Raw genomic sequence first — 72089 nt, forward strand, 5'->3', positions numbered from 1 at the left:
GAGGGTAAGTGGTCATGGTAGCCTTTTTTGTTTAATTTTTTTCTTCTTAAAATGCCACATCATTGTTTTTCAACCAAAATGTAAACGAGAGATTATCAAATACAAAAGGCGATAAATTTAAAATTTAGCCATTGAAGTTTGAGTGTTTAAAATCAAACAATTGTAAAATCCAAGTAAAAAAATTACCCAAAATAACCCCCTCAATGAAGAAAATGAAAGAGAGAATCTAGAAAGAGAAAACTAGGATGGCTTGTTGGAGAGGGAAAGCCTAGAGAGAGGACCTTTGATGTATCAATTCCGTCCTTCTATTTTAAAAAGGGTTAATTAAGTTTTTAGTCCCTATAAATATCTGCAGTTTTGTTTTTAGTCCCTATAAAAATAAATCATACTTTTTAGACCCTACAAAATTTTCTGTTAGTGTTTTTAGTCCCTGTTAAATTAAAATTTGTTTAATTATGCTTAAACTTCTAAATTTTTTAAAGATTGTTTACATACATGTTCATAACATCGTAAGACACTCTTTTATAAAAAAAAAAAAAATTAGTTTTTTAACATGTAATGAATTAAATATGAATTTTTCTAAAAGCCAAAATTTTAAAATTATATTAATGAAAATTTGGACCTAATAATAAAATTTTAAGTTACTTTTTTGCGGAGGAACTTTGTATAATATTCTAAGTAAGTATGTGAAAAATATGTTACAAATTTAAAATTTTAAGCACAATTAAGCAAATTTTAATTTTACAAGGACTAAAAGTATGTGTTGGTCCCTATTAAATTGAAATTTCTTTAATTATGCTTAAACTTTTATATTTTTAAATGATTTTTAACAGACATGTTAAGAACATTATCATAATCTCTTTTATAAAAAAATTAGAATTTTTTAACATGTAATGAATTAAATATAATTTTTTTAAAACGCCAAAAATTCAAGATAAAACTAACGAAAATTTGGACCTAAAAATAAAATTTTGAGCTAATTTATTGTGGCGGAACCTTTTATAATGTTTTAAACAAGTATGTAAAAAATTTAAAATTTTAAGCATAATTAAACAAATTTTAATTTAACAGGGACTAAAAACACTATAGGAAAAATTTTTAGGAACTAAAAAATGTGATTTATTTTCATTGGAACTAAAAACAAAACTGCAGATATTTATAGGGACCAAAAACTTAATTAACCCTTTTAAAAACCGTTTTTTGGATCCTCCATTTATTTTATTTTCTTCATAAATTTGGGTCTTTTTTGATGATGTGACATTTTTTAAGAGGAAATAAACGCTTATAGCATCTTATTTTTTTATGATGTTAACTCGCTTAAAGTAGTCGGCAATTTTTTCCGAGTTAAAATATAATAAATATTGTTTTAAAAAAAATTAAACTAACTCATTCAAATTAATACTGGAAAAAATCGAACCTCATACTTTAAGAAGGGTCACGCTTTAAAGTTCACGACCAACTTATTGTTAAGTTGGGACAAAAGAATATTATACTTTTAAAATGGAGACCGAAACTTTTTTTTTTTAATAGAAAAGACACCGAAACTTGTTTTTAATAGAAAAGACAAAATGCATTTAATATTATTTTCAAAATATTAAATCTTTCTTTTCTTTTTATACATTTGTTAACAATTCACATTGTCAATGAAGTATTATCCAGAAAACCTTCATTATAAATATAAGAGTAAATTACACCCTCTTCCCATTAAAGATATTTGAATTACATTTCCCTCCCCTTTTATATTAAAATATACACTCCCCTCCCTTAAAAAGAAAAATTTATACTTGTGAAATGGTTTAGTTAATTTTGATATGGTTCGATTCGGTTACTGGTTAATTTTGCCCACCCCTACACTTGGGTTAATTCATGCTTGATTTAAGTTACGTAGAGATTAACACTAGAATTAAATCACGTTGCGTGATTTAACACACCTAAAATATACACTAGTGTGATTTAAATCACATAAGGACATTTTAAATATTTACTTTGGCAATGAGCAAAACTGTAAAGAGCAAAATTCTACACTTAAATCCCGAATTGGGCCGAGTAACCAACCCATTTTGCTATATATATATATATATATATATATATATATATATATATATATATATATATATAGACTTGTCTATTTCGTTCAATAGTTTGCCGATATCCACTCGCTGATCGCGTTTGTTTTCAGAGTTCGTTCATTCGTTTTCTACCTTCTTCATTGGATTTGTATACCTCCCTCATCTCCATCATGTTTGAGGTATTTTCATTCCTTTTCAATTCTGTTTGATTCGACTCTTCTCAAATTTGTGAGATTAGGGTTTGTAACTTTTGAATTGATTTTTTTTATGTGAAATAGAATGTTTTGTGATGGAATTAAACCTTCCATTACACTGATTCTTTGCTCGTATGTTTCTTTATCAATTCAATCTGTTCTGTGTTGTGTTGTTTGGAGATATTCCAATCTTATCTTATTTGCGGGATTAGGGTTTCAAACCTTTGAATTGGGGATTTCAATTTTGTGTGTGACAATCTGATTTTCTTTTTATTTGCAAGGGTTTTTGTTGATTGGCTAACATCTATGAAGCCCCGATACCGATACGATACGGCCTCGATAAATTTAAAATTAATAGTATAAGTGCACAATGTATAAACATAACTAAAAATGATAATAAACAATGAAAATGATCAAAACAAGTGACAATTACATATTTTTTCCGCACAAATTAGATAGAATATAGCTAAACATCATTAGTACCATCCAAAGAGAACAACATAAGTACTATAAAAACAGCAGAAGAAACATAACATTAGAGAGAAGAGAAACAGAGTAGAATTCAATCAGTGATAATGGTTAGAAGAGAGAATAGCTATTGCTATGTGGTGACGAGAAACCCTATTTTTTTTTTGTTAGAAGAGACAATATGATTTTGGTAGCGCTTCCAGACTTGATAGGTGTCCGAGTATAAGTAAGCTGTGTCGGAGTACAAGTTAGTCGTATCCGACACGTATCGGACATTTTTTTTCCTTCAAAAAATAAATATTAACTGCCCGATGCTTTTCTGATACGCGTATCGGGACGTATTCGACACGTATTGGTCATTGTTTTTCAAAAAATAAATATTAATTGTCCGATACTTTTCCGATACGCGTATCGAGGCGTATCGGTATCAGATACATGTCGGATACGATACTTCACCATTTTTGGAGTATCGGGGCTTCAGAGGCTAACATAAATTATTCTATTTGTAACTTATGGTTTCTTTTTATTATTTGTAAGAGAAACTTATATGCTACATATGTTCCTCATTTTATCGTTATTATTTTTATATTTGTGTTTGCCACTTTTAATTAATTAGTTGTTCTCTGTTGGAATTTATTCAAAGGAACATTACCAGCACCCTAGACTCTCCCCAATGGGCCCTTCACGATTGCCGCTGCCACCGCAAATGGGTAATTCAACCTAATCCTATTTTCATACAAGTATTATTTTGCTGTTTGATTTGATGAATCTCAAATAATAACTTCACCCTTTGGATTCTTATTATTTCATCAATACAATAGAAAGAAAACTTCTTCATGAGAAGAAGCGGAAGGAGCAAGAAGTAGAAAGCACAAAGGAGGATCTTCTCCATGGGAAGAAGCCAAAGGAGCAAAAAGTAGAAAGTACCGAGGGAGATCTGCTTTATGATGGTGAGAAGCCAAAAGAATTCGAATGCCCGGTTTACGCAGAGACATTGAAAGGTAACTCTCTCTCTCTCTCTGCTTGCATTTGGTCAAATAACCTCAGCTTATGGTTGTTTATTCTCTTGTTTCATATGGAATAATAAACAGTCTATAACAAGCTGAAAGATATAGATACAATAGACCTCAAGTGGTGTCCAATTATACCCGATAAGGCAAGTTTTTCTCTTAAACTTTCATAAATTTAGTTTCTATGTGCATATTTTAATTCTTTAGGATTCTCTCTAACAGCATGCATACTTGAAGCATGAGAAAAAGTTTGCTGAACTCTTCAAGAAGCATGAAGAGAAAAAGAAGCGGTGGATGCTGATTGAAGAAGAAAAAGAGCGTCTTGGGAAAGGGAAAAGAGGAGCTGTTACTGATAAGTTGAAACCATGTTATGCTATGCTCTTGGCCTGAGAATAGAGGAGCAGTTACTGATAGGTTGAAACCATGTTATGCTATGCTCTTGGCCTGAGAATTGTGTCAGTCTTTTGTGCAAGAATGTAGAAGAATTATTATAATTCTAATTGTGTTATGTTTCTTTGTTTTGTATTCTGTGTTGGATTTCAGTTCTGCTAATCTTTGTGGCACGTACTGCTTCATTGCCTGATGTTGCATAATACAGAATAGTGTTGGCATGTTGAGATGATCAAATTAATATTAACAATAAAAGAAAAATGACAAGACTGTTTAGTTGGATTACAATTGCACAAAACATGACCTCGTCGCCTCATTTTTTTTATTTTTTTTTTGGCTAAGAATGAATTAAGCCAAATTATGAAATTAATAAAGAAAGAAGAGTTCTTTCTACAAACAAGTTTGTCAATAGGTACATTCCGTCCTCTGCAAAACCATGCAATTATGCAGATTCATCTTTTTTTTACACAAGACAAGGAAAGAAATTTCTGAACAAAATAAAATGAGAAATTCATAAAGCAAGGCCATTTCTTCTGAACTTGAAAAGTTGATCTATTATGAAGATTGGGGAGAACACAAGAAACGAGACAAATGTAAGAACCTGTTCAATTCGGTAACACGGAGCAAGATGGCTACAAATAATATTTAGGAACTAAAAAATGTGATTTATTTTCATTGGAACTAAAAACAAAACTGCAGATATTTATAGGGACCAAAAACTTAATTAACCCTTTTAAAAACCGTTTTTTGGATCCTCCATTTATTTTATTTTCTTCATAAATTTGGGTCTTTTTTGATGATGTGACATTTTTTAAGAGGAAATAAACGCTTATAGCATCTTATTTTTTTATGATGTTAACTCGCTTAAAGTAGTCGGCAATTTTTTCCGAGTTAAAATATAATAAATATTGTTTTAAAAAAAATTAAACTAACTCATTCAAATTAATACTGGAAAAAATCGAACCTCATACTTTAAGAAGGGTCACGCTTTAAAGTTCACGACCAACTTATTGTTAAGTTGGGACAAAAGAATATTATACTTTTAAAATGGAGACCGAAACTTTTTTTTTTAATAGAAAAGACACCGAAACTTGTTTTTAATAGAAAAGACAAAATGCATTTAATATTATTTTCAAAATATTAAATCTTTCTTTTCTTTTTATACATTTGTTAACAATTCACATTGTCAATGAAGTATTATCCAGAAAACCTTCATTATAAATATAAGAGTAAATTACACCCTCTTCCCATTAAAGATATTTGAATTACATTTCCCTCCCCTTTTATATTAAAATATACACTCCCCTCCCTTAAAAAGAAAAATTTATACTTGTGAAATGGTTTAGTTAATTTTGATATGGTTCGATTCGGTTACTGGTTAATTTTGCCCACCCCTACACTTGGGTTAATTCATGCTTGATTTAAGTTACGTAGAGATTAACACTAGAATTAAATCACGTTGCGTGATTTAACACACCTAAAATATACACTAGTGTGATTTAAATCACATAAGGACATTTTAAATATTTACTTTGGCAATGAGCAAAACTGTAAAGAGCAAAATTCTACACTTAAATCCCGAATTGGGCCGAGTAACCAACCCATTTTGCTATATATATATATATATATATATATATATATATATATATATATATATATAGACTTGTCTATTTCGTTCAATAGTTTGCCGATATCCACTCGCTGATCGCGTTTGTTTTCAGAGTTCGTTCATTCGTTTTCTACCTTCTTCATTGGATTTGTATACCTCCCTCATCTCCATCATGTTTGAGGTATTTTCATTCCTTTTCAATTCTGTTTGATTCGACTCTTCTCAAATTTGTGAGATTAGGGTTTGTAACTTTTGAATTGATTTTTTTTATGTGAAATAGAATGTTTTGTGATGGAATTAAACCTTCCATTACACTGATTCTTTGCTCGTATGTTTCTTTATCAATTCAATCTGTTCTGTGTTGTGTTGTTTGGAGATATTCCAATCTTATCTTATTTGCGGGATTAGGGTTTCAAACCTTTGAATTGGGGATTTCAATTTTGTGTGTGACAATCTGATTTTCTTTTTATTTGCAAGGGTTTTTGTTGATTGGCTAACATCTATGAAGCCCCGATACCGATACGATACGGCCTCGATAAATTTAAAATTAATAGTATAAGTGCACAATGTATAAACATAACTAAAAATGATAATAAACAATGAAAATGATCAAAACAAGTGACAATTACATATTTTTTCCGCACAAATTAGATAGAATATAGCTAAACATCATTAGTACCATCCAAAGAGAACAACATAAGTACTATAAAAACAGCAGAAGAAACATAACATTAGAGAGAAGAGAAACAGAGTAGAATTCAATCAGTGATAATGGTTAGAAGAGAGAATAGCTATTGCTATGTGGTGACGAGAAACCCTATTTTTTTTTTTGTTAGAAGAGACAATATGATTTTGGTAGCGCTTCCAGACTTGATAGGTGTCCGAGTATAAGTAAGCTGTGTCGGAGTACAAGTTAGTCGTATCCGACACGTATCGGACATTTTTTTTCCTTCAAAAAATAAATATTAACTGCCCGATGCTTTTCTGATACGCGTATCGGGACGTATTCGACACGTATTGGTCATTGTTTTTCAAAAAAATAAATATTAATTGTCCGATACTTTTCCGATACGCGTATCGAGGCGTATCGGTATCAGATACATGTCGGATACGATACTTCACCATTTTTGGAGTATCGGGGCTTCAGAGGCTAACATAAATTATTCTATTTGTAACTTATGGTTTCTTTTTATTATTTGTAAGAGAAACTTATATGCTACATATGTTCCTCATTTTATCGTTATTATTTTTATATTTGTGTTTGCCACTTTTAATTAATTAGTTGTTCTCTGTTGGAATTTATTCAAAGGAACATTACCAGCACCCTAGACTCTCCCCAATGGGCCCTTCACGATTGCCGCTGCCACCGCAAATGGGTAATTCAACCTAATCCTATTTTCATACAAGTATTATTTTGCTGTTTGATTTGATGAATCTCAAATAATAACTTCACCCTTTGGATTCTTATTATTTCATCAATACAATAGAAAGAAAACTTCTTCATGAGAAGAAGCGGAAGGAGCAAGAAGTAGAAAGCACAAAGGAGGATCTTCTCCATGGGAAGAAGCCAAAGGAGCAAAAAGTAGAAAGTACCGAGGGAGATCTGCTTTATGATGGTGAGAAGCCAAAAGAATTCGAATGCCCGGTTTACGCAGAGACATTGAAAGGTAACTCTCTCTCTCTCTCTGCTTGCATTTGGTCAAATAACCTCAGCTTATGGTTGTTTATTCTCTTGTTTCATATGGAATAATAAACAGTCTATAACAAGCTGAAAGATATAGATACAATAGACCTCAAGTGGTGTCCAATTATACCCGATAAGGCAAGTTTTTCTCTTAAACTTTCATAAATTTAGTTTCTATGTGCATATTTTAATTCTTTAGGATTCTCTCTAACAGCATGCATACTTGAAGCATGAGAAAAAGTTTGCTGAACTCTTCAAGAAGCATGAAGAGAAAAAGAAGCGGTGGATGCTGATTGAAGAAGAAAAAGAGCGTCTTGGGAAAGGGAAAAGAGGAGCTGTTACTGATAAGTTGAAACCATGTTATGCTATGCTCTTGGCCTGAGAATAGAGGAGCAGTTACTGATAGGTTGAAACCATGTTATGCTATGCTCTTGGCCTGAGAATTGTGTCAGTCTTTTGTGCAAGAATGTAGAAGAATTATTATAATTCTAATTGTGTTATGTTTCTTTGTTTTGTATTCTGTGTTGGATTTCAGTTCTGCTAATCTTTGTGGCACGTACTGCTTCATTGCCTGATGTTGCATAATACAGAATAGTGTTGGCATGTTGAGATGATCAAATTAATATTAACAATAAAAGAAAAATGACAAGACTGTTTAGTTGGATTACAATTGCACAAAACATGACCTCGTCGCCTCATTTTTTTTATTTTTTTTTTGGCTAAGAATGAATTAAGCCAAATTATGAAATTAATAAAGAAAGAAGAGTTCTTTCTACAAACAAGTTTGTCAATAGGTACATTCCGTCCTCTGCAAAACCATGCAATTATGCAGATTCATCTTTTTTTTACACAAGACAAGGAAAGAAATTTCTGAACAAAATAAAATGAGAAATTCATAAAGCAAGGCCATTTCTTCTGAACTTGAAAAGTTGATCTATTATGAAGATTGGGGAGAACACAAGAAACGAGACAAATGTAAGAACCTGTTCAATTCGGTAACACGGAGCAAGATGGCTACAAATAATATTTAGGAACTAAAAAATGTGATTTATTTTCATTGGAACTAAAAACAAAACTGCAGATATTTATAGGGACCAAAAACTTAATTAACCCTTTTAAAAACCGTTTTTTGGATCCTCCATTTATTTTATTTTCTTCATAAATTTGGGTCTTTTTTGATGATGTGACATTTTTTAAGAGGAAATAAACGCTTATAGCATCTTATTTTTTTATGATGTTAACTCGCTTAAAGTAGTCGGCAATTTTTTCCGAGTTAAAATATAATAAATATTGTTTTAAAAAAAATTAAACTAACTCATTCAAATTAATACTGGAAAAAATCGAACCTCATACTTTAAGAAGGGTCACGCTTTAAAGTTCACGACCAACTTATTGTTAAGTTGGGACAAAAGAATATTATACTTTTAAAATGGAGACCGAAACTTTTTTTTTTTAATAGAAAAGACACCGAAACTTGTTTTTAATAGAAAAGACAAAATGCATTTAATATTATTTTCAAAATATTAAATCTTTCTTTTCTTTTTATACATTTGTTAACAATTCACATTGTCAATGAAGTATTATCCAGAAAACCTTCATTATAAATATAAGAGTAAATTACACCCTCTTCCCATTAAAGATATTTGAATTACATTTCCCTCCCCTTTTATATTAAAATATACACTCCCCTCCCTTAAAAAGAAAAATTTATACTTGTGAAATGGTTTAGTTAATTTTGATATGGTTCGATTCGGTTACTGGTTAATTTTGCCCACCCCTACACTTGGGTTAATTCATGCTTGATTTAAGTTACGTAGAGATTAACACTAGAATTAAATCACGTTGCGTGATTTAACACACCTAAAATATACACTAGTGTGATTTAAATCACATAAGGACATTTTAAATATTTACTTTGGCAATGAGCAAAACTGTAAAGAGCAAAATTCTACACTTAAATCCCGAATTGGGCCGAGTAACCAACCCATTTTGCTATATATATATATATATATATATATATATATATATATATATATATATATATATATAGACTTGTCTATTTCGTTCAATAGTTTGCCGATATCCACTCGCTGATCGCGTTTGTTTTCAGAGTTCGTTCATTCGTTTTCTACCTTCTTCATTGGATTTGTATACCTCCCTCATCTCCATCATGTTTGAGGTATTTTCATTCCTTTTCAATTCTGTTTGATTCGACTCTTCTCAAATTTGTGAGATTAGGGTTTGTAACTTTTGAATTGATTTTTTTTATGTGAAATAGAATGTTTTGTGATGGAATTAAACCTTCCATTACACTGATTCTTTGCTCGTATGTTTCTTTATCAATTCAATCTGTTCTGTGTTGTGTTGTTTGGAGATATTCCAATCTTATCTTATTTGCGGGATTAGGGTTTCAAACCTTTGAATTGGGGATTTCAATTTTGTGTGTGACAATCTGATTTTCTTTTTATTTGCAAGGGTTTTTGTTGATTGGCTAACATCTATGAAGCCCCGATACCGATACGATACGGCCTCGATAAATTTAAAATTAATAGTATAAGTGCACAATGTATAAACATAACTAAAAATGATAATAAACAATGAAAATGATCAAAACAAGTGACAATTACATATTTTTTCCGCACAAATTAGATAGAATATAGCTAAACATCATTAGTACCATCCAAAGAGAACAACATAAGTACTATAAAAACAGCAGAAGAAACATAACATTAGAGAGAAGAGAAACAGAGTAGAATTCAATCAGTGATAATGGTTAGAAGAGAGAATAGCTATTGCTATGTGGTGACGAGAAACCCTATTTTTTTTTTTGTTAGAAGAGACAATATGATTTTGGTAGCGCTTCCAGACTTGATAGGTGTCCGAGTATAAGTAAGCTGTGTCGGAGTACAAGTTAGTCGTATCCGACACGTATCGGACATTTTTTTTCCTTCAAAAAATAAATATTAACTGCCCGATGCTTTTCTGATACGCGTATCGGGACGTATTCGACACGTATTGGTCATTGTTTTTCAAAAAAATAAATATTAATTGTCCGATACTTTTCCGATACGCGTATCGAGGCGTATCGGTATCAGATACATGTCGGATACGATACTTCACCATTTTTGGAGTATCGGGGCTTCAGAGGCTAACATAAATTATTCTATTTGTAACTTATGGTTTCTTTTTATTATTTGTAAGAGAAACTTATATGCTACATATGTTCCTCATTTTATCGTTATTATTTTTATATTTGTGTTTGCCACTTTTAATTAATTAGTTGTTCTCTGTTGGAATTTATTCAAAGGAACATTACCAGCACCCTAGACTCTCCCCAATGGGCCCTTCACGATTGCCGCTGCCACCGCAAATGGGTAATTCAACCTAATCCTATTTTCATACAAGTATTATTTTGCTGTTTGATTTGATGAATCTCAAATAATAACTTCACCCTTTGGATTCTTATTATTTCATCAATACAATAGAAAGAAAACTTCTTCATGAGAAGAAGCGGAAGGAGCAAGAAGTAGAAAGCACAAAGGAGGATCTTCTCCATGGGAAGAAGCCAAAGGAGCAAAAAGTAGAAAGTACCGAGGGAGATCTGCTTTATGATGGTGAGAAGCCAAAAGAATTCGAATGCCCGGTTTACGCAGAGACATTGAAAGGTAACTCTCTCTCTCTCTCTGCTTGCATTTGGTCAAATAACCTCAGCTTATGGTTGTTTATTCTCTTGTTTCATATGGAATAATAAACAGTCTATAACAAGCTGAAAGATATAGATACAATAGACCTCAAGTGGTGTCCAATTATACCCGATAAGGCAAGTTTTTCTCTTAAACTTTCATAAATTTAGTTTCTATGTGCATATTTTAATTCTTTAGGATTCTCTCTAACAGCATGCATACTTGAAGCATGAGAAAAAGTTTGCTGAACTCTTCAAGAAGCATGAAGAGAAAAAGAAGCGGTGGATGCTGATTGAAGAAGAAAAAGAGCGTCTTGGGAAAGGGAAAAGAGGAGCTGTTACTGATAAGTTGAAACCATGTTATGCTATGCTCTTGGCCTGAGAATAGAGGAGCAGTTACTGATAGGTTGAAACCATGTTATGCTATGCTCTTGGCCTGAGAATTGTGTCAGTCTTTTGTGCAAGAATGTAGAAGAATTATTATAATTCTAATTGTGTTATGTTTCTTTGTTTTGTATTCTGTGTTGGATTTCAGTTCTGCTAATCTTTGTGGCACGTACTGCTTCATTGCCTGATGTTGCATAATACAGAATAGTGTTGGCATGTTGAGATGATCAAATTAATATTAACAATAAAAGAAAAATGACAAGACTGTTTAGTTGGATTACAATTGCACAAAACATGACCTCGTCGCCTCATTTTTTTTATTTTTTTTTTGGCTAAGAATGAATTAAGCCAAATTATGAAATTAATAAAGAAAGAAGAGTTCTTTCTACAAACAAGTTTGTCAATAGGTACATTCCGTCCTCTGCAAAACCATGCAATTATGCAGATTCATCTTTTTTTTACACAAGACAAGGAAAGAAATTTCTGAACAAAATAAAATGAGAAATTCATAAAGCAAGGCCATTTCTTCTGAACTTGAAAAGTTGATCTATTATGAAGATTGGGGAGAACACAAGAAACGAGACAAATGTAAGAACCTGTTCAATTCGGTAACACGGAGCAAGATGGCTACAAATAATTGCTTCTCTTCAGCTGCTTTACTCCCAAGTCCCGCCATGCCACCACCCAGAGCTGACATGTGTAGGTAGGTTTTTTCACAAACTCAAATAGAGTAAAATATAGAACAAGGTAAAAGAGAAATGTTCAGAAATCGTGTAGCCAGAAGCATAATAAATCACAAAATATCAAAGCTCCTTCCTTGTCCATGAGAGTCATACTCCGTCTTTGCTCTGTGAACCATCCAGTCAAAACAAAGTCAGAATTGTAAAATCAAGAATGCATAAGGAAGGAAGGAAGCAAAACACTTTTAAGAAAAAGGAAAGATAACTGTCAAATGTGCATTCACAATGAAGAAATTCAATTCGCCTGATGCAATGGGAGGTTCTCGTCCATTTCATGATTATGAGAATACAGCTCGCTACAACTAATGACATTAGACACTGATTTTGTTCTATACGTCCACTTTCTTTGACTTATTCGATAACACAATCCCCTCCCAACCCAAGAAGTATGATGTATAACACTACTAATGTCAAGCCAACACACTTCATACATGAGTCATCGTGTCAGTTGACGAATACACAATAGTCTTAAATCATATCTTGATCTTGTTCTTCATGTAAAAAAAAAAGATACAGCTGGAAAATATCAAAGTCACATGAAATGTTTCGTTACCATTTAACTCCCAACTAGAATAAGGCAGAGTTATTGTCTTTCAAACACCATCGGCTCACGCTAAATCTAACAAAAAAAGCTAGACATATATAATTATATAGATCCTAGCCTCCCCTCGTCATTCAAATATAAGCTTACATCCCCTTAGACACAAAGACAATTTCTGTAACATCTGGTACTTTGCATTTAAATATGTGGAACAGGCACTGTGAATTGTCATGTTACTCAATACATTTGAACTGCGCATAACATATTCTGCAATATGTTGGAAGCTAATTTCATGTCGAAAGTATTAGGAGTTTTAATTTAAGAACAGTAAACTTCCTACAAGTGAATATGTTGGAAGCTAATTTCATGTCGAAAGTATGAAACAACATGTTAAGTTCAAGGGTTTCAGTTCGTCTTTGTATGGCTGCAATAATAAGTTGGGTGAAATTGTTGGGTTCGTCCAATCTAAAACAACATTTGAGGCGGAATGATAGTATTGGCAGTGTGTTGTCGCACGATAGCAAGACTGAGTAAATATGACTGCAAATAGTGGTTATTTCCGTGAAGATTGTGTGATCGGTAAAATCGAGAGTGAGGACTGAGATACATAATGGTTTCCACCTCTTTGAGAGGATGCTTGTGGCGACGGTGTCTTTGGTTGGGAGAAAGGAGAGAATGTGACAGATAATTGAGTCTGGAAGGGAGCTAACCCTGTCGTACTCACACTCTTCTATTGGTATCGATGATCGCTGCTTCTTGGACTTTGACATCGCAGTTGATTGCAAAACCAGGATGATCAAAGCAAAGTGAATTCTGATAATACCTATAGCCTTTGAACTAATAGGATTCAATAGCTGGCACTGTGGTTTTACATGGAAGCTTACACTTCCCTTCCCTCCTTCGGTCTCTCTTCATACGGCCTCTCCAACCTTGAAAAACTATACGGTAAACCCATTACACTTGCCGATAGAGAAATGGTTGAAGAAAAAGCGGATGATATTCTCTCCCAAGCTCAACTTTCTCATGCTGATTTCCTTGTTGTTGGTGATCCTTTTGAAATGGCAGCTACTCTCATAAGCATATCTAATCTATATGATATGATTATGCCCTAACAATTTTATTGTTTTGCTTAAATTATTGATTTTGGTGTTTTTCACAGGGGGCTACCACCACTCACACTGACCTTGTTGTTCGAGCTAAGAAGATGGGAATCGAAGTCAAAGTTGTGCACAATGCATCTGTCATGAATGCAATTGGGATTTGTAGCTATATCGTTATGGTTTGCAGCTATATCGTTATGGGGGAACTGTTTCAATACCTTTCTTTACGGAGACGTGGAGACCTGATAGCTTCTATATATGAAAAGATTCAACAAAGTCTATATTTGGGACTTCACACACTTTGCTTGTTAGATTAGGTTACTCTCTGTTATTTTTACTCTCAACTTGTGCTCAATTGTTTGAAATTTTTGTGCCTGTATCAATGTCGCTTTTATCAAGAAAATACATTCAATGTGGAATAATTAAGTGCTTGTTCCTGTTTGTATCAGATCACTTGCCTCAAGAAACCATGTTGATACTAGGATGTATAGCGAGATCCTTTACAGTAGAAGCTAGGCATAAGATCGATCACAGTGTTCAAATTTATATTGCTGTTGGACAACTATGTGATTGAAAATGTTTCCCAATCTAGTAATTAGAATGAAGCAAAATCACAGGTACTGTTTTCTATGCAACTTCATTAGGTGTCATTTACTTTCTTTAAGGGAAGGAAACTCTGCTAGAACCTTCAGGTTTGATTTATTTATAGCGTGTAATGGAAACATGGCTACAATGGTTTTATTTTGCTCTATGGCTTCTTCCTTCAATTTCCATGTGGCTGTGATAGGTTCCTATTTCTAATTGAAATCCTGAGAAATGAACAAGACTTCTTCATTGTTTTCTAAGAAAATCCTGAGAAATTAACGTCTTCCATTCAAAAAATTTGTGCCTTTATATTATATATATATATATATTTCAAAACTATAATAATGGACATTTGTTTCTTCAAAAAAATAATGGACATTTTTATTTATTTTAGAAAATGAAAAGAATCTCAACCTAATATTTATATTGTTGTGCCCAACCAAGCCTAGCTCGTGAGCGAGTGTTTGTTAGTGTGTGTCAAAATGTTTGACGTCAGTCATTTTATGTTAAATGAAGATCCAATTTGATATTAGTTATTTTCTTTCTATTTGATTTAGTTTTATACAAAATGTAACGCCCAATTTATCCTAATTTTTTTAAAGGCTTAATACATGCTTTGGTTCCTTAACTTATTTTCGGATTTCATTTTGGTCCCCTAACTATAAAGTGTCTCAATTTGGTCCATTATGTCTTTTGTCGTTACCTCTTTTGGTACTATCCGTTACATTTTAACTATTTGATCTATATTTCAAATAGAAACCGTTGGATCATGTAGGTTTATTGTAGCCTACGGTAAATGATTAACACTTGATTTTTTTAAGCCAAAATTATATAAAAAAATTCATATTTTTTATAAAATCATTTTCAAAATTAAAAAAAAATATTTTTTTACGAAATTTTTAAAAAAGGTTAGTTTTTTTTTCGAAAAAAGGTTTTTTTAATTTTTTCCTACAAAATTCTGGAAATTTTTTTTTTGAAAAAAATATAAAAAATTGGGTGGATTCTAGGATGAACCATCAAATAAGTGGTTCATCGGTGGACCACCTTTATACACCATCAGATTTAAATTAAAGGTTTAAATGTGTTAGAGACAAAAGTGAGAACACAAGTATATTTTTGCACACTATCCTTGTTACGTTTGATTCCGATGAGTTTTACAACAATGTTACAACCACAAAATATATTGCCCCTCCACCATCACCACAACCTCCATCTTTTCAAAGGATTTATTCAAAATATATAATAAAAAAATTGCTTCCTTTCCTTTAAAAGAAAGAAACAAAAACTCATTTTACTTCACCACTCCAATTCAAAATTTATGAATACGCTTTCTCGGATTTGGTTTTGATTCAAAGAGAAAACGTAATCCATGGTTTGCAACGGCAGTAAAAGAAATTGAGTTGATTCCATAACTCAGTAACCCTTATGCATACAATATATTAAGGATACAAAAATTGTTGGAAGGGTGAGTATGAATCAAATTAATTTGATAAATGTGAAATTAATTGAAAAAGAATGAACAGTTTTTTATTCTTGGGGTCAAAGAAGGAGTTTTTTTTATCTCTTTACACCGTCAGTTTTTTATTCTTGGGGGTACCATTAATGGAAAAGAGGAAGGAAAAGGAGAGGAAGAAGCAAGAGCGAGAGGGAGGAAGAGAAAGGAAAATAAAAAGTGATGTAGTGCAGACAGTGTATAATAGGATCTATGAGATTGATGAATCTAATGGCTCTCAACTATTATTCAAGATGGATCACCGGTGAGGGACTTGTTTGAACCCTCACCCTAGAATCCACCAAAAAATTGAGATTTTAAAATTAGAAAAAAAAAAAAATATATTCCAGAATTTTTATAAAATCTTTTCCAAGATTTAAAAATTTGATTTTTTTTCACGAAATTTCAAAAACAGGTGGATTCTAGGATGAGGGATCAATCAAGTCCCTCACCGGTGGAGAACGTAAAAAGCGCCGTTAGATTTAATGAGCGGATTAGATTTGTTGATATTAAAAATGAGAACATTAACAAATTTCCACACACAATTCTGCATTATATCTTCCCTGTCCTCTCCAACCCACCAAATTTCGTGGAAGATTCTTGCTGCAAATCAAAACTTTTCTAACAAAATAATCTATCTTTTATGTGGGTCGTCTGATCCTCTCTCAAGTTTAGTGTTTAGATGAAGGAAACAGAACCATGGATGATGTAATTTAATTATGAATATGGCTGCGTTTTACTTAATTAAGCATTGGTTGCTTCTTTGTTTTGTTTTTCATGGTTTTAGTAGAACAGATCGATTAGAGGTTAAAATTGAATAGATTTCCTAAACCATATTTTCATCATCACCACAACCAGAGAAGTATATATATATAAAAGCCAAAAGGGCAGAAGAACCATATATGGTCCCAACCAATATACAACTTTTGTTCTTCTAAAGTTAATTGGTTGCAAAATTAATTTTTTTTTCTTCATATAATTTAGATTTTCCTCGAGCAGTTTTGCAAATTTTAGCAAGTTAGAAAATAATCAAATGAAGAAGACAGAGAGCCAGAATTGTGTGTGGAGATGTATTGTTGTTCTCATTTATAATATCAACAAATCTGAACCTCTGATTTAATCTGATGGTAATTTTTATGTGCTTCACCGGTGAGGGACTTGATTGATCCCTCACCCTAGAATCCACCTCAAAAACAGGTCAGATTTTTTTTCCCAAAAAAAAATGTTTTTTTAATTTTTTCTACAAAATTCTGAAAAATATTTTAATTTAAAAATCAAGAATTCTGAATTTAAAAAAGTTATAAAAAGGTGGATTCTAAGATGAGGGTTCAACTAGATCCCTCACCAGTGGAACATGAACATAATGCCCTTAGATATAATTAACGGTTGATCTTGATTGAAAATAATAATGTAAACATGTATACATTGAAGTAACCACACTGTATCTGTAACTTCTCCATCGACGACAAACTCATCGGAATTGGTAATTGGATTATCAGAGATTGATGAATGAATTTTTCGGAGAACTATTCTATTTTGTTATTGTTCAGCAGTTAAGTTGCTTTTTGATTTTGGGAAATGCTTTTTTTTTTTTTTTTTTTTTTTTGAATGAGGGAAATGCCTTTGTTATCTTCTCCATGGTAGTAACTGTCACCTCATGTCCCAATCAAAGAGAGATGTAACAAAATAGTGGTATAACAAAGAAGATATGTAATTCCATATTTTAGTTGTGCCTTTAATTAAATCTTGAAGCCTATGTTGGGCGTTGGAGTGTGTCTTTGGTTAAAATAATCTACCATGGCTTGTAGTTTGATGCATCAAACGAATTTTTTTTTTTTTTTTTTGCCCTTATTTAATTCCAAAAATACAAAAATGCCCTAGTTTTGAAAAAAATTGCATAAATGCCCTACTTTTCAGAAATTTCTGGTACCTTGCAACCCCCACTTGCGGGGTACCTTAAAAAAATTTAAAAAATTAACTACCCCGCAAGTGGGACTTGCGGCCTACATTTTTTTTTTTTTTTTAAATTAAATAACTACCACTTGCGGCCTATATGTTTTTTGTTTTTTTTAAAAAAAATTAAATAACTTGCTACCCCAACTTGCGGGGTATTTAATTTTTTTAAAATTTTTTTAATACCCCGCAAGCCCCACTTGCGGGTTTGTTTTTTGTTTTTTGTTTTTTAAATTTTTAAAATAAAAAATAATAATAAAAAAAAAAGAAGGAAAAAAAATAATAAACATATTAAATATCATGATATCTACAATTATTATAAATGCCCGGCTGTCCCACACCCTCGTCTTCGACGATTTCTTCCGCGATTTACTTGAGGGTCATGTTGGTCTTCGTCGTTGTTATCTGCAGCTGATTGTATTTGACTACCATAACCCAATGACAATGACACATCGTGTTCCCTTGTTGGCCATCCCATATCCAGAAATGAGGTGATTAAATTCAACAGTCATCATGTCACTCAGTTTGACCGGGATCGATATACCTTTTCCGTCCGTGAAACCATCGATCATAAAGAAGGATTGCCAAAGGGAGAATACAAAGTGGACCTGCAAAATAAATGGTGTGACTGTGGACGGTTTAGAGCGTTACACCTACCATGCTCACATGTCATTGCCGCATGTTCTAGCTTTTGTCACGACTACAAGACTTTTCAAAAGTGGGGCATTTTTGTATTTTTGGAATTAAATAAGGGCAGAAAAAAAAAATTCGCATCAAACATTATTTTGTACAGGCAACCATCTTGTTTTGATTTTTGTTGGAGAAAAAACCAGACAAAGAAGATGATAAGAGGATTGTGTATGGAAATGAACACATATTCTTAATTTTATTTTCAACTAATCTAAACCTTTGATTAAATCCAACATTATTTTTCTAATGGACCACCGGTGAGGGACTTAATTGAACCCTCACTGTAGAATTCACCTTATAAAAAAGGTCATATTTTGTTTTTAATTTTTTCTACAAAACTTTGGAAAATATTTTCATTTTGAAAAATATATAAAAAAATTCAGATTTTTATGAAATATGAAAAAAAAAATTATTCCTGAATTTTATAAAATCTTTTTCAAAATTTGGAAAAAAATATTTTTTTTGCGAAATTAAAAAAAAGGGCAATTTTTTTTTCTTTCTTATTTTAAAATCTGATTTTTTTATATATTTTTCCAAAAATTTGTAGGAAAAAATAAAAAAAAACAATCTGACTTTTTTTAAAAATTTCGTAAAAAAATATTTTTTTTTTTATTTTGAAAATGATTTTATAAAAAATCTGGAATATTTTTTTTATATATTTTTGGCTTCAAAAAAATCAGGTGTTAATCATTCACCGTAGGCTACAATAAACCTACATGATCCAACAGTTTCTATTTGAAAAATAGATCAAACAGTTAAAATGTAACAGATATGACCAAAAGAAATAAGAGACCAAATTGAGACACTTTATATTTAGGGACCAAAATGAAATCCGAAAATAAGTTAAGGGACCAAAGCATGTATTAAGCTAATTTGATATTAGTTATTTTCTTTCTATTTGATTTAGTCTTATACAAAATGTAACGCCCAAATTATCCTAATTTTTTTAAATTAGGGACAAATTATTAATTCCCTTTTTTTTTTTTGGTCAAGTAGCTTAGTGGCCAGAGCTCACACAATTAAATTGTGGAGAAGTGGAGTGTCTGGGGTTCGAACCCCAGTCCCTGCATATAATATGCAATATCCCTACCAACTGAGCTAAGCTCACGGGGATAATTATTAATCCCTTTATTATAACGTGTTTGAAACTAATTTGTTTACATTTAAAAATGTAAAATTGCGAGAATAATATTCAAAACAATTTTTTTTTCTCTTTTTTTATTTTTTATTTCTCCACTCTCCAAAATCCCTTTCAAATTTCAATCATACCTACTTCTCTCATTCACCGAAAAATAAAATCCTAAATTATTATTTCCTCCTCTCCTCAAGACTCTGAGACATATTCCTCCGAGACATATCTGCACAACATTTCAAAAAGCAAAAAATCAATTAGACATTTTCATATGAACATTGTGTAATTTCTAACAATTCAACAACAACACTTATATTTCGGCAATGTCATTTCAATCCGTAAAATACCACATTACAGTCAAACTAACTATAATCGACATTAACAAACATATTTCTAACTAACTATTGTATACCCGTGTACCACACGAGAAAATTTCCTTGAACAAAATAAAAAATAAAATATTTGAGTACCAACAATTATTTTGTTGCAATTTCATTATCAAAAGATAAATAGTTTTTTCAAATTCATTTTTCAAAGAAAGTTAAACTTCTAAAAATGATTATTACTTTTTGAATAAAGTGATTTTGTTATTTTTTCCGAAAATATGTTCAACTAATACACTCTAAATTATATAGTATAATAATCATTTTTTATTTTCAACTAATTAGAATTTGGTGAAGTTAGATGTGTTTGGTGATCATGGGTGGTTGGATGCGGTGATATCACGCAAGGTGGGAAATATGATGAATACAAGTTTTTGGAATGTTAAGTGGCGGGGGAAGAGGTGTTTTAGGCTTAAATATCCAAGACTTTATTCGATCTCAAATCAAAGAGAGGCGAGGGTTGGGGAGGTGGGTGTGGTGTCGGAGGTGGGGAGGGTGTGGTTGTTTAGTTGGAGGAGACATCTTTTTGTTTGGGAGGAGGAGTTGCTTGTTAGTCTCATGGAGGATTTGGAAGGGATGAGGTGGTATAATCGAGAGGATGAGTGGAGGTGGAATTTAGAAGAGTTGGGAGTTTTCTCAATAAAATTGGCTTATGGCTATTTGATGGGGTTGGTGGAGCCGGAGGACTCGTGGAATATCGAAGAGGAACGGATGTTCGTTAGGTTGTGGAAGAGTCCGGCACCGTCAAAAGTTGTGGCATTTGCTTGGAAAGTGTTGCTCAATTGTGTTCCAACAAAAGCTAATCTTGCATTGAGAAATGTTCTTACCCCGGGAACTACTTCCTTATGTGTTTTATGTAATGGTAGTGGGGAAACAACAAATCATCTTTTTCTTCATTGTCATATGGTGAGTATGGTTTGGTCTCGATTGATGATTTGGTTGGATTGGTATTTTTTGACTCCTCCAAACCTATTTGTCCATTGGGAGTGTTGGAGTAGAAGGGGTGGTGACAAAAATAGGTTGACGGGCTTGTGGTTGATATGGCAAGCTACAATATGGGTTGTGTGGAAAGCTAGGAATTATAAGATATTCAAGGGGAGTAATTATGAGATTGGGGAAATTGTGGAGGATATTAAGGTGTTATCTTGACGTTGGGTGTTGGAGAGAATGAAGATTCCGGTGTGTCTTTATTATGAGTGGTGTTGGAATCCTATCTTTTGTCTCGACAGGGTCCCGGTGCGTGTGTAGTTGCTGCGCGGGGTGGGTGATTGGTGTCTCTGTTCATTTAGGCTGGCAGTTTTTTTGTTCTAGCAGTAGGGGAGGTGTGCCTTGGCTTGATTCTGGTGCTGTTTTTTCGGTTTTGGCTTAAGTCTTTTGTGGGTTTTGCTGTGCAGTATCCTTTTCTCCTGGCGGCTTCCTTGTTTCCCTTTTGTGCTGCTACTGATTGGTGTTTGTTTCTGGTGCTGAGCAGAATTCTGTCTTCAGTTGTAGCTGAGCAGTTAGGCTGGGGTAGGAGGTGTGTTGGCAGCTCTTTTAGCAGGTTGGCGGTCTTAGGTGTTGATGCAGGGGTATGCGTTTGGTGCGTCAAATGTATATGTCAGCTTCTTAGCTCTTTTGATTGTTTTTTTTTGTTTTGGGGTGGTTTTTAAGGGGTTTTTGTTTGAGCCGGTGTTTGTGCGGCAACCGATTTTCCCTTGTATGTTTAATTTTCCCACCCAAGTTTATTAGTGCTTCTTGCATGAGCTTGTTGGTTAATAATTTTTGTCATTTCAAAAAAAAGAATTTGCTAATAGATTGTTGCATATTACACGAAGAACTACTTAATAAGTGTTAGGATTTGAAAGAAAGCAAATGGAAACCAAATGTTATGAATCTATAGAACAGGAAGCATAGTTTACTGATAAAAAGAAAATAACATCATTATAAGATTAACTTATGAAGAAAATGAAAGTACAACCACATGAATTATTCCTTTTCAAATTGAGAAAATTTTATACATTGCTCAAAAATGCAAATTAAAGTGGAAGTTTGCGACCAAAGATACAAAGGCATCAGTCATATGCAAAATGTCTAACTTGCTAGTTCAATACTATTAGTTAAAGCGAATTTCACTCTAAAGAATCATCCCAACCCTGCATTCCACCCATCCTCTTGTTATTGAATTCCACTTTCCACCCATGCATTCTCGTTAGAGAGAGAGAGAGAGAGTCTTCGTTATGCAGTCAAGTCTCAAATAAAAAGCAACATAGAATAAATGTGAAAGAAGATTGAAAGATTAAAATGCATTGTTACAACATCACAAGAAGATAATAACACAATATGAACATGTGCAACAATAAGGAGATTTGAATTTCTTCTTTGAGTTTTAAATGTCACCAGAATTAAGAATCAAAAGAAATTGAAGAGGCATGCTCAACAATAAGAACACAAACTTAAGAAATCCAACTATTCTATAATAGCTTGTTTTCATTAATACATAAACTCTAAGCATAATCTCAGGCTACTTACATTGAAATTTAGAATACAACTACACTTTTACTCATAATCAAACACTAATGTTCAATTTACTTCATGTGTCCACTGATAGATAGCACTAAATTAAACATAGCACTGCAATCATAGTTTGATGCAGGTTTTGGAGTGCATCCCCTCCCCACCGAGTAATTATATAGCATGTACATACTCTCACAGCCTCTTCTCTCGTGTACAAAAGACAATTGGCATCATCCATTCTTCCTGCAATGAAATTATAATTAGAAAAAGAAGAAGAAAAACATTAACCCGAATAGCCATTCATTGAGGCGGTAAAAATTCTAGCAAAAAAAGGGCATGGTCCAGCTAGGCCCACATATAGAGAAAAGGGCTCTGGAATCCGGTACTCCAGTACTGGCTGCTGCTTAGGTAGCTCACAAATTTATCACAGCCCCACTGTGACCGAAATTTATTTTGCTGCATCGTATAATACATCTCATGATCAAGGACTTGTAATATTGAACACGATATAGATTTCAGAAACGTATGCATTCAGAATTGTACCACACCTATCATCATATAACTGAGGAAATAAAAATTAAGTGTGGATTATTTATTTTGCATCACGTTCTTAATTGTTTTGATCATATACTACTCATGAGAGCGATGGAAGAAATTTTTATGCAAGAAAAAGAACCGTGTGAGAGATAGAGATTGATGGAGAAGTGGTAGTAGTAGAATTATGAGCTTGGGTTGTAATCATTTTTCTTCTGAAGTAGTAGATGCATAGGAAATACAACATCAATTAATATCATAGAAGCTTGGGAAACAATAACAACATTTAATGTACTCATGAACATTGGAAAGCCATAACCAAGAGCATCAACGTATCAGGTATGGGGAAATGAAACTTTGAAGTCACATTAGATCAAAGCATAGTTTTAAAACTCGGCTCGGTCATCGACTCGGCAGGGGTACTGGGTCATTAGGTTAATGGTTGAACCACTGAGTCGTTGGTTGAACCGCATGACTGAACCGGATTAAACCGGATAACTCGGCTTAAGATTTTTTTTTAGGTATTTAGCTAGATTAAATCGGATTGAATCGATGACTCGACCACCTTAAAAAAAAAAGCTATATTTTGTGGACAAGAAATATATTTTTTTTTTAGAAAACAAAAAATATATTTTGATTTGCATATCTATTAATATTAATATAATACATAGATTTTCTAAAAAAAAAATATAATATGTATATTTTTTTTTTTTTAAGGAGAGATGATATGTATAGAATTTTTTAGAAGATATTTATTATTATTATTATTTTGAAAGAAGATATTTAATTATGATGTGTTGTGTTTGAACAAAGAAAAATGATATGATTTTTTCCTTAACAAATGAAGATATAATATACTTATATTTATACACTACAAATTATGTCACAAGCATGTGGTTGTTGTAGTGGTAAAATATATTTTGATTCAGTTATGTGAGTGCTGTTCGCATTTAATTAGCTTTAATCAGTGTTAATTGTGCATAATGATTTAATTAATGACTAATTATGGCTGTAAATATAAAAAAAAATCATGGAACCGGATTGACCCAAAAACCGGCCGAGTTACCGGTTTTTCACGAGTCTCCCCGGTTTATACCGGTTTAATTGCATGGCCGATCTAACATTTGGCTCGAACCGGCCTACCCACCGGTTCCAGGTCGGACATGAGATCCAACGGACCACCTTGATTGGCGCCTAAACTATCTAGGTTTAGGGTATAAAAAATAAAATAAATAAACAAAAAAAGTATTTACAGGATACAAATTTTGGATCACATATTTTCAAATATCTCCTTATAAACTACATTTGAAGTGGTGTTAATACAATCTCCATTTCATCCGTTAAAAAGGTGAAACATGGTGTTAAAAAGAGAATAATGTAAATTTGTTGAGTCTCAAATGCATATAAAAATAATTACTCACGTTAATAAAATTAAGCTCGACTTTGTAAGTTCTATACTTGATACGAAGATCGTTGACAATCCTTTCCAATTCAGAGTTGGGATTAGGGTTCAAAGATGCTGGTAAAAAACAACAAAAAACAATCATCTTTAATTTGTACAAAACTGAAAATCACAACAAAAACGATGGAAGATTCATACCAATTAAAGCATGGTTGGAAAGCAACGTCTAGTTGCCAGTGTTTGCCATTGGATTCGATTGAATTTGAAAAAGAATAAGATATGAGTGATGTGATTCCATAATATATATACACGTTAAGATTCATTCATCATGTATCATGGATATCATACCTATACATTGGAATAACACAAAAGCATTGGAAATACTAACAACATTAAATGCAATCATGGAATGGGGGAAGCCACAAACAAAAACGTGAGAAGGAGGATTTGGGGAAACAATAACAACATTTAATGTACTCATGAAAGGTGGAAAGCCATAACTAAGAGCATTTAATGTATCAGGCATGAGGAAATAAAAGTTTGAAGTCAAATTAAATCAAAGGATGAGATGCACACTGAGCCAAATGATGAGATCCAACGGTCAGCATCGTTTTGGAGCCAAAACCGTTTAGGTTTAGAGTTTGCAAAGTCATTAGCAATGTTAAGAAGGATTAGATATAAGTATGATATGATTAGAACAGAGAAAAGATAATGATTTTGAGGAATGTAAATTGTATATTGAATCTTATGAAATTTGTATAAAGAATGGGTTTATATACAAACTAGTGTTATAATGTTACTTGAAGCACAAGTAAGTAACAACTATAACCCTTATTGCTTAAAACTTGTAACAAACTTTAAATTAAACTAAAACAAAATGTAATCAATCATCTAATCATGATTAACACTAATCTAACTTGAATTACCAACTAAACTAGCATCCTCTCTTAATTTAAGTTTCCACTTCCTTCATGCCAATCAAGCTTCTGAGCTTGATATGATGAACCTGTCAACCTTCAATGCTTTTGTGAATATGTCTGCAAGCTGCAGCTCAGTGGAGCAATGGACAATCTGCAATGCACCTTTGTTCACTTGCTCCCTTAGAAAATGGAATTTAGCCTTTATATGCTTGCTTCTCCCATGCAGAACTGGATTTATTGCTAAGCTTATAGCATATTTGTTGTCGATGAACAATGCTATAGGTCTGCTAACCTCTATCTCCATTTCCTTAAGTATATTTTCAAGTCATACTGCCTGACATGCTGTCATACATCCTGCAATATACTCAGATTCACAGGTTGACAATGCTACAACTGGTTGTTTCTTAGCACACCATGAAATTGGAGCATTTAAGAACTTAAATAGGTACCCTGAAGTGCTCTTTCTATCCTGCTTGTCTCCACACCAATCAGCATCAGAATATGCCATCAGTTCCATAGAACTATCATTCAAACATTTAGGAAATAGAATACCATACTGTAGTGTTCCTTTGATGTATCTCATCACCCTTTTGGCTGCTAGCAGGTGAGATACTCTTGGTTCACTCATGAATCTACTGATTATACCAACTGCATATGCAATATCAAGCCTACTATTGCATAGATACCTCAGTGAACCTACAATTTGCTTGAACAATGTAGGATCCACTGATTCTTCATCTTCATTTAACACCAGTTTCATATTTGTTTCAGCAGGTGATGAATATGAATTGCAATTCATCATATTGAACCTCTTCAATATGTCAATGCATACTTCTTTTGATGTATCACCAATCCCTTTGCAACTTCAGTAAATTCCATTCCTAGAAAATATGTCAATTTTCCTAAATCTGACATTTCAAATTCATTCATCATCTGAGTTTTGAATGCTTCTATTTCTTTCACATTGATGAGATAAAACCGCAAGTGCACGGTTCTATCGAAGTAGTAAAATAAGAGTATCGTTCCGACAGGGAGTTATGAATTCAATAACTTTTAATGATGATTAGACGAAAGAGTTTTAGATAAAAGTTTGGATTTTTAATTACAAGAAAATTAATAAGATAAAAGCCTTGGAATCATTGGTTCATCCTAATGACAAGTCCTTCACAAACCAAACTATTAAACTTATAACCTTATGTTAGACCTAATTTCTCAAGACAATTTCTCTTTTGTTCCTCTAGCAACCAAGCATATTTCGCTGACTTGGTTACTATTAGATTTTGGTTCCTCTAACAACCAAGCCTATTTCGCTGACTTGATCATTATTAGTTCCCTTGAAGATCGAAACTATATGTCTCAAAGATTGTAAAGACTATTTCGCTGCCTTTGCAATCCTTGTCTAAATTCACTTGTTCGAATATCAAAGCTCCACTTTCGTCTAATGAATTGATATTTGAGATGATGGATAAACAATTATCAAACCCTCCACTTTCGTTTCCACAGTTTGATAATGGTTGATCCATGTTAAAGCGGTGATTTTAGATAAGAAATTAGGGTTACATAAGATTAAGGTTTAAAGCTTGGTTTGATTAGGATTATGTCATTAGACTTATCCAACAATCCCAAGACAAGAGAAGTCTACTCACTAACGTTCATTGTAGACATGGAGAAGAAGAGAGAAAGCATAAAAGTAAATAACAAGAAAGTAAAAGAACTTTTATTAGAAAGATAATTGTCACATATTGCATTCCAAGAAAGGATGAATATTTGTGATGGCTAGCTACTCTATTCATAGTTTACATTCGACTTAAAATCTAAGCAATCACTAGAATGTTCCACAAGTAAACTAAAATAGAGTAGCTTAAAATCTAAGCAAAAGCAGCAAAAGTTGTTCTGGGAGGTGGCACGGCCGTGCCAACCTTAGCACGGGCCGTGCCAAGCTTCTGACTTTAGGGAGATATATTTTTGTCTCCGAATCTTCATATTTTCGTACTGAATCAGCTCCAAAACCCCTTTCTTTTGCTCCAAAACTCAATCCATCAAATATTCGTTTCTGAAATATAACAATATGCAATTGTAGTAAAATAGCTCGAAAAGGAAATAATACTAATATAAAATAAACTTAAATCTAATTAAAACTAAACTAAATAACATATAAAAATATATAATAAATGACTCATCACACATCACGACCAGTTACTATCAAATCATCAACATATAGACAGATGAGTAGTTGATTACCTTCAATTCCTTTCTTCACATATACACCATATTCAGACTTGCATTTGACAAATTCTTGCTGCATAAGAAAACTGTCAATTCTCTTGTTCCAAGCTCTTGGTGCCTGTTTCAATCCATAGAGTGCTTTGTGTAATCTATACACCATATTCTCCTTCCCTTTGATTTTGAAACCTGGTCGATGTGTCACATACACTTCTTCATCTAAAGGACCATTTAGAAAAAAAGATTTTACATCCAAATGATGCATTGACCAGTTTCTTCCACAAGCTATAGCAACTATCAACCTCATAGTCTCTAGTCTTGCTACTGGAGCATAAACTTCAAAGTAATCCATACCAGCCTTCTGCATGAATCCCCTAGCCTCTAATCTTGCTTTGTACTTGGCTACTTCACCATTTGGCTTCAACTTCAACTTGAAAATCCATTTCACATCTATTGGTTTCTTGGTAGCAGGCAGCTCAATCAGTTCCCATGTGTTATTTCTATTGATTGAATTCAACTCTTCAATCATTGCATTCTTCCACACATCTTCATTCAGTGCTACTTCATAATTGATTGGTTCTGCATCTGCTAATAGTGCAAAATGCACAAATTCCCCTTCTTCACTAACTAAATTATCTGGAGTGACTTCATATCGAGCCAATCTAGTTGTAGCAAATCTCTGTCTAGCTAAAGTTCTAATGCCTTGATTCTCTTCAACATGCACTTCAGGTTGAACTTCAGTATCAAGTTGAACTTGTTCAACTTGATCATCTTCTTCAATTATTGTGGGAACTGTGTGACTCTTCTCTTTCTTATTCCAACCCCATGCTTCATTCTCACGGATTTTAACATCTCCACTAATCAGCATTGAATGATTTAGAGGATTATATAACTTGTATGCACCTGTTTCATGATAACCAACCAATATCATAGGCTCACTCTTGTCCCCCAGCTTCACTCTCTTTTCATCAGGGATATGCATATAGCATAATGAACCAAAAACTCTTAAGTGTTTAGCTGACTGCTTGCAACCAGTCCAAATCTCTTCAGGTATTTGATCAAGTTTCTTAGTGGGGCATCTGTTCAAGATGTAGGCTGCAGTTGTTACTGCTTCTCCCTAAAAAGTATTAGGCATCTTCTTCAGCTTGAGCATACTTCTGGTCATGTCAAGCATGCTTCTATTCCTTCTCTCAGCCAAACCATTATGTTGTGCAGTGTATGGAGCAGTGACTATTATCTTCACAAAACTTTTCAAACACCTTCGAAGTATACTCACCATCACCATCAGTTCTTAAAATCTTAAAAGACTTTCCACTTTGCTTTTCTATCAAGATTTTAAACTTCTAAAACATTTTAAATGCTTCGCTTTTGGCCTTAATCAAATACAACCAGAGTTTTCTGCTAAACTCATCAACATTGAGCATCTCCTTTGATCTAATAGCAATACCTCTCTCTCTCTCTAGTCTATAATAAGCTGAAAGATATAGATACAATAGACCTCAAGTGGTGTCCAATTATACCCGATAAGGCAAGTTTTTCTCTTAAACTTTCATGAATTTAGTTTCTATGTGCATATTTTAATTCTTTAGGATGCTGATTGAAGAAAAAGAGCTGTTACTGATAGGTTGAAACCATGTTATGCTATGCTCTTTGCCTGGCAGTTAGTGATCTTTACTGATTGAAACCATTCTCTCGCTAATGCTGCCACTGTAATTCGCTAAAAAGTAATACCACCGGATGGAGAGCATTGGATTTGAAAAATATTCAATTTTACCTCTCTTCAGCACTTTGATCATCTCCACTAACTTGTACATATTTTTAGGTATTCACTCAAGGAGAGCTTGGGTTTTTATGTTCTCTTTTATTCTGCATAAAAGTTTAAAAAGTCAAAAGTTAGTTGTGTTTGGTTACAACAGCAAAGATACTAAAACACACAAATAATATTATTTTAATACTCTCAGGTCTTATATACGAAAAACATTTACTTTTTTAATTTATTGCATAAATGATATATTTGGTCTATATTCTAGACAAGATAGATCAATTACTCCAATAAATCTAAAAAGTCAATGTTTTCTTACAAATAGGACCGTTTTGTAAAGTATCCACCATGCTTCTTAGAAGCAAATGCTACAATAATTCTGACTATTTGCCATAAACAAAACTTTGTGAATTAAAATGTAACTTTACTTCCTTACCCCTTCTTCCTCCTCCTTATTTTCTATTTTATGTGCTTTAGGACTAACTAGAGAAACTAAAAAACATTCATACAATACTGCCCAAAACTACCATGGAATAAAACTATGCCTTCAATTAAGTTTGTTCTTGATTTTAACCTGTGTTCACCTTTGTTTCTTCATATTTTCAATTTGTTCATTTGAGTCACTCGATCTATCCATCACACCAAATTGTCTGAAAGTGACATCCATCCAAATTACTTTGTTCAATTGTAATGTGTCAAGCAACCCACGACTACGACACAAAAATAAAATAGAGGTCGTGATATAATTACTAAGTATAAACTGCAAATCAAGTAAAACAACCGTGTCAATTAAAATATCAAACTTGTCCATGAATTTTTGTATTCCATATGAATTGAAAATTTATGGTTCATGGTAGTTATTGATACTCTCACCAGAGGATTTTTCAACCAAAAAATTATGTGATACCTTTTCAGACTGCATCTCGGCCTTTATTCTGATTAGATGAAGTACCATAACTATAGCCAAAGACGAAGCCAAGACAATAATTGGCATGTGTAATGACCTGTAAAAGTTTGGCCAAAGTATCCTTCTCACCCTGATAATCGTTGTTCCAGCTTGCCTGCAGCGTGACTGTTGTTTTTCGAGTTCAGAAAACTACCTTTTAATAAAATTTAATTCATCATCGAAGATATTAATGGGTTGAGTCACGGCCAGGTCGCTTTCTTTAAGACGTTTCACGACGCTAACCTCGTTTGGCAAGTTAGACTAACAACTCCAGGATAAAATAGTGAGACTACTCAAATATGGTGTTACCAACATTCTAATTTTTAACTTCTCCAATTATGGTACCATGACCACTCAAATATGTTGTTACTACCATTCTAACGTCTAACTTTTCCAAGAATTGAAGAAGAGTATATTTTTAATATCATTCTTATTATACCGAAAAAGGGACCATGATCTTCAAATATTATTTATTATAAAGAAACATATATAATTGAAAGGACTATGCTCTTAAGACCATTCTTAGTTGCGAAAGGACAATAAACCGAAAAAGGACTATGATCTTAATAACACTCTTAATTTCGAAGAGACAGAAGGAGTAGGAAAAAAAAAGGAGAATGACTCGTTAACACAAGTCGAAGGAGGGAGAAGAGAGGAAAAAACACATGAAGCATCAACTATGACAATTACGGTGTGTAGAATGCATTGTGTGTGAGCTCTCTATTTATAAAGAAAGTTCACAACTAATAAGTGAAAAACTAAGGAAACAAATAATACACATATTAGATCAAGTACAAAAATATTTCAACTGAGTACCAAAATATATTATATTGCGTACAAAAACATATTATTTAGTACATTAATATATTATTGATTATCAAAATATATTTCAGATCATTTACTAAAATATATTACATTGACTACCAAAATATTTCATATTGTGTTCCAAAATATTTTATCAAAACTTGGGGACGAAGAAAATACTTTTTAATAATGATTAAATTAATTATTTAATTTATCATTTCCAAATAATAAAATATATATCAATATTTTTTTTCTCTCCAGTACTTATTTTGTTCATATAATTATATACCTCTATTACCCACTATATAAACACTACTAATGTGTGTTCCCCTATTAGAAGTTGAAAATGAGAATGTTTTGATTCTGTTTTGCTGATATAGGACTTAAGTCACCTAGTGTGAAAAGCAATTTTTCAGTTGGGAGCGAGCAATTTTTGTTGGGTAAAAAGCAGAATTCTTTTACTATATATAAAGAAAATTACACATTTCAGCCTACTTTTGGGTTGGAATTTTCTTTCCAAAAATACCCTTAATTTTTAATTTTAATTTTAAATGCAAATAACACATGTAACAAATAGATATGAATAAATTTAATTTAAGGAGAAAACTTTCGCACAATTCTTTATGAATTGTTCTTACAGTTGGCCAATTATAAAATAGCACGTGAATTATTAATTCATGTCACTAATCATCCCCGTTAACCCTCTTTTACCTCCGTTAACCACAAGTCAAACTCAGAAAAAAACTAGCACAAAACAAAAACTCATGTTACTTTTTTATCAGTCGATTTTCCGATTTTATGTTGCACATTTGTGTTATTCCCCTCAATATAACTGACAAAGATTGTCAAGTATTTTCATATCCATTCCATAAAAAACAGTATTTCCATATTATTTATTACTTCCACCAAAAACAGTACTTCCATATTATTTTATTAATATAAGTTACTCTTCCTTAGTCTTTGATCAATTGTAACAAATGTGAGCAAAAAATAATGGTAAAGATTGGACTTTAAATCCTCTAAAAAAAGATTAGAAACAAACATGAACAAAAAATAATGTTAAAGATTGGACTTTAAATCCTCTAAAAAAATGAGTAACAAGCGTGAGCAAAAAATCATGTTAAAGATTGAACTTTAAATCCTCTAAAAAAAAGATTAGTAACAAATGTGAGCAAAAAATGATGTTAAAGATTGAACTTTAAATACTCTAAAAAAATATTAGGACTCAAAATATTTTAGAAAAAAATTTGTTAGTACTATATTAAATATTAATAAGTAGGGTTCTCACGTTCGTTCCCGCGTTGTTTAATTTTTCTCAGCCTCTCTCAACCCTCTTCATCAGAATTCAAAATTAACCTGTTTAGTTTTTTTCTTTCTTTCATGTTACAACTAATCAAAGTCGATTAATTTTATGGATTATATATTTGACTTTCCTGGTTTATAATTGCTTGTAAAAACTATGATAGCGTGGCTTTTTTTTATTTTTTTTTATTTTATATATAGAGAGAACCGTGGTTTTTTTAATTATTAAATAAAGGGAAAATAAGCAATGACATCCCCTGCTGTTAAGCTTCTTCCACTATCGTTTAAAGGAATAAAAGCATTGATTTTCTCTTTGTGATTTCAAACGTTATGCATGTATACAATTGATAAACTGCTCATATGGCCCCCATCCAATATCCAACAAAATAGAGTGAAATCAAAGTGTTAAAACCATTTAAACAATTCAAAATTGTTAAATGATAATCACACTCATGTTACCAGCAACTAAAAACAGAAACACTAGAAAGCTTCAAATCACCATCTTTTGTTTTTAGTTACATTCAAACCACCATCTGAGAGGCCATAAAAAGAGAGGACCACTAAGAAGTATGGATACGAACACCGACGCCAAATACAACACAGAAACTAACACACTAATAAGGTTGATAATTTGAGAAAATTACATAATATAGGATAATTATATTTGTGGATGCAACACATGTTCAGACACATCTAATATGAGGAGTGTATGTGATTCATAGGCGAGGAGTAATATCATATTTCATATATGGTCGAAAGAGCATAACTACACCTACAAATGATGATGTTTCAAAATTGAATGACATAATTATCAATTAGTTTTCAGGAGAATAATATAATTTGTTGTCATTTAACGAGGTTGAAGGAGATACTCATAACTTATATCAATAGGAATTCATATACTCAACTGCTCAAGAAAGTATCCCACCACATATTTTTAAGGTAAAAAAGGTGCATCTTTGATGTTGTTGTGAAACATATACCCTAGATATGGTCTGTGTAAAGGAACACGATTGTTATGTCGTGGTTTATTTAAGAATTTGTTGGATGTGGAAATCGTATCAGGAAGCAATGCTGGAAAAAGAGCATTCTTGCCCAGAACTAAATTAAAAACAAATGCGAGTTCATGACTTCCCTTTGTGCTTAGTAGAAAACAGTTTCCAACTAAGTTTCGCTATTACCATAAATAAGTCACAAGGGCATACCATTCGCAATGTTGGAATCTATCTTCCACAACATGTTTTCAGCCATGGTCAATTATATGTAGTTTTATCAAGAGGAGTTTCTCAAAATTCAATAAAAGTTATGATTCACGACAGGAAAATAGAAGGAGAAGATGGAGACTTTACGAAAAATGTAGTTTTTAAAGATATTCTTTTATCGCAATCATAGCAATGTTTCTTTTACACAACACACATTTATGTTATGATGTTACTAATTACTACTCCATCCGTCCCTAATTATAAGACCCTTTTGAAAAAATAATGGGAATTAAGATAGTGGATATTTGTATTAAATATGTTTGTAATTACTATTGTTTTTACAATTTTATCCTTTAAGAGAGAGAGGTGGTTTATGTTTTCAACATGTTATTTATTGCTGATTGAAGAAAAAGATGTATAATAAATAGGGGCATGCATGTAAAGAAATAATTAATGTAGTTAGAAATAACAAAAGAGTCTTATAAAAAGGGACAAAAAAAATTCTCAAAATGGTCTTATAATTAGGGACGGAGGGAGTATTAGAATAAACAATAAATGACCATTATTTTACCTTAATTTTATATGACAAACTAAAATATGTTGAGTTCAAAAATAATTTTGTTATATGCCTTTACAATATTTTTGTTTATAAATCAATATATCAATAATTTTCATAATATTTTAATCAAAATTATACCAACAAACATAATAAAATAATCACATACAGACGGGCCCGATAGTGTCCGTCTTTCCGCTAGTATGTGTATATATATATATGGTTTACACAGACTTGTCCTACTTTTGTTCAATAGGTGCCGATATCCACAGCCACTCGTTGATCGCGTTTGTTTTCAGAGTTCATTCGTTTTCTTCCTTCTTCATTGGATTTGTATACCTCCCTCATCCTCATCATGTTTGAGGTATTTTCATTCCTTTTCAATTCTAGTTGATAATTGAATCTATTATGTTTGTTTGATTCGAATCTTCTCAAATTTGTGAGATTAGGGTTTGTAACCTTTGAATTGATTTATTTTTATGTGAAATAGAATGTTTTATGATGGAATTAAACCTTCCATTACACTGATTCTTTGGTTGTATGTTTCTTTATCAATTCAATCTGTTCTGTGCTGTGTTGTTTGGAGATATTCCAATCTTCTCTTATTTGTGGGATTAGGGTTTCAAACTTTTGAATTGGGGATTCCAATTTTGTGTGTGACCCTGATTTTCTTTTTATTTGCAAGGGTTTTTGTTGATTGGATAACATGATTATTCTATTTGTGAGAGAAACTTATATACTACATATGTTCCTCATTTTATTGTTATTATTTTTATATTTGTGTTTGCCACTTTTAATTAATTAGTTGTTCTCTGTTGGAATTTATTCAATGGAACGTTACCAGCAGCCTACACTCTCCCTAATGGGTGATTCGACCTAATCCTATTTTCATACAAGTATTTTTGCGGCGCTAAGTTACGATGTGAGTTTTGGTGCGCTTTATATGTTTGACATTTTATCTTTTTAAATTTGACATTTTAAAAGTTCTGTTTGGCTCATTGATCTTCATTTCATTCTCTACTGACAGGGAGGAAGAAGAAATCACGGTTTATCTGGTTGCATTAGCCTACCCCGGTTCATGTTCTGAGCTTGGTCAATCATTGTGGAATTAAAGAGGAAAATATCAGGTTTTGCAGGACGTTTTTGTATAGGGTTTGAAACAACAATTTGATTCAATAATATTGGATCAGCTCTTTCAAATACGCGTATCGGGACGTATCGGGGTGTATCGGTATCAGATACATGTCGGATACGATACTTCACCATTTTTGGAGTATCGGGGCTTCAGAGGCTAACATAAATTATTCTATTTGTAATTAATTAGTTGTTCTCTGTTGGAATTTATTCAAAGGAACGTTACCAGCAGCCTAGACTCTCCCCAATGGGCCCTTCACGATCGCCGCTGCCACCGCAAATGGGTAATTCAACCTAATCCTATTTTCATACAAGTATTCTTTTGCTGTTTGATTTGATGAATCTCAAATAATAACTTCACCCTTCGGATTCTTATTATTTCATCAATACAATAGAAAAAAAACTTCTTCTTGGGAAGAAGCGGAAGGAGCAAAAAGTAGAAAGGTAACTCTCTCTCTCTCTCAAACTTTAGGATCAATGTCTCTCTTTCTTTAGCATGCATACTTGAAGCATGAGAAAGAGTGGATGCTGATTGAAGAAGAAAAAGAGCGTCTTGGGAAAGGGAAAAGAGGAGCTGTTACTGATAAGTTGAAACCATGTTATGCTATGCTCTTGGCCTGAGAATAGAGGAGCAGTTACTGATAGGTTGAAACCATGTTATGCTATGCTCTTGGCCTGAGAATTGTGTCAGTCTTTTGTACAAGAATGTAGAAGAATTATTATAATTCTAATTGTGTTATGTTTCTTTGTTTTGTATTCTGTGTTGGATTTCAGTTCTGCTGATCTTTGTGGCACGTACTGCTTCAAGATTAGTCCTCATGTTTTGATTGCTTTAATAATCTAAATCATAGATCAAATATTTATTTGTCTAAATATTTCTTTTTACTAAATTTAGTGGTGTGTAAAAAAAGTTCCTACTTCCACTTCTGCCACAGCGAAGACACCCAAGTTTAAAGCAAAACTAATACGTGAAATTTCCAAAATGGTCTCATGATCTATTGAATTTATCTTAATATATCTTTATCTTTATATTCTAATCTTTGTTAACACTGCAGCCTCTTTGAAAACACTAAACAATTTTTTTACTCCATTGTTTTCCAAGATAAAATTAAAATCTTTTTTTATTTTAATTTATTTTGAAAACTTATAATTCTTTCTTGGTCTGTAATTTTTTTCGATGGTATCTTGGTTGATCTGTTTTGTGTTTTGGAATACTTTAAGTTTGGGCACTTGGTTGGAAATTCAAAATCCCGGCGACAATTTATCTTATGTTTGGGTAATATGGAAAGAGCGAAATCGTAGAATCTTTAACAATAAGGAAGAATTGATGCAATAGATTTTGGATAAAATTAAAGTGGGATGTCCGGGGTTCGAACTTCAGCCCTGGCATATAATAATGTATGGTCCTGTCAACTAAGCTATTTTCATGGGGACAATTAAATTCATCTTTTATTGGTGGCTGAAGCCAAATATAATGTTAAGAGAAATGGTAACGAGTGTTTCCGGACACTCCTTAAAAGCTTTAAATGGTAAGGTTTTGTGAAAATATGTGTATTTAGTGCATTTGAAATTGAATTATTTGACTTTTTTTAAGAATGATTTTTTTAAATTTAAAATGCCTAAAGAGCGTCTAAGGAGCACTCATTACTCATTAGCAAGACCCGTTTGTTAATTTTGCTTATGGTTATCATAGTTGATAGCTTAATTCATTTGTAAAACTCGTGTTCGACCCTTGTCTAGGTAGAATGCTTTGTTGTTGATAATATGTTATATTTTGCTTTGTTAATAGAAAAAGGAAAAACAAAACAGGCTAATAATAGCAATCAGAAGAAAATCAATTTGAATTTCCTTCAGCTGCGTATGCAAGACAATGGCCATAAAAGAATATATCTAAGCCAACTTTAATAGGTCAATATTTGCAACTAGATAATAAGCTCCATACTCTTGGGACAAACAACATCCCAAATCCCCATCCAACACATTTGTAGCAAAATTTTGAAGGCTAACTAGCTTATTGTGATATTAACAACATATTAAGCTTCACCGTAGCTCTAACTATATGTTAAAACTTGTACTTAATCCTTTGGATCAAGTTAGATTGTTACAACTTTCAGCTGCAAGTTTAGTTAGGTAGTTAGCACATTAGCTCTACTTATACTATAGCTTTATGCTATTGTAATTGTTCATTCAGTTGTTATTAATTGAATCTTTTAAATGAACTTTTACTCAATTTCTCACTTCAATATGGGCATGATTAACATGGGAGTTAGAGATTATTTCTACTTCTGCGTTCTCTTTCTTGATCGTCTTCTTCATTTTTCACCATGACAGTTTAAGATAATTTCTACTTCATCTTCTTACAAACCAGAACATCCATTCTTGGCGTCGCGCCATCAAAACGACACTCATTGGAAGGAACAAGAAGCAGTTAATATGAGCTGCTTGAACATCCAAATCCACCCTTGACATAAGCAATCACAGATAACAATAACAATACAAGTAAAATAAACAAGAATGAAACTGCAAAACTTTGCCTCATTTAACATTGGGTATCACATTAAATCATAATATGAATCATTGAAACAGTAAATTAGATTAGATGAAGACTTTGCAGCATAAATTTCCGCTGGACTTGAAAAATAAAGAAACAACTTATTTTTCATGTAGAAGGAAAGAATAAAAAAATAAAAAACGTTTTTCCACCGCATAGTTAGTTGTATTTGTATGCCTCCATCTCATAGATTTCAGAATCTGAAGTTAGGATCTACATCCATTGCCCAAGCAAATTTTTGCAGCGGCGTTTTTCCAGTGAAAATCTTATTCAAGCACAAAGCAACAAGAGTATGTTAGTAATGTCCTCGTGAGCTTAACTCAATTGGTTTGGACAATACATGAAATATGCAAGGTCCGGGGTTCAAATCCCGGCCACCACCAAAAAAAAAAAAAGAGTATGTTAGTAATAATAACTAATAAGCCAATTAAAATCAAACATTCACAGCTCACCATTTTACAAAGATAATTAGATGGCTTAAATATGTTTTTATTTAGAAGGGCCCATCTAATTTTTCTCTCTCTTCATTTTAGTCCCATCAAAACAAGACAAAAAAATAATATTATATGGATCAGTTCGAAACAAAAACAATATTTCAGGGACTATAACGAAAAATGGTTTATAACATTGATCGAAAACATGAGAGAAAGGACTTCAGGTGTGTACATTTGAAAAAAAAACACAAATTTTGTGCCATCCATGAGTATATTTCTGAAAATATGTGTAATTTTTTAGAAATGTGAAGGGAACAGTTGCTCCTCAAAAACATGTTAAAGACTATTTAGATCACTAGTCCAATTCTGGTGGGAAGCAACATAACTTACGGCCTTTAAGCAAAGAGCATACAAACAAGGGAAAGTCCAATAGAAGCTCAACTGTTAATTGGTTTTCGTCAATTGGAGGAAAATCAATTGTAATCATAACAAGTGAAGAAGTCTAGACCTTTTCGATAGGAACCTCATGCCGTTTGCACCAGGCAACTGTTATCCGAGGATCTAGGTAGTTTATCTTGGACGTGCCAAGTGCCACAGTTTTTAGATCTTCTTTTGTATGCATATCACGTTGCATTTTCTCAATTTTTGCGCTGGTTTGAGTTATCTTTTTCTCTATCCTGTAGGTTACATAAATCACAATCACACATTAGTCATTATAATTGATAATTATAATGTGTAAAGATACTAAGGAAGGTGTATATTACGCTTCAGGATTCAAGTTCCTTTTCTTCCCGTCCGAACTCGTTAGAGGTGACTTTTCTTTTCTTGCCTTTTTCAAATCTATTTTCAGCTCCCTCAGAAAAGCCTAAAATTAAAAAGCAAGTCAGATCCAAGAATATGTTACATGCCCACTAAATTAAAAAAAATAAAATGAGCCAGTGACAAGAAATTCATTTACACCAAGGTTTCCAAATTCTAAATAGTATTATCACCTGAAGTTCAACAATCTTTTCATTTAATTTTGAAATTTGTGCACTGTGATTTTTTGAAACACTGCGTTGATGATTACAAATGATTGCACCCTGTTATGAAAAGACACATCAATGAAACTTTGAAAACCAGGAAAATACACAAGTCTGTGCACGGTATAATGAAGGAATCAAAAATGAATTTCGTGAAACGTACCTGTTTATTTGCATGCTGATAGACATCTCTTTTTTCTGCAACATCTCCATCTTTAGTTTCCTTATTCAACTGTTGTCACAAAAATTATGGAAGACTAAATATGAGTTCTAAAATTACAAGGCAGAAAAAAATCAAGAATAAACCTTTAATTTGATCTTATAAAGAATGAGATGTTGCCACAAGTCTATTAAAACTGGCGTATCCAAATCAATAGGTCATACTGAATTTACAAGACAGGAAATTAAGAGCCTGCCCTCTCCCTGGCCAACCGGTTCCGAATAAAATATTTCAATACCTAATTTAATTAATAAACAGATATTTATAGTTAATTTTTTTCTGTCCCAACAAGGTCAATTGTGTTAATGCTAAGAAGTCCTCCGATGATTCGTTCCGGTCAAGTTAATCCCCCAAAAATTAAAAGTCTCACTTTATTGGTCCTCCAATTTTTTTTTTTGCCAAAATTAGTCTCCCAAAAATATAAAACTGTATCAACACAAGATCCATACAGAGAACTAAAAAACATTGGATATGAACATTAACAACAAACAAACACAAATAACAAAGTAATTAATTGAGAGTACATAAAATTATAATAGAAAACAGAATAATATCTTTTTGAAGGCAATATAAATGCCTGGGCATTAATTTTAAATCACTTTTTACCATATCATCCAAAGTGAATGATGCATTGAATGTACGGAAGACTTTTGCTGTCAGGTTGGGCATGAGTTCCTTAAGATGAGCATTTACATTTATCTGATAAGAGAGAAAAGCAGATACTTATTAGCCTTGCATCAGTCTCATACAAAATATATCAAAAAGTAGAAGCAGTTTCCTACCTTTTTGGAACTTCAAAATGGCATTATAAACAGGAAGCTCCACCTCAACTGTATATTCATACTTGATTGAATCTTTACCAAGGAAGTCAAACTGCATTAAACCAAAAATGAAGCATGATCATTATTATCCTAACTATTAGCAGTTAACAATAAAACTAGACAACCAAAACTTAAAGAAAAATCACATGTAAGGTACTGTAATTCCTCCTAAAAAAAGTAGAAAGATATGTAAGTTCAAATACCTTCAATTTGTTGTGGCCCTGTGCAGTCACATTTTCTACTTTTAACGTGCAACAACCAACTGTATCCGCTTCTTCATCATCCTGAAGAAATGTAAATGAGAAACGACTATATTTGATTTGCAAAAGTCGTGTTAATTTTTTTACAATAAAGACAATGAAGAGAAATAGGAAAGGTGCATGCTTAGTCCAGTTCTTTCTCAAATTCAAAGAATAATTTAGTTTAGCAACATCCATATTAATTCAGTTAAATTGTCCAAACCTACTTCAGTGGCACATTTTTGACATGGTATAATAATTAACAACAACAACACAAGCCTTTTCCACTGGGTGAGGTGAGATTTAAATACATTATATCAACAAACAGAAACATACTAGCTATAGTAACTGGTTGACAAAACTGCAGAAAGCAAGACTACCTTACAGAATTGATTAGACTGACAAACCTAGAGAGATTCATAAAGCAATTATTCAACTTTTGAACACCTACATAGCAAACTTACAAGACTTTTTTTAATAGATATGTGCTATGTTTTCCCCCATTTGTGTTCTGAATTCCATACATTTTGGTCAAACAGCAATTAAAAAACTAGACCGTAACATACAAGCTACTGACAATATGACATTGTTTTCCTTGTTTGTGCTTAAATTCCTTACAGGTTGAAATTTTATACAATGTAATAAATAAATCTTAGCTACAAAAAACAGTTGCTTGTCCGAATAAGCTAAAAACAAAACTATCCTGTCATGACATAGCAGAATTAAATTAACTCCCCACTATCTCACTAATTCAATGCATCAACTGTAATTACAATTGTTGAACATGATGTTGTAAAGATTATAATCTTACTGAATAATGACAGTTGTATTTTTATTGGGCTAACCGCACATTTCCGATGCTTTTGGCATATATCATATCATGAACCATAAATAATCGTCACAAGGTGGAATTATTACACTTTCAAAACGACATAATGGTGAGAGATTAGCTCAGGCTTTTCCCTTCTTGGTATTATCTCATATATTCAAATTGAAAAATACACATTGAAGGAATAATATATCGATATAAGCAATAAATAATTTCCAACTTGCTCTGGTTGGAAATAGTATCACATTATTCCACCTTCCAAGAAGTGTTGGAGTTCGTATTAGTATTGAGATTTGTAGGTTCAAGACTTCATGTACATAGTTAGCCAAATCTAGACTAGAAAATATCATTCGTGCACTTAGGAAGTGGCGATGTTGTTAATCTCCTTTTAAATGTAAATTGTAGTTATTGCGAAGAGTGTATAATAGAAGATTGACTGAGTGCAGATCACTCAAGCACATTCATAAAAAATTGAAAAATATTCTGCCTTCCTGCTTGTCACAGCTCTTTAAAACTACAGCCAGTTTAACTTAATCTAGCAAGTGTTCAGCATGCTTTGACTTACAAATTATGTATGCATTCACAATATAATATGCTTTAGTGTTGTATATATCTTATCCTCTTTTAACATATCTTTATGTTATCTGGGGAAGGGGTGATTTGTAGTGAACAAATAAGCAATTACATCTGCAGATATTATATTTGTACCTTCTCATTTCCAGCCCTTAAAGCTAATTTGTCAATAAAATAAGTAGCAACGGCTATTTGCTGCTTAGTAATATCTTTGCTCGTGAAACCTTTCGTATATGCAGCCCTGATGTTCCCTATATAACTCTGCACACATATGACACGGTCTTCCATAATTAAACAGGTTCTTTTAAATATCATACAAAATATTATGTGAAAATGCAGAATTAATAAAATAAACAAAGTGGAACACACATTCAACATCCTTGCTTTCTCATACTTTTCTTTGTCGCTCTGCCCTTTCAAGGAACTACTAGGATCCAGAGACACATGTTTGGATTTATTGGGTCGCGCCACTTGGCTAACCAGATACGTGTATCTTTATGTTTTATTTCCTTCCAGCTGCCAAGGGCATACAAATCAATAATTTCAGAAGATAACAATGACTTTCAATTCGTTGTATTAAGTTTCTTTCCAGACTTGTTCGCCATGAAGTTTTTGAACAATTATACCTTTCACCGGGAATAGGACATTCGGGAATTGGTGCATACTTTCCAATATTAATCGAGACATCACTTGGATGGATGCGTCTTTTCACTTTGCCGATCTAATACTCGCAAAAACTTATCAAATACTCGCAAAAAATCTTAAGATGCATAGATGTATGAAAATTGTTCTCTCTGAAGTCAGTATACATGTTTTTATTTTCAATAGCAATTATCGTAACAACCTTGGGATGCTCTCCACGTCCAATGAACAATCCTGGAGGTTCAACTCTAAAATTGCCAACCTAAAATATTTAGCGAAAAATTAGTCATAAAAAGAATCCCAGAGAAAAGAATTGAAAATAGCAGTTTCATAAGGACGCTTCAAAAATAAAAGCTTAGATAGAGAGGGGTAAACAAGATAAAAGCTATAAAGTAAAAAATCATGACTAAACAACCCCCTTCAAGTTCCATAATGCACAAGAAACTGATCCAACCAAAATAAAAGATAAAAAACAGATTCTTTTCATTTATGAAAAAACACGATTCAAATAAATCAAGAGTTATTTATCTCACTCTCTAGTCTCACCTTCAAAGAAACTGTCAATTATTTTGTTTTCCTACCTATGCTTAAAAAAACTTTGGGTTAGCCTGCATTGTACTATGGGATGCTCAGTGGAGTATTTAAGCGGTTTGGTCTTTCTTCCTTGATAACTAGCTTTTAAATAACTAGCTTTTAACGGAGGGTTCCCCAAGTGCTTCCAAGTGCTTGGATAATTATCAATCAGTATTAGAGCTAGTTGATGTTGGCTTATAAAGGGTTGCCTATGGAGGAGCTGACCGGGAAGACCGAGTGAAGCGCCAGAGTGCAGCTTCCAGGACGTCGACTCTCTGGGGTGGTAAAGTACTTAAATGGCTTAGTTATTCCCCTTGAATGCTAGCTTTTAAGGGAGGGTTCCCCAAGTGGTTGGATCATTAGGCTTGTGGGTTGTGTTTCACCCCCTATGTGGCAAACAAACAAATCCTTGGCCAAATAAACCCAATCTCACCCAACATTGTTCCATTACTTGCCTGATCTCTCTGCCTCCTCCACCCTCTGTGAATGCTACCCAAAGTACCTAGAACCCACTTCTATTCGCACTTCGTAGAGATATGCAGCTTCAAGCTGACTTTGGGTCAGGCCTAACTCAATTCTACCAACAAACTATGACATATGACCTGAAAAAGTGTTTATAAGTGGGAGGCATCCCTCACCATACAAGTCAGTTTTGTAGGATTGAGTTAGGCCCAACCCATATTTCTAAGACTCACAATGCCAATAATTAAGAAAATTGTTGAGTGACTTATTGACTGAACAAGAAATCTCATATTTACAATAAAAGTTAAATGAAAAATATAACTCTATTGTGTGCTGTTCGAGCGTGTGATAATTGCCGCTCTTCTTGTCTCGATTTATTGCTTCGCACATCAACCAACGTCAAATATCAACAGCAAAAAAGAGCAAGTGAACACCCAACTTAGATAATACCAACACTTAATTCATCGAACAAGCTAATTCAATATAAGGTAAAGTATATTCACAAAGCTGGACAAATTCTAAGCAAAAAACAGACAACATGTTTTCAAGAAATACGGGGGAGAGTGTTTGGTTGGGCAGAGAAAGAGGGAGAGAAGAATAAACCTTCTCTTTAACACCATCAACAATAACCCACATGTATTTCTCTTCTTGTTTCATTTTTTGCTCCTTTAGGGCCTTCTTCTCCTGATAAAAATAAGACAAGAGGGTCAACACATAAGCACAATACATGAACAAAAGACACTGATGATCACATCTCAAGCTAACTATGAAAAAGCCTCACAAAATACATATACATGCATAAAGAATTAAAGATGTAGACAGTATTAAAATCCAAAAGCTTCAAAAGGGAGTATGAGATTTACCACAAACTTCAAAAACTAACTTAGATTCATCTCAACTTCCTTTTGAAAACTGGTAAAAAATCAACAAATTTAAGCAATGTATTTTTCATAAGATCAATAAAATTTGTACTAACATGAATGGTGTGCTGTACTTTATTATTTGGACTATAATTGTCAAAACTGCAAGTCAGATTGCTGCAACGCATAATTCTACATGCGCTACATCTTTCAAAGATCCTGATCCCAACTCAGAACTCATTTTCTTGGGACCGTGGTAAAGTTTCCAACTTGGACATAAACTTGCTGGCAATGTGTGAGATACATTGATCTCAGCTGATACTTCAAATCCAATAACATTCCAGCCCAAACCCAAAGGGAAGAAACTTCCAAATTTAACCCTTTGTCTACTCTGGAGGGTTATGGAAATTAACAAAAGAAGGAAAAAAATAACAGCAATGCTCAAGGCTAACACAAACGGAAATGAGAAGAACAGCAACTTTAGTTTTGTGACTGCCAACTGAATGTGTGGACTCTGGTGCTGCGACTTCAGTGAGACATGAGAGGACAGGTTCTCTCAGAGATTCCCACTGTTTCATTCTGGGTTGCCTCTTTCCGGCACCCTCTATTTCTATTACTTAAAAGGAAAGATTGATTCCAGTACTTTAAGAATAAACACATGACAAGCTTATAGATTATATAACACTCTCCTTTTCAATTGTTTTTGTCATTTACTTCGAATCACCACCTTCAAACTTCTGATAGACTTAAAAATGGTATATAATTTTAATTTAGTTTTAATAATATTTTAGTTAATGTTAGGTGTTATGACGTATTTTGCCTGTCACAAGTTTTACATGCCTAAATATCCTGTCCAATCCAATGTAGAATCTACAAGTTTGAAAACAGTGATTTGAAGAGTAAAGATTATTAAAGAACTAAACCAGCTAGATGGAAAGTTTATTTTCAAAAAAACAAATCTCCGGATGTATCACTGGAAGCACACGATATTTTATGAAAAAAACAAATGATGCTTTGAGATATTAATTTCGACTCTATCATTTTCAAATGAAAATATATGAAACAACTTACCTCTGAACTCATTTGTTTCTTCTTATCCTTTTCAACCTGGCACCAATCGTAAATCGGTGTAAAGTCACAATCTTTTAAATTCTGAATTACGTGATTTTCTCCTAGCAACTTCCGCCAGTCATTCCAAAAATTATCCTTGAATATTTCATTTTGCATCGACGACTGCAAACATTGTGGCAACCTGCATGTACATTCCAAGTTCATAATATTATCAGGAACTCTACTTTTTAATATGAGAACTCTCACATAGAAGTACTTGACTCAAACAAACAAAGCCGACTTGTAAAGTAAGAAATATATATCACTTATAAACTCAATTTCAAGCTCTATCGCATCCAATGTGAGACCCCCAAAACCTCTCACACCCATGATTGAACATAATGAGGATGACCCAATAGCCCGATAACGGGTTCCAACCAGGATCTATAATAGGGTTTGTTGCTACTTAGGATTTGGAGAGAGCAGCCTAACTCAACTGCACAAATTATAAGCTTGTAAAATGAGGAATATCTTCCACTTATAGACACATTTTGCAAACCACGTTACATCCAATGTGAAATTCTCAACAAATACAAAACAAAAAAGCAAGAGCAAACAGTCACCCAAAACCATGAAAACATTATTCATAAGCAAAATCCTACCTCCTCTTGTTCTGGGGTCAAAGTTACTGGCTTCCCTTTATAGAGAACCTTTACCCCATGAGGCTTGTAAGGAGGTGGGAAGATGACACCATTGTGAACCAAAGTAGTCCATTTTTTCTGCCCATCACCGGAGCTCGATTGAAGTTTAGTAGATTTGACATGTTTTGATTTATTGCCTGATTTTTTTAACTTCGACTTTTTCTTAAAAGATGGAGCAGCTCCCTTATTGACTTTAGTGACATTTGTCAACTTCTTCAAGGAAGATGATTTATTGACCAATTTGTTCCTTCTTCGGGAAATAGGAATATCATCATCCTCCTCTTCCTCCTCAGCCTTCGCATCACATTTCATCGTTTTTTGTTTAGCATTAATTGATGAAGCTGGATCTGAGAGTTTTGACTTCTTACCTGAAGAATGTAATGAGTCAATTTTATCTAGTGATCTCTTAGCAGACAGCATAGATGTCATTTCCTGTTTATTAGAGTCATCGAAGTTACATCTAGATTTTCCCAGATTAGTATTCTTTGGCAACCTTGCTGACAAAGGAATATCATCATCATCATCATCAGAGTCTTCATATGATTTCTTGAGAACATCAGGAGTTGCTTTCTTAACATTGCCATTGTTCATCTTCATCTTAATAGAACTCAATGGTATACTATCCTCCTCTTCAGAATCTTCACATCTGTCTTCTTTAAGATGTTTTGTAGAATTATTTTCCTCATTCACATTAATGAGATCTTTATTTCTCTGAGTTTTGAGATTTGATGTTGATGCTTTTGTATTGCCAACAGAAGATTCCACGGCAGACGCCTTAGCGGATGGGACAACCTTACCATTTTGTGAGCTAGAAGTTTGGCCATTTGAAGAAGACACGTCAGAGGTGTTTTTATATGACCGTTCATCATGACTATGAGAAGTTGACTTCCTCATTTCTGAATACAATTGATTACTCTTTGATGCTGAGCTACTTTTAAAAGTTACTGGTCCATCTGAAGCCTCCACAGCCATTTGTCAACTATGGAGGGAAAAGCAAGAAGTTATTAGTTATAGGAAATTAATTACTAGGCTAAATTCACATAGCAAGCTTAAATGACAACAATGAGAAATTACATAACAGAGACAATGAAGGTATGTATGTATGCAGCTATAGTATACACCAGTATTTGTCAATTGAAAAATAGGCAAAATGCTTTCTTGGTCACAAGCGTTTGAACACTTTATTTGGGCACACATACACACTTTATGTTGGGATTCTGGCTATAAGAAAGTGTTGTGTCTCTCAGACTCAAGTATTGGGGGTGACCTTGTTCAGAAAGGTTCGAATCAGGGGCGGACTTGGACATAAAATACTAGTGAGGCTAAATTATTCATCCCAATAATTAAATAATACTAAATTTAATAAGAGAAGTTATACTTAAAATAGTTGTGGCAACCAAAGTTACAAAAAAAAAAAAAAAAAAAAAAAAAACTCTATCATCCATAAGCTAGAATTACATCATTAATAATCGTTCCAAGAACATTTCTTTCTATATACATTACTTAGTTGTCTTCTTATGAATTGTTTGTTTGTTGCGAAGTAATTCTTGTCTTTTGTTAGATGATTGAAACAATTGATATTGCATGCCTTTAAATTCTACAAATCAAATTTCTCACAAATCAGAATATTAAAACCTAAACCCTAAAACTAATATTGAATCAGAAAAGTATTGTACCAGTACCACAAAACAACAAATCAATATTCAGCATGCCTTTAAATTGTACAATGTTTGATAAAACCACAAAGTAGAAACCTGAAACAGGAATACAGGAAGGAGATGCTTGAAAAAAGAAAGAGGAAAAGTGTACATAACATAACCGGGAAGGAAGAAGGAATCTATTTTCTATATGAGAAAGGAGAGGAAGGAATCAGTTTCAATGCAAGGAATGAAGCGCAGAAGAGGGAAAGGGAAGAAAGAAAACGTACGTGTTGTATGGAAAACTAATTGAAAGAATGATGAAATTTAAAGGCATTGGGTTGGGCCTGACTGTGGGTGTGTATTTTATCACAAAAAAATTGTGCTGGTATTGGGTTTGAATGTGTTTCACAGATGTGGAAATTTGATATGCCTTATCAAGCTTAGAGTAATGCTGCAGCTGACTATTTTACTTAATTTTTCATTCACATTGTTGTTTATGCATTGAACACAGAACACAACATACGGAAACAGAACCATAGTTAACTTAACACCAACGTATTCATATTCATATAAAAATATGAAGGAAGATGGAAAGAAGGGGAGAACCTCTGTTTTAGGAGTGAAGAATGAAGATGGAAACGGAGGATGATTCTTCGTCAGAGGTTCAAACCGGAACTTGAAGGAGAGAGGAATGCTCTGTTTTCTGTTTTTCCCTCTTCAGCGGAGCGTTATTGCAGCCGCACGAATCAAGAGGTAACCCTAAACGGAGATTGATATGGTCGGAATGCGATGGAGATGGCCGGAATTGGTGTCGTCGATGGAACGTTTAGAGAAAGCAGAGTGCTGGAAACGCATGAATGAGAAGACAAGGATTGGGGTAACCGGTAAGAGAGAACATGTCAATAGCACGTCACTCTCTTAGCTATGTTTTAATCTCAATCTATGTACATCCAATAAATTTGGATGTATCAGTACACCAATTCGTAAAATTAATAATAAATGAGTTGTTTTTTTGAAGAAAAATAATTATTTTCTATCATTGACAACTAAGATAATTAAATTTTATATACCAAAAGCTTCGACGAAATAAAATTTAATTTTTAAGAATTTTTATTACTCATAACAATGAATATTGATTATTTTTTATGATAAAATGTAAATTTTGTAATATGATCCTTATAAACAATGAAATGATGATTTTTCTTATGAAATGATGTTTTCTAAAATATAAATATTGACAAATACCTTTTTATTTCATTAAAGTGATCTTTAATTTATATATTTTGTGAACAAGAGTACCGGTACATTCAAAATTGTGAGTGTACCATAGAAGTTCCCATATTTTAATCTAATAATTATTATTTTTTTTATCTTTTGTGTAAAAATTGAAATTAAACATTATTTATTTCATTTAATTTTTTTTTTCTTTTCAAATAGTCTATTGGTTGGAACTTACACATTTTTCATGCGGAGGAGTAGAGAGTTCGGGGTTACCAACTTTTGGTGGTGGTTGGAGTTTGAACCCGGACCTTGCATATATTAATCAGGGTTAAATATGTTTTTAGTCCCTATAAAGTTGTAACATTTTAAGTTTAGTCATTACTTAATTTTAATAGTTCTTTTACTTCTTAATTTTTTTCTCCATTCAGTATTAGTCCCTACTCATTTCAAATTTGTTTAATTTATGCTTAAACTCTTAAGTTTTTGAACAATTGTTTGCAGACGTGTTAAAAGAACATTAATAAAAGTTCCTTCGCGAAAAATTATCGCAAAAATTCATATTTAATTCGTTCCATGTTAGAAAATTCTAAATTTTAGTAAATGAACCTTTCAGAGTGTTCTAAATTTGTCTAAAAAAAAATCGTTCATAAATCCAAAAGTTTAATGATAATAAAACAAACTTTTTTTAGCAAGGATTAAAATTATAAGTAATTATTTTTTATAGGGACTAAAAAAACTATTAAAATTAAGTAAGGACTAAACTTAGAAGTTCCTAATTTTATAGGGACTAAAAACATATTTAACCCTATTAATTATGCATTATCTCTTCCAATTGAGTTAAGTTCACGAGGACTCCAGGATTACTAACTGAGCAAATATTTCATTTAATTTTTTTAAATGACCATTTATTTCATTTATTCTCACGTGTGTCTATATATATATATATATATATATATATATATATATATATATATTATTTTGATTAAATAAGTATATGGTCCTTATAAATATTTTAACTTTTAAGTCTCCATTAAAAATAATTCTAACTTCTAAGTCAATTTATATGTATTTTTCAAAATTTTGCTCTTTAAGTCAATTTATATGTATCCTTTAAAATATTGAATTTTTTTCGTTTTTATTTTTAGAATATTAAAGGAATTTATCCACAAAAAAAATAATAAACGAATTAAATATGAATTTTTATGTTTTAGCGCTTAAAAACGCATATTTAATTTAAGTTTATTTTTAAATTATTATAATGTTTTAAACATTCATGAAAATTCACTCTAAACTATAAATAGTACACATGCTCTGACCTAAAATAAGAGACTAGAAATATTGGCGATTTTTTTTTAAGACTATAAGTCAAAAAAAAAAAATCGAGGGGCTAAAATATAAAATTGATTTTTTTCTCTACAAAAGAGTTAGAAAATTTACAGAATCACAAAACATTTAACTCTATATTTTCCTAATTTCCTTCTTTGTACCTGCTTTTTTATTTGTGTTTATCCTTTAACTAATAATTCAAAACCCATATATGTCAAGATAATTTTTCATTTGCATTAGTTTGATGATGCTGTTTGAGACCTTAAAAATACTTTATATCTCTAACACCAACAACTTTAGTGGTGTTTTTAATATTCTAACAACACTTTCTTATTTTCAGCTAAAGCATATGTTTTAATCATAGCAGGATCTTAGTAGATAAAGTGTGAGGCGCTAATGTTAATCCACTATTCACTTCAACCAACTAGATTAATTATATTAACAATACCACGTAATTTCTCTTTAGTCAAGTTATGTTGCGGAGCAACACTGGCCTGTTCTTATACTTGCGGGACATATGACTTGATTTCGAACAATTAAATCAATTGTGAACCATTGTCATTTCTTGATGGTGGCCGTTGATTTTCAATATAGGACCTTTTTGGGCTCCTATTCTCTTGGCAATTAGAGTTATTTATTCCCAATGCGGTTCTGAATTTTGAAAAAAGTTTTGAAATAAATTCAAAATTGCATATTACCATACATGAATGCCAAAAGATCTCAGTCTTACGAATATTCAATTCAAGACCCAATTCTGGATCAAAATCTCGAACGATGTCTAGAGCTTTATCCACCTCCTTTGAATCCCCTACAAGAGTCACATCATCAAGATACCAAGCATGAAGAAGAAGCTTGCAACTATCTCTGATATGATGAATAAGAGGGTGCAACACACGAGCAAAAAGGAGTGGCCCTAATGGGTCGCCTTGTTGCACTCCAGCGGCAAACATAATATATATGGTGTAACGCTCACTTTCGTTTAATCGTTATTTAATCGAGTTTAGGCAATTATATTATAATTATATAATATGTGCATGACTTTGATATGTTTTGATGATTTTGATGATTTGATTGATGACGTGATAAGTTATGAGTTTTGGAGGATATGATAAGATTAGAGGATTTATTTTATTGTTAAATAAAATAAAGATTTGAAAAATATTTAGTTGAGGGCTGTTTTGATATTTTAGATAGTTTTGGGGGAGAAAGTGAAATAAGATAAGTTATTAAGGAGAGATATAAAAAGGCTAGACCTAGTTTTAGGAAAAACTGATTGTACGTGAAAACTTTTGGAAAAAGGGAGAAAAGCTTAGAGAGGAGCAAGAGACCAAGAGGGCTGCGATTTTTCTTCATACAAGGTAAGGGTGGGACTAATAACTCAGTAACAATAATCTCTGTAATTCTGATGATTAGTTGACAAAGTTAGGATTGAATTAGAAAAGTTTTGGAATTAGGTCAAAACCCTAAAATTGGAGAATAAACGGTAAAACTTGTTTAGATTGGTGAAAGAACCGTCCTTTAAACTTAGAATATGTTTAGGATGGATTATGGAATCAAAATTAGGCTTTGAACCATGTTGTTTGTTGAATTTTTGAAAAAAACCCTAGTCTGCCCGTGCTCCTGTTCATCGCTCGCCACAGCGAGTGATGATCCTCGCCTCGCGAGTGATGATCTTCATCGCTCGCCTCGCGAGCCCTTCCCTTCGCCTCGCGAGCGTTTCTGGTATCGCTCGCCATGGCGAGCAACCCTTTCTCGCCTCGCGAGCTTAGGCAGAGTGCATGTCATATTTTGTGTTTCGACCCTTTTAGTTGAATCTTGTATGCCTTTGAGTGCCTGAACATACCTAGTATTGATTAGGAATGAATGTAGGATCAGAGGGGACCCATAACAACCTTAGTTTGGAAGTTGAGTGGTACTCGCCATGGCGAGTAAGGACTCTCGCCTCGCGGGTACAATCAGAATGAACTTGTTTGTGTTTTGTGCGATCTGTGTCGCACTTGTTGATCAAGAGTGAACCCTAACTTATAATGAGACCTATAAATGTCATTTAATGCAGACTGTAGAGTTGTTTAAGTCATATTAATATTAATTGAATATGAACTATTGAATTGTATATTCATGCAAGATAAGAAGATGTGATAATGATACAAATTATGTGCTTTTGATATAATGATATCATCTTGTTATGTGACCTGTTTATGCTGCTTCCGTTATTTAACTAAGTGCATAAGTATATGATAAAGTTTAGCTCCAAATTATTGGATGCATGTTGATAAGTTGATTACGATGTTTTGTTCATATGTGTCCATGCATAGCATCTCATTGAGCTTAGTCCTCACCACGAATATTAGGAGCTTTGTCCTCCGCACGTTTTATAGGAGCTTTGTCCTCCGCACGATTAAAGTATATTAATACTTATGATGACGATTGGTACCACATGCATATAAGGAGTCTAAGAGCATTGTCACATTGTCATGATTAAGATGCCTTGTTGATAATGATTGGATATGTGATTACGTGATATGTGTTTATTGATTTATGCCTTGTTACTCCTAATTATTGGATACATGATTACGTGATAAATGCTTATTAAAGATACAATGATGATTATGTTTAGAATGATTATGATCAAGATTGATTAGGATGTTAATTTTATGATTCTTAATTGCATTGATTAACGTTATTCTGTTATGAAATCTCACCCCTTCTGTTTGAATGTTACCTCGACCGTGGGTAACGTGCAGGTGATCGAGCTTAGTGTGCTGTCTCCGTCGTGAGTGGCCTTGCCTTCACTGTGTCGTCTAGGTCGCTCTGATACGTAACGGGATGGGGTTTAATGTTATACATGCTTCATTCTCTTACGTGAATAATAAGTTATTTTTATAAGTTATGGATTATGAACTATTTTGATGGGGCCTACGTGCCAAACTGATTTATGACTTTCGAATTAATATTCCGCTGCTATGTTAAAGATATTTGGTGAAGGTTAAATTATGATTTAACTGTTTTTGGATTATGTTTCTATGTGATATCCCGTTTACGGTTTTTACTCTGATAATTGTTTAAGAAATTTGTATATTGGGAAAACGGGGTGTTACAATTGGTATCAGAGCAGGTCGGTCCGTCCGGTCAATTAGAGAGTTGTGTCGAGTCTTAGTAATATTATATTACTATCTTATACTGTTGTTGCTACTTTTGTAGAATATCAGAATGGCTGGAAGGAACGATGCTGCGTTAGCTGCTGCTCTACAAGCTGTTGCCCAAGCTGTGGGACAACAACCTAACGTGAATGCTGGTGCAAATGCTGAAGCTAGAATGTTGGAGACGTTCATGAAGAAGAACCCTCCGATTTTCAAAGGACGCTATGACCCTGATGGAGCCCAGACGTGGCTTAAGGAGATTGAGAGGATTTTCCGGGTTATGCAGTGCACGGAGGATCAGAAAGTGCGGTTTGGTACTCATCAGCTGGCCGATGAAGCTGATGACTAGTGGGTTGCTCTTCTGCCTACTCTTGGGCAGGAGGGAGCTGTTGTGACTTGGGTTGTTTTCAGGAGGGAGTTCCTGAGAAGATACTTTCCGGAAGATGTTCGCGGAAAGAAGGAGATCGAATTCCTTGAGCTGAAGCAAGGAAATATGTCTGTGACAGAGTATGCTGCCAAGTTCGTGGAACTGTCAAAGTTCTATCCGCACTATACTGCTGAGAGTGCTGAGTTCTCGAGATGTATCAAGTTCGAGAATGGTCTGAGGCCCGACATTAAGAGGGCGATTGGGTATCAACAGCTGAGAGTTTTTCCAGATTTGGTTAACAGCTGCAGGATCTATGAGAAGGATACCAAGGCTCACTACAAGGTAGTGAATGAGAGGAAGGGCAAGGGACAGCAGAGTCGTCCTAAGCCGTACAGTGCCCCCCTGACAAAGGGAAACAGAAGATGGTCGATGTTAGGCGGCCTAAGAAGAAGGATGCTGCAGAGATTGTGTGCTTCAACTGTGGCGAGAAAGGCCACAAGAGCAACGTCTGTCCTGAGGAAATCAAGAAGTGTGTCCGGTGTGGTAAGAAGGGTCATGTGGTGGCTGATTGCAATCGTACAGACACTGTGTGCTTTAATTGCAATGCAGAGGGTCACATTAGTTCTCAGTGTACTCAGCCTAAGAGGGCGCCGACTACTGGTAGGGTCTTTGCTTTGACTGGGACTCAGACAGAGAATGAGGATCGTTTGATCAGAGGTACTTGCTATATTAATAATACTCCTTTAGTTGCTATTATTGATACTGGTGCTACGCATTGCTTTATTGCTTTCGATTGTGTTTCTGCTTTGGGTCTTGAGTTGTCTGATATGAATGGAGAGATGATTGTCGAAACTCCAGCTAAGGGTTCGGTGACTACTTCTCTCGTATGTTTGAAATGTCCTTTGTCTATGTTTGGTCGTGATTTTGAAATGGATTTAGTTTGTCTACCTTTGAGTGGTATGGATGTGATTTTGGGTATGAACTGGTTGGAGTACAATCACGTTCTTATTAATTGTTTTAGCAAGTCAGTACATTTCTCTTCCGTCGAAGAGGAAAGTGGTGCAGAGTTTTTGTCTACCAAACAGCTGAAGCAACTGGAACGCGATGGTATCTTGATGTTTTCCTTGATGGCTTCTTTATCTGTTGAGAATCAAGCAGTGATTGATAGGCTACCAATGGTGTGTGAATTTCCTGAAGTTTTTCCAGATGAGATTCCTGATGTGCCTCCAGAGAGAGAAGTCGAGTTTTCTATTGATCTTGTTCCTGGAACGAAACCGGTCTCGATGGCACCTTATCGTATGTCTGCTTCAGAATTATCTGAGTTGAAGAAACAGTTGGAGGATTTGCTTGAAAAGAAGTTTGTTAGACCAAGTGTTTCACCTTGGGGAGCGCCGGTTTTGCTAGTAAAGAAGAAAGATGGTACTATGCGGTTGTGTATTGATTATCGGCCGTTGAACAAAGTAACTATCAAGAATAGGTATCCACTTCCGAGAATTGATGATTTGATGGATCAGTTAGTGGGTGCACGAGTTTTCAGCAAGATTGATTTGAGATCGGGTTATCACCAGATTAAAGTAAAAGATGAGGATATGCAGAAGACAGCTTTCAGAACGCGTTATGGTCACTATGAATACAAAGTTATGCCTTTCGGTGTGACCAATGCACCTGGAGTGTTTATGGAGTATATGAATCGCATCTTCCATGCATTTTTGGATCGGTTCGTGGTTGTGTTCATCGACGATATTTTGATTTACTCCAAGACTGAAGAAGAACATGCGGAACATCTGAAGATTGTCTTACAGGTGTTGAAAGAGAAGAAACTTTATGCTAAATTGTCTAAGTGTGAATTCTGGTTGAATGAAGTGAGTTTCCTTGGCCATGTTATTTCCGGAGATGGTATTGCTGTGGATCCGTCTAAAGTCGAAGCTGTATCGCAATGGGATACTCCTAAGTCCGTTACTGAGATTAGAAGCTTTTTGGGTTTAGCCGGTTACTACAGAAGATTTATTGAAGGGTTTTCTAAGTTAGCTCTTCCGCTTACACAGTTGACTTGTAGAGGTAAGACCTTTGTGTGGGGCGTTCATTGTGAGAGGAGTTTCGCTGAATTGAAGAAACGTTTGACGACTGCTCCAGTTTTGATTTTGCCGAAGCCCGAAGAACCTTTTGTGGTATATGGTGATGCGTCCAAGTTGGGTTTAGGAGGTGTGCTTATGCAAGAAGGTAAAGTGGTAGCTTATGCTTCAAGACAGTTGAGAGTTCATGAGAAGAATTATCCTACGCATGATCTCGAGTTGGCGGCTGTAGTCTTTGTGTTGAAAATATGGAGACATTATTTGTATGGTTCGAGGTTTGAGGTGTTTAGTGATCACAAGAGTTTGAAGTATTTGTTCGATCAGAAGGAATTGAATATGAGGCAGCGAAGATGGCTAGAGTTGCTAAAGGATTATGACTTTGGTTTGAATTAACATCCGGGTAAAGCTAATGTTATTGCAGATGCCTTGAGTAGGAAGACATTGCATATGTCCGCCATGATGGTCAGAGAGTTTGAGTTACTTGAACAGTTCCGAGATATGAGTTTGGTTTGTGAATGGTCACCTCAGAGTGTGAAACTGGGTATGCTGAAGATGGATAGTGAATTTCTGAAAAGCATCAAAGAAGCACAGAGGGATGATGTGAAGTTTGTGGATTTGTTGGTTGCTAGAGATCAGGCTGAAGACAGTGATTTTAAAATCGATGATCAAGGCGTGTTGAGATTCCGAGGGAGAATTTGTATTCCAGACGACGAAGAGATTAAGAAGATGATTCTTGAAGAGAGTCATAGAAGTAGCTTGAGTATTCACCCGGGAGCTACGAAGATGTATCATGATCTAAAGAAGATTTTCTGGTGGTCTGGTTTGAAACGAGATGTGGCACAGTTTGTGTATTCCTGCTTAGTTTGTCAGAAGTCAAAGGTCGAGCATCAGAAACCCGCTGGGATGATGGTACCTTTGGATGTGTCGGAATGGAAATGGGATAGTATATCGATGGATTTTGTGACGAGTTTGCCGAATACTCCGAGAGGGAGCGATGCAATTTGGGTTATAGTTGATAGATTGACAAAGTCAGCTCATTTCCTACCTATTAATATTAGTTTCCCTGTTGCCCAGTTGGCAGAGATTTACATCAGAGAGATTGTGAAGCTGCATGGTGTTCCTTCGAGCATTGTATCAGATAGAGATCCAAGATTTACTTCTAGATTTTGGAAAAGTTTGCAAGAGGCTTTGGGTTCGAAGTTGAGATTGAGTTCGGCGTATCATCCACAGACGGATGGTCAGTCGGAGAGGACAATTCAGTCGCTAGAGGATTTGTTGAGAATTTGTGTTCTTGAGCAAGGATGAACTTGGGATAGTCATCTTCCGTTGATCGAGTTCACTTATAATAATAGCTATCATTCTAGTATTGGAATGGCACCGTTCGAGGCTCTGTATGGTCGGAGATGCAGAACTCCGTTGTGTTGGTTTGAGTCAGGTGAAAGAGTGGTCTTAGGACCAGAGATTGTTCAGCAAACTACTGAGAAAGTTCAGATGATCCAAGAGAAAATGAAAGCGTCGCAGAGTCGACAAAAGAGTTATCATGATAAGCGTAGAAAAGATCTTGAATTTCAGGAAGGAGACCACGTGTTTTTGAGAGTCACTCCTGTGACTGGTGTAGGACGTGCTTTGAAGTCGAAAAAGTTGACCCCGAAGTTCATTGGTCCATATCAGATTTTGGAAAGAGTTGGGACGGTGGCTTACCGAGTGGGTTTACCGCCGCATCTTTCGAATTTGCACAATGTTTTCCATGTGTCGCAACTTCGAAAGTATGTTCCGGATCCATCTCATGTAATTCAGAGCGACGATGTGCAAGTTAGAGACAACCTTACGGTAGAAACTTTACCGTTGAGGATTGATGATCGTAAAGTGAAGACGTTGAGGGGCAAAGAGATACCTCTCGTGAGAGTCGTTTGGTCGGGAGCGACTGGCGAAAGCTTGACGTGGGAGCTTGAGAGTAAGATGCTGGAGTCGTATCCAGAGTTGTTTACTTAAGGTAAATTATTGAGGACGAAAATCTTTTAAGTGGGGGAGAGTTGTAACGCCCACTTTCGTTTAATCGTTATTTAATCGAGTTTAGGCAATTATATTATAATTATATAATATGTGCATGACTTTGATATGTTTTGATGATTTTGATGATTTGATTGATGACGTGATAAGTTATGAGTTTTGGAGGATATGATAAGATTAGAGGATTTATTTTATTGTTAAATAAAATAAAGATTTGAAAAATATTTAGTTGAGGGCTGTTTTGATATTTTAGATAGTTTTGGGGGAGAAAGTGAAATAAGATAAGTTATTAAGGAGAGATATAAAAAGGCTAGACCTAGTTTTAGGAAAAACTGATTGTACGTGAAAACTTTTGGAAAAAGGGAGAAAAGCTTAGAGAGGAGCAAGAGACCAAGAGGGCTGCGATTTTTCTTCATACAAGGTAAGGGTGGGACTAATAACTCAGTAACAATAATCTCTGTAATTCTGATGATTAGTTGACAAAGTTAGGATTGAATTAGAAAAGTTTTGGAATTAGGTCAAAACCCTAAAATTGGAGAATAAACGGTAAAACTTGTTTAGATTGGTGAAAGAACCGTCCTTTAAACTTAGAATATGTTTAGGATGGATTATGGAATCAAAATTAGGCTTTGAACCATGTTGTTTGTTGAATTTTTGAAAAAAACCCTAGTCTGCCCGTGCTCCTGTTCATCGCTCGCCACAGCGAGTGATGATCCTCGCCTCGCGAGTGATGATCTTCATCGCTCGCCTCGCGAGCCCTTCCCTTCGCCTCGCGAGCGTTTCTGGTATCGCTCGCCATGGCGAGCAACCCTTTCTCGCCTCGCGAGCTTAGGCAGAGTGCATGTCATATTTTGTGTTTCGACCCTTTTAGTTGAATCTTGTATGCCTTTGAGTGCCTGAACATACCTAGTATTGATTAGGAATGAATGTAGGATCAGAGGGGACCCATAACAACCTTAGTTTGGAAGTTGAGTGGTACTCGCCATGGCGAGTAAGGACTCTCGCCTCGCGGGTACAATCAGAATGAACTTGTTTGTGTTTTGTGCGATCTGTGTCGCACTTGTTGATCAAGAGTGAACCCTAACTTATAATGAGACCTATAAATGTCATTTAATGCAGACTGTAGAGTTGTTTAAGTCATATTAATATTAATTGAATATGAACTATTGAATTGTATATTCATGCAAGATAAGAAGATGTGATAATGATACAAATTATGTGCTTTTGATATAATGATATCATCTTGTTATGTGACCTGTTTATGCTGCTTCCGTTATTTAACTAAGTGCATAAGTATATGATAAAGTTTAGCTCCAAATTATTGGATGCATGTTGATAAGTTGATTACGATGTTTTGTTCATATGTGTCCATGCATAGCATCTCATTGAGCTTAGTCCTCACCACGAATATTAGGAGCTTTGTCCTCCGCACGTTTTATAGGAGCTTTGTCCTCCGCACGATTAAAGTATATTAATACTTATGATGACGATTGGTACCACATGCATATAAGGAGTCTAAGAGCATTGTCACATTGTCATGATTAAGATGCCTTGTTGATAATGATTGGATATGTGATTACGTGATATGTGTTTATTGATTTATGTCTTGTTACTCCTAATTATTGGATACATGATTACGTGATAAATGCTTATTAAAGATACAATGATGATTATGTTTAGAATGATTATGATCAAGATTGATTAGGATGTTAATTTTATGATTCTTAATTGCATTGATTAACGTTATTCTGTTATGAAATCTCACCCCTTCTGTTTGAATGTTACCTCGACCGTGGGTAACGTGCAGGTGATCGAGCTTAGTGTGCTGTCTCCGTCGTGAGTGGCCTTGCCTTCACTGTGTCGTCTAGGTCGCTCTGATACGTAACGGGATGGGGTTTAATGTTATACATGCTTCATTCTCTTACGTGAATAATAAGTTATTTTTATAAGTTATGGATTATGAACTATTTTGATGGGGCCTACGTGCCAAACTGATTTATGACTTTCGAATTAATATTCCGCTGCTATGTTAAAGATATTTGGTGAAGGTTAAATTATGATTTAACTGTTTTTGGATTATGTTTCTATGTGATATCCCGTTTACGGTTTTTACTCTGATAATTGTTTAAGAAATTTGTATATTGGGAAAACGGGGTGTTACATATGGCCGTCAATAAGGTATAATCATGTTGCTTTTCCATAAAGAAACTCAACTCATAAAGAAATAGACAGGCATCTCAATCTATCACACCTCATGCAACAGTGCCGACATGTCTACCAAGTTAAACACATTCAAAAAATCTATTCAGGGTTTGCATCCAAGTTTGAGGGAAATCAGAAAGTCCCTGGCAAGAGAGCTTGTGACTTTGCAGGAAAAGCTTGACTCTATAACAGTTGAGAATGTTCAGAATGGAGAACAAAATCAAGAGCAACAAGAAGAGAAAGTGGCATCAGAAAAAGATTCATCTGAAGGTATTAGTGAGGGAAGTCCCAAGGAACAATTATGTATGAAGGATGATGACGGTGGAAGTGAATCTCGGTCGCATGTTGATTCTACGTCAAGTGAGAGAACAAAGCCTACAATGCTACCAGATGGATTAATCAATGAGGATTGTAGTCCTGTAATCATTCAGAATGCAAATCAAAATCAGAGGTCAGCGACATTCCTATTGTGGTTGATAAATTTGATACGACTGCTTTGAAAGAATTACCCGTGGGAGCAAACAATGATGATATTAGTGATGATTCTTCAAGTGAAGGGTTAGATTCTGATATGCATGCATTGTAGGAGCTTCCAGTCGGAGTGCTCGATGAATACACGGCTACATTTGAAGAGACTAATACATCTGAAAATGTACTAAGTGAAGTAAGTGATGAAAACGAGGTATTCATTGAAGAACTTCCCGTTGGAGTAATCGATGAAGACAAGGCTACATCTGAAGAGACTAATACATCTGAGACTGAAGTACAAGCCGGAAATGAGGTATTCATTGAAGAACTCCCAGTTGGAGTGCTCGATGAAGACACAACTACATCTGAAAAGACTAATACCTCTGTAAATGACGTACAAGCCAGAAATGAGGTACTCATTAATGCACAAATTAATGCACCTGAGAATGGTGTCAACTTCAGCCACAAGGGAAGCTTCATAAAACATGGAGGTCGACATAGAGGGATGTGGCCTATACGAGTGGTTGACCCCCAAAATTTCCATGGTATCTTCATTATATGGGGCTACTCCGGATGACCCCGCCATTGTTGTGAAGTGTCCATCAATGACCTTACGAAGACATTGTTTGATGTTAGGACCCATATTATTATATTTCTCCTCAAAATAATTCCCTCTATTACCCATACCATCATGATTTGATTTGGTTCAAGGATATATTTTAAATGCAAGATGAATTGTATCTGAAGTCTTCTTAATTCTATCTATAGACTAATTGGATTATCCCACTTTGTAATAGAGAAAATTCGACTTTCTCGTTATTATGCCAATCATTTTTAACCTTTCCCATACATGTGCATATTTTCCATAAGAGAAATGTCTCATGAGCACTTTTAATTTTTTATCTCCAATATAATGACGTTAAATAAGAAATGATAATATATCTTGTAACCAAAAAAATAATAATATATCTTGACAAAAGATAAATAAATAACATATCTAATAAAGATTTATCCCTTTAAAATAATAATATATCTTGACAAAAGATAAATAATAACATATCTAAGAAAGATTTGACCCGTGGTGTGAGGCGGTCAGCGATCTAGTTTCCCTATATAAAAAGAAGCAAGCCCTATCAATCAGAAATATCTGTCATCTGTAAATTTGATCTACACCACGCTATATTAACCCAGCCTTTAAAGAAACCCATCAATCTTTACGATGAAAAGAAAATATGATGAGTCTTCCTCTTTTTCATCATCCTATTTCTTTTCATCAGCAGTAAACTACAATACAGAACTTTCCTTTTTCTTTGCCGAAAATCTTTTTCTAAAGAAAAACATGGTTTTTTCACCTTTTTCACTCGAGATGATATTTGGCATTATCTCTGCTGGCACTAGTGGTGATACACAACTTGAACTTCTCCGATTTCTTGGTTTGAGATCCATGAAAGACCTCGTAGATCTCGTTAAAATTCGTTCCGACTTGCTCAAACATTTTTCTCCTGACCATTCCGCTTTGCACCTGGATGGTCCCGTCTTTTCTTTCACTAATGGTTTGTGGGTGCCAAAGTCTCTTCCTCTTAAGAGTTCATTCAAGGATACTTTGACAACTATGTTTAACGCCGCTGTGTCTGATCTTCATACGTATAATAGGGTATGTTTATTATTTATATATGGTTTTGCGGAACTAAATTCTAGGGTTTAGTTTTTTATTTTTTTGATCGTGTTTCTAATTAGTCTATGCTAGGGTTAGTGGTCAGTTAGTTTATTCTATGTTGATTGGAACAACTTTCAAAAGGATATTTCCGTTTTTTTTTTTTTTTTATAGTGTTTCTAAGATATTCAATTAGTTTATGTTAGGGTTTAGTGTGCTTTTTAACTTGTGTTTGCATAACTGATGTTTTATGTTGATATGTTTGTAAAAGGGTGTTGAAGTCATTGAAGAAGTGAATTCATGGGTAACAAGAAAGACCAATGGTATTATCAAAGGAATCCTTCAACCAATGTCCATCACTAATGAAACACAGCTCCTGTTTATTAATACAGTCTGCTTCAAAGGAGAATGGGAGAATCCATTCCCTACTTGTTTAACAGCACTGCATGATTTTACACTTTCAGATGGTAGTTCGGTAAGAAACATCCCCTTCATGGTAAGCGATGAAACACAATACATAAAATCTTTTGACCTGTTTGGATTTAAAACACTCTCTCTAGCTTATAAGAAAGGAAATGGAGATGATAAACATTATCAGTTCTACCTCGACATATTTCTTCCAAATCCTGGATTTGATTTGCCAACGATGCTTCAAAGTATGGCGGCCAACAATTTTGACCTTATTATGAGCAGACTTGTTCAAGATAAAGTGAGAGTAGGGGAGTTTAGAATTCCAAAATTTAAGATTTTGTCTAGGCTTGATGATACATTGGATGTACTGAAGGAACGTGGAGTATCTAAGGCTTTCGAAAAAGGAGCTTTGAAAGACATTCTTCAACATGATGCTGCAGGTAACAAACTCCTTGTTTCAAATATATTTCACAAGTCTTTCATTGAAGTAAACGAGAGAGAGACTGTAGCAGCTTCAGTTAGTACTTCAGTTGAAGTAAAGTGTTATACTCCATCGGTCGACTTTGTTGCAGATCACCCGTTTGTGTTTCTTGTCAGGGAACTTAATTCCAAAACAATCTTGTTTATGGGACAAGTTCTCAACCCTACAGAAGGATACGATGATGAACAAGTTTCTTAAATCATTTGCAATTAACAACACTGATAGAAAGGAAATTTTAATTTTTTTGTGTGTTACACCAACACAACCTGCAATTTATGATTAGATAGTACAATTGACTTGGAATTTGTCTTCCCAAGAATATAGGTTTTATTTTTCTTCCACAATCTATGTTATTAATTCTCAGATAATTCTCCTCTTATGGATACAGGGGAGTATTTGTCTCTTGTTTGGTCTTAATTTTGGGTTTGAATAACTACATGCAATTCCTAATCTTAAACATCTCATCAATTCTTTGTAATTGTACTCTCCATTTAGTCTAATATTTGCTAATCGCTCTAATGGTGTTTTTCTTGTTTATCTCAAAAACACATGAACCTTGTTTTTTTATTTTATTTTATTAAACTGGCCTAAAGTACACAACAATATGTCCACTAATAAGTTCAATTAGCACAACCCCAAAACCATGAACATCAACAATTGTTGGTGCCTCTCTGGAAAGTATCTATATGTAAAAACTTCATAGATACACAAATATCGAATCCTAAGGACCCTTTGACTTGGAGGACTTCTGGCATTTATGGTTTTCCGGAAAAGGGTAACAAACCTCTATTTTCTCTTTTATAAATAATTTGTACATGATTAACCCTTGTCCGCATTGGCTTTTGTTTGTAGATTTCAATATTATATTTATACTTTCCAACACTGAAAAAGTTAGTGGAACCTGTATGATTCTAATATTTTAAGATAATTTCGTAAGCACATTAAGAAGAATAGAAAATTTAAGTGACTTAGGGGAACCTTTTATTTGTAAGTTATGCATCTTTATATTGATCAAAAGCAGTAGAGAGAAAATGAAAAAAAGAGTAAAAATATAATGTAAGTATGATTGAGAGAATTGTTCAAAAGTTGTCAAAAAATTGTTGTACAAATATTATTTCTCTTTTGTAGTAACGATTCTCAATTTTTGTAATAACTGCAATACTATAACAATGAATTAACACTTCTGGTAAAGATTTCACCCACTAGGGGATCTCAACTAACAATAATCTTATCAACTTGTTTCTTCACTAGTTTTCTCTAGTGTTTTCATCTCGGATTCATTCAATATTGGACCGAGTCAATATCATTTGTTTCAACAAACAATTCCTCCAATGATGCTCAATGTATAGTCATTGGTCACTGAAGACTAATCTGAAAGATGTTCTATTTTGTATCTTGTACCATTCAAGTACAATAAGATACTTCTCATAATGTAATCCTAGAGTCATGGTCTTCTTAAGGCACCTTATCACATTTTCAATAGCATGTCAATGCTTCTCACTTGGTCTACTAGTAAACTTGAACAAAGAGTCTCACAACGTGGGCAATGTCGAGTCTAATACATTTAGTGGCAGACTTAGGACTGCCAATGATGCTCACATATTCTATTTGTCTAAAACCATCTCAAGTATTCTTAAATAGTTTTACACTTGGATCATAAGATATGCTTGCAAGTTTAGACTCAAATAATTACATTTCCTTAATATCTTCTCAACATTGTGAGATTGATAAAAAAAAAGTTCTCTTTTCTGATCTAGTAATCTCGAAACCAAGAATTACTTCAACTTCGCGTAAGTCTTTCTTATCAATGTTGTTGCTCAACAGGGATTTCATAGAGTTTATTAATAACATGAATGCTTGAACCAAATATGAGCAAGTTGAATTGTCTACATAGAGACATATAATTGTGCAAATGTTATTTTCGTACTTGTAATAAATACATTTGTCACATTCCTTCACTTTGTACTCATTCGAAGTCATTAGATTGTCAAATTTTTCATGCCATAACTTAGGAGTTTATTTTAGACCATGCAAAGATTTATCTAACTTACTGACCTTGTTTTCTTGTCCATGAATCACAATACCTTTAGGATGTTTCATATAAATTTCTTCTTCTAGTTCATCGTGTGTGGTTACATTTGGTGTTGAGAGACCATTATAAAAATATTTTCATTACTTGATAAAATGATCCAAATTAACTTTCCCATAGTGGGAAACTCTTCTCCTTTCCCATGCTAAATGTCATCCATTTTTAGATATGTGAGCTAGGTAAAGTTTCTGCCATGTCTACCTTGTGCACCATGACTCTTTTTGTAACTATTTTTCTTCTTTCAAATTAATAACACGGTTAAGATCTTTGGTTAGTGATAGATTGGCGCTAGTTGTAAAAACAATATCGGCAGTGGTAATATCATTCACAATGGGTTTAATCATTGCATGGAGACTAGCCATTGTTATGATAGCAGTAAAACCACTTATCATCTGTAGTTTCTATACAAGACGCATCCTTCTCAAGAATATGTCAAGCAAAGGCGCCATCAAGGCCCAAGATGAATGTAGTAAAATAGCTTCGAAAGTTGTTACAAATCTTAGAACCATCAATGCTTTTTCATCCCAAGATCAAATCCTCAAAAAGATTATTACCTTTCCACCATACTACCTTCTCACGCGCCCTGCAAAAATTCTAAAAATACTCCTGGTCCGGATCATATTTTTCGAACCAGATTGTTAGTGCTTTCTGGATTTTAAAATCCAGACAAAATTGATATGAAATTTTTGTGTCTTTCTTTGATGTCAAGGGTCTCTCTTGACCGTTATATAATTCCCGCATAAGCTGCAATGCAATTGCATGGGTCGTATGAACGGTCAACAATGACCATGACACCACAAACACTCCTACAAAACTTAAATTTTTTGAAGAAAATGAAAGAAAAGAGATAAAGTGAAGAATGAAGGAATTTGTTGAACATGCAAGCCTATTTATAGCCTAAAACAAGTCTTAGGGTCATTTGGAAGTCAAGGAAAACGTGTTTGTCATTCAAAACCGTCCAAAAATGCATTAAAACTCCACTAACCGTCCAAACCTTTGGTGAAACACCACCGTCCAAAATAAACTGAGGGGTTTCGAAATTTCGGAATGCATGCAGTTTGTCCGGATAATCAAATCCGAACAGCATCAGACCCTATATTCTGGAGCGTTTTCGTGGTGAATGGGAAAAAAATAAAACAAAGGTACATAACATAAATAAAAACAACATAAGACAAATAAACAGTTAAAAATAACCATAATAACATAAATGATGAATCTTTTGGGAAGGTGTTTCAAGAGGATTTTTTTGAGTTTGATCATGTTATCTTGCCAAATGACATATTCATCTGGCAGGCAGCAAGATCTAACTCATAACAACCTCTTGATATTTTTGAGTTATCTATATATCTATTAAGGAGGCAACAAGGAGTATCTATATATTTTTAAAAGCATGTTGAGGATCTTCACCATGCTGGCACATAGTGAGCAATCTATTTGTCACATAGAGAGAAATCTATTTTGCGGCAGCATGACAAAGATCTTCAGCACAATGACAAAAAATTTCATGGTTTCTTTGGTGTGTTTGTGTGTTTTTTATGGAAATAAAGATGAAAACTGAAAACACTTATTTATAGGGTTTTATGGATGTTATGGATATGTAGTTTGACGATGTGGATTTTGAAACATACTCAAAATTAATAGTTGATGCCTTCCTTTCTAGCAGGAATGACTTGTCCGAATTTGGTTGCATTATTTCCTCTTGTCGTTCGTTGTTCAGCAGTTTCTTTTCTAACTCTAGGGTGGAGTTTTTTAGGAGACAAGTGAATGCGGTTGCTCATGCTCTTGCAAGAGAAGCCACGTCTTTAGCTAGTCGTGCAGTTTATTTTGATATTCTGATTATATTGAAACTCTTATTATTAATGAAATGCTATAAGCATGTTTCCCTAAAAAAAATCAACACGTTTATCTCTAATCATAATGCAACTTATGCAAGTTCACGTGGCAACCATGTGGAAAAAATGGATATGATAATCCAGAGTTCAAACATAAGGTCAAATCTGGTTAAAAATTGAACTCAAATATTTTCAAACAATTCATCTTTGATGGAGTTTATTAATTATTTGAATTGTTTGGTTTATCATCGTAATTGAAATAATATTAAGACCTTTTAAAAACATTGTATTATTTGATGGTTTTGGGATTGGAAAGTCATGAAAGTTGAAACCAATTACAACCGAAATTGGGGAATATGATGACCAAAGTATTGATGAAAAACATTTTTGGAACTAAAAGCCGACAAAAGAAATTCTAACGATCAAAAACAATTGTTAATTTTTAAATATTAAAAACATATTTAACTCTTCTTCTTTTTTTGAAAATTTTAAACTCTTAAAACATGATTCAATATCTTGACACATTATAATCTTTTTTTCTTTCGAAAATTACATGCACAAACAGTTATTATGATATAATACGATAAGATGCTAGTTGATAGTAATAATATTGAACATTTTGAATTAGGTTTTTTTTTAAATAAAAAATCTCCAAATTCTCAAAATTAATCACGTGAGCGTGGTTTCAAAAATAATATTGAACTTCCTTCAAAATATATATATTGAACTAACCAAACCAAGGCCATAAAAACTTGATATTGATGATTTTCTGAGTGATGCAACCAAACTGCGATAGAATTTTAAAAAATTGAGGATCAAAAGTGTTGTAGGAAAATATTTTTCAATCAAAAAGTTATTTTTTTGGGTACAAGTTCACCAAATTTTTTAATAAGGATCTAAAACAAGAAGAATGGGTTATTTTATAGGGAAAAAAAATTTGAAGGGGGTAAATTTTATAGGATTAAAACGCAGTTTATATATATATAGGGGAGGGATATTTTGATTCCAAGTAACTCTTTTGAGTTACTCCAAATCACATCCCTCCATTATATTTTAATCTACCGATCCTTAATTAATTATTAAATCATCTTCATGATCAAGCACTATTATCCTCTACATCGCTCCCTTATTGCAGCGTCACTAAGAAAAATGAAATACATTGTTAAAGTCTTTTCCTCAATCCTTCCATGTATGTTCTCAAAGATTATCAATAGTCATGAATGAAATTGCCTATGGATTTCAATTCAATGTCTACAGGTTCTCTATTTTAAGCCCTTGGATTTCCACAAAGAATTCGGACTTGGTAAAAATCTAGCGACTTTCCATTGTTTTTAGATTCCAATAATTTTCTTCTTCTTAACTTTGAATAACAGAATTATCAAATTAAATGATTGTACAAAATTCTGGATGGAGAGGTGAGGTGAGATGGTTGGGGGTGTGGCAGACACTGTAATTCATAATTTTTGCAGCTTAAAAACAAAGATCTGAAATTTATCGAAATAAAACAGAACTTACTAATGAATTAATTAATTCATATTCAAATCCTTGTTTCTTAAGAACTATGAGGGAGGAAGAAGACCGGTTAGCATTTTCCATATATATATATAAGGATCTAAAACAAGAATGGGTAATTTTATAGGATTAAAACGTAGGTTTATTTTTTTTTGACGGAAGAACTAAAACGTAGATATTTTTACTAAAAAAGAACATGATTTCAAAATCATTTTTCTCCGTCAACAAAAACATCTTTTACTTTTTGAGGGAATGATTTCAACAACTTAACACATTATAATATTTTTCAAAAAATAACATACACAAAGACATATTTCGATAATGATCGGATGTCCAGCTCCTTCACATTTTTCTTAGTTAATTATGTTTTAGGTAGGCGTGTTTCTAACATTAGTTCCTACTTATATTTTATTAAATTTTTTATCCCAAGGTTTTTTCCCGTTAGGAAAATAGGTCATCGTTGTTAATTGTTGTTGATTGAGCAAACGGTGAAGCACACGTGGATGTCACATCTAACTTTTTTTTGTTGGATTAAATATGTTTTTAGTCCCTATAAAATTGAGACATTATAAGTTTAGTCCTTACTTAATTTTAATAGTTGTTTTAGTCCTTACAAAAATATTATGCACTCAGTATTAGTCTCTGCTCAATTCAAATTTGTTTAATTTATGCTTAAACTCTTAAGTTTTTTAACAATTTTTTGTCGACGTGTTAAGAACATTACTAAAAGTTCCTCCGCAAAAATTTATCGCAAAATTTGATTTATATGTCCAGATTTTATTACTTCTATCTTTAACTTTTATCGTTTTCAAAAATTCATATTTAATTTGTTTCATGTTTTAAAAAATTCTAAATTTTAGTAATTGAACCTTTCATAGTGTTCTAAACTTTTCTCAAAAAAATCGTTCAAAAACAATTAACAAACTCTGTTTTAGAAGGGACTAAAATTAGAAGTAATTTTTTTTTTGCAGGGACTAAAAAACCTACTAAAACTAGTTATGATAGCATTTTCATCATGAAAAAATATTTTTGACTAGTAACTACTCCAAAAAAAACTATCAATTCGGCAACAAAATCACTCATGCCCGACAATGCAAGAGAAATCATCAATAAGATAATGAAAATTGTGAATATTTTTGGCATTGGAATAGTCATTGCGCCCATTTCGTCAAGATAAAGAAGACGTAGTTTATCATAATTAGTTCCTACCAAGAAAAAAAAGGGTAGTGCCAATAAGAGATATTATTTGTAAAACGGCCCCGTTGAGCCCAATATCATTTATAAAACCAATTCCTAGAATTATGAAACTCATGAGATACCGAAGAATAAGCTATTCTTTTTTTAAAATTACGTTGACCAAAAGATATTCAATCGGCATAGATTATTTGAATATAACCTAATATCATTAACCAAGGGCAAAAATATTAAATGATCGTGGGAAAATAATTTCATATTAATTCGAACCAAAGATAAATATAATGGGTTAAATAACGTTGGTTGAGGTAATGGGTTAGATATCAATGCCACCCATTACAGAAGTAGTGTTTTTTACTGCAAATTTACTTGAAACTTAAATATGTTTTGGCAATCCCACAAGTGATTATAGGAACATTAAATATCATGCGAGAAAGTGGCTAAGTGGGTAATCAACATAACATGAAATATTTCTTTCAAAAAAAAAAACATAACATGAAATACTAATCATATGCATTACTAAGAGCATTACACCACAACATTAATGGATAATCTCATGACAAACAAACTTGTGACGTGTGCTTTGAAGTTTAAGCCAGGAACTTTCCTTGCCTAAGACAGACATAGCACCTATGAGCACAAAATAAAAAACATAACATGTTCTTATTAGTGGTTAATTCAGCTAAATGGTCTGAACTTACCACATCCATTTCAATTCGATCTTAACCATCATCACAACTCCATGCCTTATATCCAAATGTTGTTGTGATCCTTGAGTAACTTGACTACACACGGTAAACAAAATGGACTTCCTTGTAACATGAATTCTCCCTCCAACAATTATAATAAAACTGGCCAAAAAAGTGTCTAAAGAACACTCTGCCAAACATGTTTATAGACAACATTGGTGTCTTGTGGAATAAGTCTCCTGTCAAGAACAACTTTGATAACAGTGTAGTATAGAAATGAAAGGTAAGGTCAACAGATCAACCAATGCAAATGAAATTCAACAAATAACTCAATAAATAATCTCAAGCTCAATTTATCAAAGTCATTTCAATTGGTAAAATATTTTAATTACAAGCTATACAAAACCAAAAAGATCTGCATCCGTCAAAATTCTAAATTTTTCCTTTCTATTTCTAATCAGTTTCTTTTTGTCTAAGACCAACATAATTCCTTGAAATTCTTATTTGTTAAACTACTTGACTTGACTCAACTACTACCAAAATCGATCCAGGTGGTCATGAAAGAATTGAACGTTCAAACCTCCTTTTAAAATTAAGACTAACACAGTAAAATACTATAATGGGTTAGATATCGTTGGTTGAGGTAAATGTATTGAGTTTTAATTGCTGCCCCTAACTATATAGAGAGCCAGGACTAATAGGACGACGACTCTCCTGCAGAGTCCCCATTAGTGGTAGTTTTGGAATTTTTAAGCACAGTAGCTTCATCCAGTGTGATCTTATCAAAATCAGCAATTATGTTCTTGCAAGTTGATCCAACCGAGGATATTGAACTAGATCCAACTTGTTGGTAAACAGGGGACAAAAACCTTGCCCACTCTTTGCGCTTCCTCAGTTTGTCACCCTGTAGCAAATTTCAGAATAATAGAAAACCAATAAAAAACTTGAAATAAAAATTGTAACATTTGAAAATGTGCTATTGAAATGTACTTCAAAACTATACTTCCACCACAAATAGAAAATACAATAGAACAATAACAACTTACATTTACTTCCACAACCGACGAATTTCTCAATGAATCAAGTATCAACTCGATATTGTTTGTCAAATTTTTAACCTGTAAGAAATAAAAATATGAGAGAAAAAACAACACTACAATACTTAATAGTTAAAATTTGAACACTAACGGTGCTTGAAAACCTATTTGCACTTGGTAGTACAATGGTCAATGATCAATTCACGACATATAGATTAAACAGTTAAAAGCTCAATTACTTTGTGCAGATGTTTCATATTTTTTTAACAAAATCCAGTTTTTATTTTGTTTTTTTCTTAACTCCTTTTGTTATGTAATAGTATTTCAACATAACAGCATCTCAATTCTCAAGTAAGTTGCTCTATGGTTAACTAAAAATG

The 72089-nt window shown here is 33.5% G+C and overlaps 4 protein-coding genes, 1 long non-coding RNA gene and 2 pseudogenes across 9 annotated transcripts in view; 4 read left to right on the forward strand and 3 right to left on the reverse strand.

Moving 5' to 3' along the window:
* Positions 1-2094: 2094 nt before the first annotated feature.
* On the forward strand, positions 2095-11773 carry LOC112420477 (DNA topoisomerase 1). Of its 4 annotated transcripts, XM_039832188.1 has the most exons (7): positions 2095-2248; positions 3375-3441; positions 3553-3732; positions 7228-7407; positions 10910-11089; positions 11180-11244; positions 11321-11773. In XM_039832188.1, exons 1-7 carry the CDS (start codon positions 2240-2242, stop codon positions 11486-11488), a joined length of 849 nt encoding a protein of 282 aa, XP_039688122.1. In that variant the 5' UTR covers positions 2095-2239; the 3' UTR covers positions 11489-11773. The 4 variants fall into 4 exon arrangements, with proteins under 4 accessions (XP_039688122.1, XP_003603787.2, XP_024635919.1 ...); XM_003603739.3 differs by lacking the exons at positions 7228-7407; positions 10910-11089; positions 11180-11244; positions 11321-11773 and adding exons at positions 3823-3887; positions 3964-4416; XM_024780151.1 differs by lacking the exons at positions 2095-2248; positions 3375-3441; positions 3553-3732; ... (1 more) ...; positions 11180-11244; positions 11321-11773 and adding exons at positions 5768-5921; positions 7050-7116; positions 7498-7562; positions 7639-8091.
* Positions 11774-13646: 1873 nt separating this feature from the next.
* On the forward strand, positions 13647-14191 carry LOC11436135 (probable diphthine methyl ester synthase; annotated as a pseudogene).
* Positions 14192-25783: 11592 nt separating this feature from the next.
* On the reverse strand, positions 25784-26218 carry LOC120579630 (secreted RxLR effector protein 161-like). The gene has a single exon (XM_039832124.1). The coding sequence runs from the start codon at positions 26216-26218 to the stop codon at positions 25784-25786; it is 435 nt and encodes a 144-aa protein (XP_039688058.1).
* Positions 26219-34515: 8297 nt separating this feature from the next.
* Positions 34516-36143, forward strand: LOC11436137 (uncharacterized). Of its 2 annotated transcripts, none has more exons than XR_003010407.2 (4): positions 34516-34617; positions 35098-35175; positions 35281-35671; positions 35783-36143. It is a non-coding gene; the product is annotated as an uncharacterized lncRNA (long non-coding RNA). The 2 variants fall into 2 exon arrangements; XR_003010406.2 differs by having other exon boundaries at positions 35101-35175.
* Positions 36144-37926: 1783 nt separating this feature from the next.
* Positions 37927-48874, reverse strand: LOC11437396 (DNA topoisomerase 1 alpha-like; annotated as a pseudogene).
* A 13275-nt stretch (positions 48875-62149) lies between these two features.
* On the forward strand, positions 62150-63554 carry LOC11426021 (serpin-Z4). The gene is made up of 2 exons (XM_003603748.2): positions 62150-62464; positions 62736-63554. The coding sequence occupies exons 1-2, from the start codon at positions 62150-62152 to the stop codon at positions 63552-63554; spliced, it is 1134 nt and encodes a 377-aa protein (XP_003603796.2).
* Positions 63555-71014: 7460 nt separating this feature from the next.
* The window catches only part of LOC11432143 (la-related protein 1C), a 2728-nt gene continuing 1653 nt past the window's right edge, over positions 71015-72089 (reverse strand). The window contains exons 5-6 of the mRNA XM_024778497.2: positions 71719-71790; positions 71015-71576 (exon numbers count right to left, since the gene is read on the reverse strand). Of these exons, the coding sequence (XP_024634265.1) occupies positions 71367-71576; positions 71719-71790 (282 nt within the window). The 3' untranslated portion in view covers positions 71015-71366. The remainder of the gene's footprint in view (positions 71577-71718; positions 71791-72089) is intronic.

This window comes from Medicago truncatula, chromosome 3 (assembly GCF_003473485.1).
Source record: "Medicago truncatula cultivar Jemalong A17 chromosome 3, MtrunA17r5.0-ANR, whole genome shotgun sequence".
NCBI lineage: Eukaryota > Viridiplantae > Streptophyta > Magnoliopsida > Fabales > Fabaceae > Medicago > Medicago truncatula.

What these genes read in the sequence shown, in the direction of transcription:
- LOC11426021 (XM_003603748.2), top strand. Translation starts at nt 62,150, where the DNA reads ATGGTTTTTTCACCTTTTTCACTCGAGATGATATTTGGCATTATCTCT. An exon ending in ATCTTCATACGTATAATAGG is followed by an intron (nt 62,465 to 62,735) that starts GTATGTTTATTA and finishes TGTTTGTAAAAG; the next exon opens with GGTGTTGAAGTCATTGAAGA.
- LOC120579630 (XM_039832124.1), bottom strand. Translation starts at nt 26,218, where the DNA reads ATGAAACTGGTGTTAAATGAAGATGAAGAATCAGTGGATCCTACATTG.
- LOC112420477 (XM_039832188.1), top strand. An exon ending in GCCGCTGCCACCGCAAATGG is followed by an intron (nt 3,442 to 3,552) that starts GTAATTCAACCT and finishes TCAATACAATAG; the next exon opens with AAAGAAAACTTCTTCATGAG. An exon ending in TTACGCAGAGACATTGAAAG is followed by an intron (nt 11,090 to 11,179) that starts GTAACTCTCTCT and finishes AATAATAAACAG; the next exon opens with TCTATAACAAGCTGAAAGAT.